General features: G+C 35.8%; 1 long non-coding RNA gene across 1 annotated transcript; it reads left to right on the forward strand.

Moving 5' to 3' along the window:
• The first annotated feature begins 53,815 nt into the window (after nucleotides 1–53,815).
• Nucleotides 53,816–56,762, forward strand: LOC149152730 (uncharacterized). The gene is made up of 3 exons (XR_016262603.1): nucleotides 53,816–54,543; nucleotides 55,958–56,236; nucleotides 56,633–56,762. It is a non-coding gene; the product is annotated as an uncharacterized LOC149152730 (long non-coding RNA).
• Nucleotides 56,763–72,089: the final 15,327 nt, after the last annotated feature.

Consider the following 72,089-nt stretch of genomic DNA (forward strand, 5'->3'; position numbering starts at 1 on the left):
CAGCAGAGCCTCCTGCTGCTACTCCAACGATGTTTGCTGGTATACCATCTGTCCCGGCAAATTGTCAACAACAAGCCGGAGTCCCATCAGGGACAACAATATGGTTAGTTCCTATTGCTTCATCCGGATTATCATCTGGTACTTCTTATGTTGAAACTCAACAAATTGATCCAATGTGTCTTCAAAGGCCAATTTTCCCTTTAAGTACTGGATTTCCACCATGTGGAGGGCAATATGCTCTTTCATTGTTCCCTCCCGGAGAACAACCATATGGGAGTTTACAACAAAGTTCAGGTCAAACTGGAATCACATCTAGCGGTTGGGTACCAATACTGCCTCAACAACCAGGAGTTGTATCTTCAATGCAACCAGTACACCCTGTGTCGAATATTACCACCACTCCTGCTATGGTGAATGCGTTGCATCAATCACAATCTCAGGGTAGTGCCTCCTTATCTGGAGCGACTCAGGCTCAAACAAGTACTGTGACTCCTCATCTTGGTCAATCATCCAATATTGGTCAACAGCAAATGGTCCAACAACCAGAGCTGGTTCAATCTCAACAACCGCCATTCCAAAAATCATATCAAGGACCTGAGCAACAAGTCTTTGTAAGTAATGGGCAACCATGCTATAATGGTTACGCCCATCAACCTTGTCAAAGTTGTCAGCATTATGCTGGTCTGCAAAGACCCATTGCTCAGGCGATACCATCTTATCCTGGATATGCTCCGCCTAATCTGAACCATCAGTTGCCTTTTGTAGCAACTCTAGAATTACCAGATCTAAACCGGCTGACGAATGATCCAATTGCTTACGCCCCTTGGTGGCCAGCGATTCCGCATAAACTTCCATCGGACATTCCTAAATTCAATGGAAATCCAGGTGAAGACCCGTCGAATCACGTCATGACTTTTCATCTGTGGTGTTCATCGAACACTCTAAACGATGATTCGATAAGACTTCGCCTCTTCCAGAGGACATTGACAGGTCCAGCGGCTAAATGGTATATTGAATTGCCAAGAGCCTCTTTCGACAATTTCAGCTCCTTAGCCACGACTTTCTTAACCCATTTTCAATTACCGATAAGGTATGAAACGGGAACAGAACTCCTTACCAACTTCAAACAGACAACAGCCACTCACATATCTGATCATATACATGAGTGGCGACGTCGTCATAGGATGGTGAAAACTTACGTTCCTGATCAGCTGTTAGCTGAATGGTTTATAAAGTCGTTACTTCCGGCTATAACGGAAGATGTGGCCAAGAGAGGAGTCGTAACAGAGGAGCAAGTCATCGCTCGTGCTCAATACTTAGACTTTGTATATACTCAGTCGGTCATGCTCTACGACAAAATACCCGACGCCCCTAGACCTGAATTTTCAATTCCTCCCCCTCCTAATACTAACTCTCACGCCAGTAATGGCGTGACTGGCAAACGCAAAATTTCTAGTCAAAATGCAAATGAGGGACTTCTTGCCTCAGAAGTAAATGCCATGTCGACCGACAAGGGCAAACAACTGAAGCAACCAGGGGGCAAGAAGATAAAGAAAAGGAAAGGGAGACCCCCGACAGGGTGTCATATATGCGATGAGGATCATTGGACGAAAGATTGTTCACATATACCTGAAGTTAAGAAACTCTTCAAGAGTTCAAAAACCCCAGCAGTATTGACTGATCCGTTCCCTAATCCAAGCCAAAATCTGGTTGCCAATCAAAATGCTTCCCGATCCCAAGTGCTTATGTTGTCCACCTCAAAGCAGCAGAATAATGCTTTGACAAGGAATAAAGGTTACCGGAATCCACAGCGGTCGAATAACAAGGCTGATAAACAACCTAGTAGTTCGACAACAACTTTGAACAAAGTTGTGCCACCCATCGTTTCTAAACCAATGATAAAGTCGCCAAAGGGAGTAGTACACAAGTCTACATTTAATCCTCGTGAAAAAATAACACAGGATTATAATATAATAGAGGACCTGACCCAATCGTCGTCCGCTATGTCGACACTTGAGGTAGCGCAAAATTGCACCTCCCAAGAGCAAGCTTTATTATCAGCTATAGGTGGGATTGGCCCAATGGATTCCAATCTTGTGGCCTTTGATCATAAAGGATATGACCCTAAGTTACCAGCTCAACAGGCTTTCCTTATTAAAGTGAAAGCCCTCAACAAAACTGTTCATCGAACAATTATTGATGAGGGGGCATCTACATGTCTTATGTCGATGAGTTGCTGGAAAAATTTAGGCTCACCGCCCTTGTCGAAATCGTCAACGACGTTAAAAGCATTTGATGGACGATCATACACTCCATACGGGATTTTAAGTAATTTGCAAGTTGAACTGGGGGGAAAAATAGTAGAAGTTGATGTGGAAGTAATCGACGGAAACCTCGATTACAACATCCTACTGGGAAGGCCTTGGATATATGCCATGGCTGCAGTTGTGTCGACCTACTACAGGAGAATTGTATTTCCTTTTCAAGGAAAAATTACAATCGTCGACCAACAAACATTTCTCCCCAACAGTTCTCAAGTTACGGGAAGCAGCACAATGATCCATGAGAGTAATCAATCACTCCAAAATATCGGAGTAGGTCTCCTAAAAGACCCTGCCTTAATGGGTACTTTTGCCCTATCGCCGGCAAGTAATCTGGCAGAAGTAGCCACAATGGAAACCTATAATATGAAATCTTCTATATCCAACGGATTCAGAAGATTCCTAAATATTTTTTCAGCATGGATCGTCGCCCTAATGGAAATACTGTAAATACAGTGGGCCCTGAGGATGGTTCTTATCTCGTGTCAACCTCGTTAAAAAATGAAACAAGAAATCATGAGGATAGTTCTTTTACTGTGTCAACCTCATTAAAAAATGAAACAAATCCCATTTTCAAAATTCAAAGGTAAACCTTCATTCCAACCACCAAGTTGAATGCAATGAAGCTTGGGGGGCACCCTCCTTTGACATGCGTTATTATGATGCTGGGGGCATGCAAAATAGTCGAGCAGTTTTAGCAATGTTCATGCTCGTTAAAAAATAAACGCAAGAATTCGAGCAGTTTTTGTACAGAGTTCATGCTCGTTAAAAAATAAACATAAATTGTGAGCAATCTTTCCCTACAGTTCAAGCTCATCCAGAAAAAATGAACTGGTAAATAACCTTGAGAAATGTAACCTTTGACTGCCATGTTAAAAGCCCTTGGTCGTGTTTATATGCCATCACCTCCATCCGTTCATTTGGCCAATCGTTCATCTCCATATGTTTGTTTACCCATTTTGAGGAACAGCTGCGAAGAGTGATTTCACTTAGCCATCCTTGTGACACTGCCGTGATTGGAAAATTCCAACCTGTACCTGGAATCTGCTGCTATCCCTGTTTATCACTCGTTCCTCAAAAGACGAGTCTTCTTTGAGCTCTTTTCACTGACTCGTAAAATATGAAAAGTTTGCCAAGTTTTGGCCTTCCAGCTCGTTAAAAGGACCGGAAGAGCTATCCCTCCTCTAGATTTTAATCTTTTTGGACCTGAGGGATTATTGCACAAAAAGATCGAGCGCTTGTTTTGTTCGGCTCGTTAAAGAAATCGAAAATTCATCCCTTTTGTATTGTTTTATACTTTTTCGGACTTAAGGGATTAGATGACGAAAAAGGAATTTTGGAGTTAACTTTCCGTACCTTTTCAGACTCTCTAAAAATGAAAAGGACCGAGTTTTCCTTGTCGTTAGACTCGTTAAAATGATTAAATAGCGACAAACTTGTCTTTAGACGAGAACGAGTTTCCCTATCGCTAGGCTCGTTAAAACATAGCGATGGGCTTGCTCGAAGGGCAGGTTATAGAACAAGCATATGTTATCCTCCTCAAGCTTGACAAAAATAAAGAGGTACTGGTCAGCAATGACTGGGGAAAAATTGGGAGAACCTCACAGCATTAATGGTAGCAAGTCACTCTTGAACATGACACTTTGTCCTCCGTATCACATCGGGTTGGGTTGTTTCATTCACCGGTCTCATAACCATGGTCCTCGCCACACCATCCACAATTGGGGTAATGCTACCAATCCATCACATCAGTGTCGTTATATGTTCAAGAGATGTGGTTCTGCAAAGAGTCAACCGTGTCCCATCCACTGCCATACATTATCCTTCATCCACTTCATGACCGCCACCCTGAATCATACATCACAGTTTGTTTTCACCTCATCACAATCACTAGCTCCGTTCCGTGTCACTGATGTGGGATTCGTTAAGGCCCTCCTTTGACGGATCGCTCCTTGTCGACATCAGCTCATTATCCAAGGAGTTGATCTAGGAACACCCCCTTCAGTACTTTGAAGCTTGCATGCCTCAATGGCAAGTTTCTCACTTCCGGCGACAGGTATACATCAATGACCTTCGACCAGAAGATTTTGCATGGTGGTCGACGCCAAGTCCTTTATTCCCACCATGTAAATTGTACTGCCGTACCTTGAGGGTCATCATCCTTATCGGTGATTCCTCTCGCGCTTGTTAACGGTTTACATCATTGACCGGTAATCAAGCGATGTCTTTCCATGTTCGACTTCAAGAAATTCTCACATGGATCGACTTGTACATCGAGTGAAGATCGGAAGAGATTGAAGACCCCGGATCTAGTTTCATCCATCCGGGCTGCGATATATATTCAGGACATAAAGACATTTGATATGTACATCATTACAGCAGATGATCATCCTTCTCAAAGGATGATAATTTCAGCAGAGAATTATCGGTCTACAATCAGACGATCGTCTGTTCTATGTACCAAAATGTATTTATAAAAGTTGAGCATGGGAATGCCCGCCTCAGCTAGATCATGAAAATGTATGAAAAATAATGTATTGTACTGTATCTTATTACAGGACACTTCTCAGCAGATTGAATGAACTTCGGATCCTCTCAATAAAGCATTTCACCCGATAAACGACCTCATACTTTAGGGGGCATCTGTTATAGACAATTTTGTGCCTTACAGCAACAGACATGAATTGTCAATAATCCAAGGGATCCAAAGTTCCCTAAACATGATGTTCCTACCCCTAGAGGAACAAGGTCAGCAAACCAACAAGCTCTCAGATCAGTTCTCCACCTGAAAATACTCAAAAACAAGCAATCCTGAAATCAAAGCAGGTGCTCCACTAGGTTTCTGCGCTGAAACTCAGTTGCTCCATGGTGTACCTGCGTTGCAAAGCAAGTGGGACAAAGGCCCCCTGCGCTGAGCGAGATGGGACAAGTGGCACACTAAGTCATTGCTCTGGAATCTTCCAAAAATGACACTTGGATCAGGTATTTCGCCTTGTGATGAGTCAGAGGCTCTGTTTCTCCAAGTGGAAGCAAGGTTCTCCAAGTGGACTCAAGAACTGAAGATCAACTAAAGATTAACTGAAGAGAGAGAGGACACAAGGCAGCTACACATCAGTTGCAAGCTGACTCATCCTTTCTCAATTCATCTATATATTGAGCTCTCTCCTATGAGCTCAGGAGGCTGGAATTTTGTGCAAAGTAATGCTATGCTGTTGGTTTCACTATAGAGCTATTGGGTGATTGTTTGAGAGAGGTGAAGAGGAGAAATTCTTTCTACTGGGAGGTGTTGCTGGATTGGAGCCTTCAATGGTTGTAATACTCTTAGAACCTTTACTTCTTCATTAATAAAAGCTATTGAGGTTCTTCTATGTGCTCTTGTTTCAATAATATATTGTGATAATTGCATGTTTGCTTTACACTAATCCTTGAACTAGTTATGATTGCATGCTTCTTGTAGTTTCCTTCTTTGTTATTTTGCAGGATCTCATTGTAGCTGGGCCAGCAAAAGAGCAAGGAGCTGGGAGCAAGCAGCCAAAGAGAAGAGTTTGGATTCGACATTAAGCGCAAGGCAACGGTTAGTGCATTTCTCCATTCTCTTTTGCTTTCATAAAGAAGTAAACCTTAAGTAGTTTGTTTTACAGTTGTTGCTAAGGTACTATCACCCTTAGAGTGGGATAGGGTCATCCGAGTCGGATACTTTTCCCTACAACACCTGTGTATTTATCCTTTGTTCTGTCAAAGGAAATTTATTTTCAAAAGAAGAGAGTCAAATTCAGGATAATAGAAGTTTAAAACAGGGGAATTATTGCACTTTGATGTTGTAAGGAGAAGCACACAGGAAATTCCTTATATGGTTTCAGGAAAAGGCAGAATTCAGCTATCCTTTGTTTTAGTTTTGCCTGCTTTTCTCACCTGAGCATTGTTTTTCTGGTTAAAACACAAAAAGAAGCACTCAACACCATGCCAGGAGGATTTATGAGAAAAGAACCTTTAAACTCTAGCAAATTGCATGAGCACCTTGAGGTGGTGTCCCTCTTTACCAGGCAAACTGGATACCCTTCTTTGAAAGAATTCAGGGATATGATGAGGAGGTGACTGAAGAATTTTTTATGTCCCTAAGACCCCATTCGAAGACACATGATACAGTTAGTTTTAGGGGTATGACCCTAGAGCTTACACCTGATTTCATCAGTAGAATCATCGGTCTTCCACTTGGGCTCCCTTGGAGCAAGGAGGAGAAATCATTGGGATAGGTTGCTAAGAAGATATTTTTTCAGCCTGAGGAGCATCCTGTAGAAGATAAAAATGGGGTCAGAAGGACAAGCTTGCCTCCTCTCTGGAGTGAATTTAGCTACCAAATAATGAAGTATATCACATGTGAAGGGAGGTTCAACATAATTTATGGTTATCACTTCAGGTTGTTGCATGAATTGAGATATGGGATGGATCTACCTCGAGCTAGAAAATTGAGCCTCCCATATTTCCTCCTCCAGTCTTTGATTGAATGTGGTACCAAGCTAAATGTAGGGGTCCCAGATGAGTTGGCCCACCATGGGCTCATCAAACTTTTGGTAGAAGATGCCTGACACACATATACTATCCCCATAGCTTGGGAAATTTTCAGAAATATGTCCAGGGATGATGACATCAAAACTTTGACTGAGGACATTAGCCAATTCAGCAGTGATGAGGAGGAGCAAGCTGAAGAAATTGAGAAGAACAATAATGAGGAAGCACACGACATTCAAGCAGAAAGAAAAACAAAGGAGAAACAAGAAGAAGAGGAGGAATTTGACAAGAGTACTACCGAGCCTAAGGCAAAAAAGGAGACAACCTCAAAAACAGAAAAGAGAAAAATGACAAAGGTTGAGAAGAAAAAGGCCAAGAAAGCCTAAAAGAAGACTACCATAGCCAAGGTAGGGGCCCAGCAAGGAAAATAAGAGACACACCCAGAGATATTAGTGACACAAGAAGGAATAGTGGACATAGGCAAGGCTGCAAGAAATGAAGGAAAAGAAGAGCAAAACGAAACATCCCCTGAAACATTGGCAAGGGAAGCAGTAGTTTTGCTTACTGCATTAAGCACACCAGCAAAACAAAAAGGAAAAAGAAAAAGGCAAACCTCTATGTATTTTAAGCCAGAAGAAGCACAAGGATCAAAGTGGGCAAACCCCAACCAACATCAAAGGAACCAATTGTCATTGAGGATACACCCACTAAAAAGAAGGAAGGATCTCCTTCCAAGATATCCATCACCTATGAAAGAGGAAGCCCCAAACCTCCACCTAGAAGGAGAGAATCAAGTTGACAGACTCAAAGGCAGTTCTACAAGAAGTTGAAACATCTCTACAGGAAACACTAGCCAAGTTGAAAGAAACTGAAAAATTGGTGGAGAAGGCAGTAGAACAGTCACAGGGGGAGGGCAAGGCCAAAGAAATACCTGAACCAAGCCCTCAGCCTAATTTAGGCTCCTATTACAATCTGCTAGAGGGTGGGAAGATCATCCCATAGAAATTTATTGTACCTCTATTCTTCGAATTAGAAAAAGAAAGGGTCAGAACCCACACATGGATGAAAATCGCTAAATCTAAAGGAGTTGAGGACATAGGGCACATGGAGGACAAGCTAAAGGAATTAAGAGGGGAGTTGGCCATGGTAAGGCACATAGAAAGTAGTAAAAGAGCCCAGCTACAGGAAGAAAATGAACTGCTAAAAAAGCAGTTACAGCAACAGGAAGTTCATAAGGGAGATAGGCTGTCCATTTTGGGAGGGCAGCAATAGCAAGAAGGTCCTCTAATAGACAATGAAGCAACAAAGAAACAACAGCAAGAGGGAGAGCCACAAGCTGATGTTGAAATGCTAATGAAACTGCTGCAAGAAAAGGAGTCTCAGGCAGCAGATGAAGTGCAGATTTTAAAACAGTAGTTACAGGAAAAAGAAGCCCAAATGGCCTACATGGCCAGCTGGGCAATAGAAGCCTTGTAATGTAGACAACCAGGTAGATCATATGCATTATATCTTAAAGACCAACGGCTCAATTTCAAATTAAAACATTGACCCAAAGGGGCACCATCCCATTCCAAAATTACAATCAGTTTATGCATTTGTGTGATAGTAGCTCAGCTGAAGATAAGGCCAGGTTAGCAGAATTCTATTTACACAACTTGGCACTTCCTAACATGAATATATGGGATCCAAACACTGTGTTAGGAGACCTACAACTCATGGCTATGGCTTCTTGGTTGAGCCATGAGGAAAAGAGGGCAGTAGAGATTCAGAAGATTATGACTAGAGAGCTAAGTGAGCCACTCATGATAAGGGAAACACCAAAAGATCCCTCAACTCTCATATATGCCCATCAGCATCTTGAAGACAACCCTCACATTGCACCTAACTATGTTGAAAGGCAAGCACAAGCTATTTATCACTTTGAAGATATGGAAAGACTGTTTGGTGATAACTGCCTTCATGCTTGCACAAGAAGATGGAATACATTGTCCCATAGTCTAAAAATAAGGGAGTATCACTCCCCAATCAGAATGAGGTAAGCTATGAGAAGAGTACCCCTATAGAAAAAATCAATGCAAAACTTGAAATCCAACTAGATTGGCCTTAAGTTCATCCCTCCACTACTGCTAGGTCTATTGGAAGGGGTTAAGGAAGAAGAGGAACAAAAACAATGGGAGGAAGTGGACAGAAAGGCAGGTTTTTATGAAAAAGAAGAGGACATCACCTCAGAGGCCTGGGATGTCAAGGAGGTAGTTAAAGCTATCAAAGATGAAGAACTAGATTAGTTGCTCAGAGGATGAGCAACATATTCAGCAGGGGGTGATGATGAGCCCCAAAAATGGGTAACTATATGGGCTCATTCTACCTATTATTTTCATTTAATCCACCATTCTCCATAGTTTTGGCATACCTTTGAATATATTTATGTTAATTGAGTGAATGGGGATAGGCACTTTACCACAAAGTCTAATAAGTGTTTATTAAGATTTTTGGACGTTTTTGGACCAATATCAGGCATTTATGAGCAGATTGGTAGCCAAAAACGAAGAAACAAGGCTGAAACTTTATAGGAATGGTGTCTCCTGCACTAAATGCCCCCTTTCTCGAGTTCTCCATCAACAGCTCAGAGTTCAACAACCCATAAAAGATGATTTCAAGGGGCAGCCGAGCAGGTCTAGTGAAATGGCTGTTATCTGCAGTTTTGGGTAGCCAAGTTCCTAAAGTTTAGGAGGACTGTTGGGAGTCCTCACTTGTATAAATAAGAAGGCTTCAAGCCTTAGTAGGTTAGCCATTTGATAGTCTATTTTCGCACTTTAGTGCAACCTTGTACTCAGCTCATTTTTGAGCTCCTTTTGCAGACAGTTTTGTGATGTAACTATTATTTTTTTATCATTGAAGATGAATCCAGCTTTGAACTAGCACTGATCTTTCCTAGGGGGCTGTAGCTCTTGTGGTTGGGCCCAACCCAAGTGCCCAGTACCTCCTTTGTGTACTTATATGTGTTTTTCTTGCATTCATAGAATAACCTCTGTTATTTAGGTTAAATCTTACTTTTTTACTTAGGTTATTTTTTATGATTAAGATAGTCGTTCTTGCTTCAGGTTGATTAGATAGTTTGACAACAGAATTGAGACAAAAACACTCTTGCTGCCACAAAAACACTACTTTTTCCTTCCAATGCAATTGCTAGTGCTATATTTGGAGTTTGAAAAGTTGATATCAATTGTGTTTACATGCTTAGATCTATTCTAGTTCAGTTTCCATAGCTTTCTTGCATAACTTCCTATTCATAAAGTTTGTTCGGCACTTTTATGGTTTTTAGGTCAGAATTAAGTCAAAATAGGTAAAACTCTATTTTCTTAGTTTTTTCTTGGGTTAGTTTTGAAAATAAGTGTGCAGAACACCTGTATGACACTCCAACCTATCCTTCCTCCATCATACAACCTGCTCCAGTCCCTCTCTCAATATTTCCTTCACTCATTCACCATACTTTCCCAAACTACCCTAATTTCTACATTCTTGTGCAAAATTTCTTCCTTGACCTTTGAACAAATCCAACCATCTCTTTCATTCCTGATCTTGATTTACAAGGTCCTAGACCCCTTAACATCTCTATCCATCCTTAATTTCCACTTTCCCACCGTTTTTCCACCTTCAACCCTCTAAAAACCACTTTCGGCATCTTCCTATAGACCCCCTGCAACCTCCTGTAGAAGTTCATGTGAGCGATTTTTCGGAATCTGAGCATGGTGGAAATCTCCAGAAGGGTACCAAGGACTCCTTAGGTCCTCTCCACACCTTCCCAACCTCCTACAAACACCCACTCCATTTCCTTTCGCCACTAAACCTCTGCACAGTCACAAATAGTTAAAACACTGTTAGAAAATTATATATTACGGAGCAATAGAACACATAAAATATTGCAGAAATATAAACACAGAAAATGCACAAAACAAGAGAGACACAGATATACGTGGTTCACCCAGTTTGGGCTACGTCCACCCCGAACAGCCAGTCCTTCCTTTTTATTATCCAGCAAAATGAAGAGACACAACCTACAACAAATCCGCTGTAATATCCTCTGTTTTCTCTCACAGTCTCACCTCTCTGTTTCTCACTCACACAAAATACACATCTATCTCACAACCTCAAATACAATACCCTCATACAAAGAGAGGGGTTGCCTTCTAGGGCAAAAAACCCTAAACTAAACATAAGTTCTACCATCAGATCATCCGCCTAATGAACGGCCCAGATTGACTAGAAATTACTATACTTTTACAAGGCAATTTTACAGCTGTTTTTAGCTTCGGGGGCGCTGCCCCCGAAACCCCCCGCCAGGGGGGGGCTCCCAAAGGTCGCAGCCACCCCCCCCTGGACCCCCCCTGCAGTGAATATTTTACGGGCGGCGTTGCCGCCCCCATTTCGAACTGGGGTCCTATGTGGCGATACCTTTGAATATAGAAGATAATCAGGCTCCACACCCAACAATCTCCCACTTGGAGACTGATTGTAGCAACTCCACCGCTGCTCCATTTGCTGGACAATGACTCCTCTTTGGACCTGGCTGTTTCTCATCTTCATCGTCATCCTTGAAGACCAACTGAAACTGAGCATATTCTCAGTTTCTCCCTGGTTACAACTTTTGTTAGCATATCTGCAGGATTCTGGCTAGTGTGTATCTTTTCCAGCTTCAACTCTCCATCTTCCAACACTGATCGTATGAAATGGTACTTGAGCTGTATGTGTTTAGTCCTGGAATGAAATGTTGAGTTCTTTGCAAGATGAATGGCACTTTGGCTATCACTGTATAACATGCCCATATCATGCTCCTTACCCAATTCACCCATAAACCTTTGTAACCAAATCATTTCTTTACTAGCCTCTGTAGCAGCAACATACTCTGCTTCTGTTGTTGAAAGTGCAACAACACTTTGGATTTTTGAAACCCAACTGACAGCTGTTCCTCCAACAGTAAATACATATCCTGTAGTGCTCCTCCTGTTATCTCTGTCACCTGCCATATCTGCATCAACATATCCTTGTAGGGAGATGTTTGAACCACCAAAGCATAATGCTTGATTTGTGGTACCTTTCAAATATCTGAGAATCCATTTCACTGCCATCCAATGTTCCTTTCCTGGATTGTTCATGTACCTGCTTACAACTCCCACTGCATGTGCAATATCAGGCCTTGTGCAGACCATTCCATACATTAAGCTTCCAACTGCTGATGCATATGGAACTTTAGACATATAATCCATGTCTTCTTGGGTCTTTGGGCACATTTCCTTGCTAAGTTTGAAATGGCTAGCAAAAGGTGTACTAACTGGTTTTTCATTGTGCATGTTAAATCTTTTCAACACCTTTTGTATGTACTCATTCTGAGACAATGTTAATTTACGATTTTTCCTGTCTCTAGTTATTCTCATACCAAGGATTTGTTTCGCATCTCCCAAATCCTTCATTGCAAATGAATTTGCCAATTTTCTTTTGAGCACATTTATTTCCTGCATGTTAGATCCTGCAACAAGCATGTCATCTACATACAGTAACAATATAATATAGCTGCCATCATTTTGCTTTTTCAAATAAACACAATGATCAGAGTGACATCTAGTATAACCTTGTTCAGACATAAACTTGTCAAATTTTAGATACCACTGCCTTGGAGCCTGTTTTAAGCCATACAAGCTCTTCTTCAACCTGCACACTAGTTTCTCCTTTCCTTTCACCTCATATCCTTGTGGCTGCTGCATATATATCTCTTCCTCCAAATCCCCATGGAGAAAGGTTGTCTTTACATCTAACTACTCAAGATGCAAATATTCAGCTGCTACAAGACTTAAAATAGTTCTGATTGAAGTCATTTTAACAACAGGAGAAAATATTTCATCAAAATCAATACCTTTCTTCTGTGCAAACCCCTTCACCACAAGTCTAGCTTTATACCTCTGGTTTCCTCCATCTTCTTCCTTCAGCCTGTAAACCCATTTATTCTTCAATGTAGTTTTTCCTATAGGCAACCTAACTAAATCCCAAGTCTGGTTATGCATTAAGGAGTCCATCTCTTCTTCCATGGCTACCTCCCACTTCTTCCTGCTTTCAACCTGCATTGCTTCTTCATAACATTCGGGTTCACCGGAATCAGTCAACAATAAATAATATAATGAAGGAGAGTATCGTTCAGGGGGTCTACCTATCCTGGTAGATCTTCTAACACCACTTTCAAGTGTTTGGGGTGGCTGTTGCTGTTGTGGTGGTTGCTGTTGTTGTGGTTGTTGATTATTATTATTTTCAGGCACCTTTACTTTTTCAGTGATTTCATCAAGAACTGCATATTCCTTGTTTTCCTTTTCCTGTTTCTTTTCCTGCAGCTGATTCTTATACAAGACCTTTTCATTGAATATTACATCTCTGCTCCTAATGATTTTGTGATTTTCGTAATCATATAAGCGATAACCAAAATCATTAACACCATATCCAATAAAGGTACATTTCTTTGACTTTGCGTCAAGCTTTGTTCTATTTTCTTTATCAATATGGACAAAGGCCTCACAACCAAAAGGCTTTAAAATAGAGTAGTTTACCTTTTTACCTGTCCATGCTTCCTCTGGAACACCACCATCCAAGGAACTTGAAGGCGCTCTGTTTATTAGATAAACAACAGTATCTACAGCATCTACCCAAAACTGTAAAGGCAATCCTGCATGCAATCTCATGCACCTTGCACGCTCCATGATTGTTCTGTTCATCCTTTCTGACACACCATTTTCTTGTGGTGTTCTTGGAACTGTCTTCTCTCTACGAATTCCATGCTCTGAACAGTACCTATCAAACTCTTTGCTGCAATATTCACCTCCATTGTCTGATCTAAGACACTTCAATTTCTTTCCTGTCTCAATCTCAACCAAAGCTTTCCATTTCTTGAAAGTATCAAATACATCAGATTTATTCTTAATACAATAAATCCAAGTTTTTCTAGTTGCATCATCAATAAAAGTAACATAATAACGAGAGCCACCGAGAGATGATACCTGAGCAGGTCGCCATATGTCTGTATGCACAAGCTCTAATTTTTCATTCTTCTTTTCTTTCCCAACTCTGAGAAATCTGACTCTCTTCTGTTTTCCATAAATACAGTTCTCACAGAAGTCCAAATCAACATTCTTCAAACCCGGCAACAAATTCCTTGAGTGAAGAATCTTCATCCCCTTTTCACTCATGTGTCCGAGCCTATGATGCCATAATGTTGCATCTGCTCCTCTGGAAGTTAAAGCATTAACAGAGTTAGAAATACCATTGCATAAATACAATGTACCAACCTTTTCGCCTTTTGCTATTACCAGGGCTCCTTTAGTGACCTTCCAAGCTTTATCTGTGAAAGTTGTCACACAACCTTCACCGCCTAACTGCCCTGTTGAAATCAGATTTTTCTTTATATCTGGAACATGCCTTACCTCCTTTAATAGCCATTGGTTTCCATTCTGCTGTTTTACAAGAACCTTACCCATTCCAACGATTTTACAGGGTTTATCATCACCTAGACGAACTTGTCCAAAATCTCCTTGAACATAGTCATGAAAGTATTTCTTATCAGGTGTGGCATGGAATGAAGCCCCTGAATCTACCACCCAGGAATCAATAATATTTTCGAAAGAAAGAATCAAAGCATCTTGTAACACCTCACCTGTCACATTTGCTTCATGATTGTTTTCTTGCTGTGCATCTCCTTCTTTTCCCTTCCGAGATCTACAGTCTTTCTTTAGGTGTCCTTTCTTTCCACATTTCCAGCACACTATCCCCGATCTGGACTTGGATCTGCCTTTCCTTGATTTACTGCGATATCCTGAGCTCTTTCCTCTTTCCATTTTTCTTCCTCTAGACTCTGCACTCAAAGAATTTCCTGATGTCTCACCGGAGCTTTTCCGTCGCATTTCCTCGCTAAGGATAGCACCGACGACATCATCAAACTTTAAAGTACTAGATCCAGAAACGGAGTTACTAATGGCCATTACCAAACCATTCCAACTTTCTGGTAATGAGCACAAGAATAACAGAGCTCTAACTTCATCATCAAAGTTTACCCCTACAGAACTTAACTGACTTGTAACTGTATTAAAATCATTTAAATGGTTTGCAACAGATCCACCTTCCGACATATTCATATTAAATAATCGTTTCATAAGAAATACCTTGTTTGAGGCCGAGGGTTTTTCATATAGTTTCGACAACGTCTGCATCAAACCCTCTGTCGTGGTTTCCTTCGAAATGTTGAAGGCGACTGACGCAGCAAGGCACAACCGTATTGTTCCGAGTGCCTTTCTATCGAGAAGGTTCCATTCTTCGTCTTTCATACCCATCGGCATCTTTGTTTTTCCGCCCAATGGTAGGTATAGATCTTTCTGATACAGATAATCTTCCATCTACATCTTCCACAGCGAGAAGTTTTGGTCATTAAATTTCTCGACCCTAAACTTACCATCTTCCGCCATTGCTCCCACTCGAACCAGGAACCCTTCTTTCCTGCGAGTTTATCAGCCAAATAGACCTTCGGCTCTGATACCAGTTGTTAGAAAATTATATATTACGGAGCAATGGAACACATAAAATATTGCAGAAATATAAACACAGAAAACGCACAAAACAAGAGAGACACAGATATACGTGGTTCACCCAGTTTGGGCTACGTCCACCCCGAACAGCCAGTCCTTCCTTTTTATTATCCAGCAAAATGAAGAGACACAACCTACAGCAAATCCGCTGTAATATCCTCTGTTTTCTCTCATAGTCTCACCTCTCTATTTCTCGCTCACACAGAATACACATCTATCTCACAGCCTCAAATACAATACCCTCATACAAAGAGAGGGGTTGCCTTCTAGGGAAAAAAACCATAAACTAAACATAAGTTCTACCGTCAGATCATCCGCCTAATGAACGGCCCAGATTGACTAGAAATTACTATACTTTTACAAGGCAATTTTACAGCTGTTTTTAGCTTCGGGGGCGCTGCCCCCGAAACCCCCCGCCAGGGGGGGGCTCCCAAAGGTCGCAGCCGCCCCCCCCTGGACCCCCCCTGCAGCGAATATTTTACAAGCGGCGTTACCGCCCCCATTTCGAACTGGGGTCCTATGTGGCGATACCTTTGAATATAGAAGATAATCAGGCTCCACACCCAACAAACACAAGCATAATAATTCTGCGTAAAATTGCTCAAAAGTACAAAAAGATGATTTTTCCATTTTTTCCTTCAGAAGTAGCTTGAACACATGCATTTTACCTTTTCAGTAGTCAATGGCATCTATTTCAGTAGTTTCCATCTCTCTCCTTGCAAAAGTAGGGTTAGTGGGTAAAATTAGGGTTTGCTAGGTTTTACATTTCCTTTTAGCGTTCATCTTCTTTCTACAAGTAGACTAGTCTCTTTTGAGTTAGCTTTCATCCATAACTGTTAAAATCTTCTTCTGAGAACTCATAGAAGTTGGCTTGAGCTCCCAGCGAACTTGTGCCAGCTGATCAAGTGACAACCTGCAGTGAAAGCTAGTACTTGTGCATATAGCATCGCCGCTTCCAAGTTTGTTACGAACTACCAGGTTGATAAAAGTAAAGAAGGGAGTCCCAGGAGTTGCAGCATCATTTCTGCAATACTGGAGCTCACCACTTACTCATGCACAGAGCTTCATCTGAGTCTTACATTACCTATTGGATACCACACAACTATCCCTGAGCTATATTAACTTTCCTCTTTCCAAAACAATTCCCAAGGCTCAAAACATAAAAGGTAATACCAAAAAACAACCAAGAAGAAAACCATGAAAACTAATAACAACACAACACCACAATAAAGTGGCATGATCATCCACTAGACGTAACAAAATTGTAAATCAAGCGCAAGAAAATCACAAAATACCAAAAGCATGAGACTAACAATATACACTATGGATCAATCCCCGTGGTTCCCAAGGAAAACTCAACCTAAGCCTTATTCGAGATTTCATGGCAACCTCTCTTAACATGCAACTCTCTCCATCATGTTATCATTAACAAATAATTGTTAGTGCATAAATAAAAATAAAAATACACCAGTTACCTCATCTTGTTGTTCCAAGAACGTTGCTTGCAACTGAACACATCCACGCCATCTCTCAAGGGACTCCAATCTTTTTACAGATCCACATGTAACTAAAGACTTGCTAATATACCTGTCAAGTACATGTTCATGAAGATAACATGTATGCACATAATATCAAACAAGATTAATTCTAAGAAGACTTCCTGTATGTGAAGCATGCATTTGTTTGGAATTAGGGTTTCCAAACCTAGCCAAAGGAATTCTTGTCCAATTTCTTTCTTCTACATTTTTACCTGGTTTCCATCGAGGCTTACTATGTACTACCACATCACCCAACTGTTAGCTATATAAAGACATCAACTATTACCTTGTCAGGCTAATACCAGCATGCTTCCTGCAACTTCTTACACATGTCAACCACATGTTCCAAATATAGAAACAAAAATATTTATCAATTTTAAATAAACCCTTACCAAGACTAACAATCATGTCATAATCCATAGTCAACTCATATTCACCAGACAACTATCACCTACTACACTCAAATACATATCAATTGTCTCAACACATATGTATTAAGTACAACCATCTTAAAACAAGATCATTTGAACACGTACTCATATTATGAAATTCATCAAACATTCAACCAACTTGAAACCATACCATGTTAAATAAATCAACTAGACAACATAATCAAATAGTCAAATACCAAATATATGACAAAAGCAAACTCATACCTTAATGTATCTCATGGGAGGTGATCTTGTCTACACAATCAATCCAGGTTAGCATGATACAACTTCAAAACATATCAATTCAAACATAAATCATGATATCCATAATAGTAAATAACTAACATGTTCACATCATAAGCTCATAAGCATTTACAGTTCATGCATAACAATCAGATATGTACGATCAATCTAGATTAGTACGACACCATATCATAAATATGTCAGCTCATACTTGAATATCGCAACCATAACCATCTTCATAGGTCAAACTAGGTTAACAAAGTACATATAACATCAATATCTTCAATGCAATGAACATAATCATCACGCATATGACCAATACAAATTACAAAATCAAGATCTCAATGAAATAACAATAATAATCAAGTTAATAGCATATAAAAACAATAAGATATATATATCATGGTCATCAATAACATATAACCTAATCATTAGGTTATCTAATTGTTGACGGTGCTGGACCCACCAACATGTCACGGGATCTCCCTGATAAGAAGTACCAATTAGACCTCAGACCATTTGGTGTAGGAGTCCTAGCAATGGGTTGTATGGTAATGCCTTGACTCCGATTTCGCATAGAGGAAAGTAAGATAACTCTGTTGGTAGAAAGGGTGTGATAGTTGCAGTGAACCAAGGAAGGTGCATGAGATGTTCTAACAAAAGCTAGAAAGAAAGTTAGCGAGCAATCCAAAGTGATGGTTAAACCAGCAACACATTTCAGAAAGATTCATACATACTTATACATAATATTCCATACGTGCATGCATAAGAAAACAATACATATATCATTTAGAGTAAACCAGATAGCATAGAATACAATACAACATAAGCATGAAACATGTCGGTTCTGTTATATTAAGAAGTGTAATTTCTAGTCATACAATACATCCATGTCCAACCACTAGTTCCAATAGTGGAATGTTACATCCACAAATGCCTACTCCTCCAAAGAGATGTACTAGCTCTGCGCAGTGGAGAAGCCAAGGATCATTACAATACTGTCCATGCTCTCTCCAAGAGAGTCTTATTGGAATCTTGGCTGACCAAAAGCCTTTACAATGAGTTATGAGGTTTTATTTATAGCAAAGGGTGGGGTGACAATTGACATCCCCCTTTGTGGCAATTCATCTACCCTCATGATTCTTCATCTACTCTATGACTGTTACATCCAACTATTGACACTTGAACTTCCACTTGACACGACGTTACATTACAATGTACATGTGCCCATGTGAGACAAAATGGCTTAAGTAAGCCATGCAAGACATCACCCACACTTGGTCCATTGTGGTGAGAACAACTCTTTGACATGCTTGTGATGGTGAAGGAGGTGAGCTGATGCCAAGCTTGGTCATCCATGATGGTGTGCATGCACCCCATGGTGACATCTTTTTGAAGCAAACTCTTGCCTCTATTGCATCCAGGTGCATTGGTGTGGCTCCTTCATCCAACTCGTCTACTAGCATGCACATGGTCTTCTTGGTGCAACTGAACCAGAAACACTTCGATGCATACTGTCTGTGCTAATCTTCCAGTGCGTGTTGGTGGTCATGCGCATCAATTGTCAACTACATGCTCAACTCCAGTTGGAATTTCTTCTTGTCTTTGCCATGGTGGGTGTATTGAATGGGTTGGATCACATGCGTGCGCACACTGACAAGCATGCTTATGAATCCCTTGCATGCGATCAACAACAATACTCACCATGTCTACTCCGTGCCAGCTGCTGGGATGGATCTATAACTCATACGGGCGTAGTTTCATCCATGAGTGCATGTTGTGCCTCCTGATGTTATTGTTCCTGCTACAACTCATCCACTTGTATGTGCAACTCATGTTCTTCCTTGAGTTGTTGCTTCAGCACATGCAACTCCTTCTTCATTCCATTCTCTATCTTCGTGCGATCGTGCCATCACCTCATAGCTTGAGTCTTCAAAGTTTCTTTCATCATCAGTGAATTTGCTTGATCTTGCAACTTTGTTTCACCTCTGTGTTGTGAACAACCTTCCCCTTGCATTCGTTGCATCCAATATGATGCTTTCAGCTAATGTTCATGATGTTGCTCAATGTGATGTTGTTGTCATCATATCTTGATGTCCTTGTCTATGAACAACTTGATGTCTTCGTGAGTAGGCAAGCTCATAGACACTTGATCAAATACATCCCCAAGTGTGCTCTGAATGGTGTATTTGACTCTCCTCTCCTGGAAAGCAGTGTACATGTGCTGTTGAGAGGCAGATGAATACTTGCGATACCTGGAGACATGGAAGCACTCATGGCAAGCAATCTATCAGTCGAAAATCAAAATGAACTTGAGAACTGACTTGCAACATACTTGTGTGATTGATCATGAAGGTCGTGCAATTTCTACCGGGAGGTTGTGAGACTAACTGCCAAGACTATGCAAGGCACAGTCTAGGCTACTAGGAGGTTGACTGATTGCTGGAACTGCGTAATGCACAGTCCAGTCTAGCTACTGACAGCTGGGATTGTGCAATGCACAATCTTAGCTGGCAATGGTTGTAGGCTCAATGACTATATTGCGCAATTTTCTCGGCCAACATTCATTGTCCCTCAGAGTTATGCAATGCAGGACTGCAGGATAGTCACTGGCCAGAAATGTGCATTTCCTGAGAGGAAGGGAGAGCCTTCCCTCTCAGGATTACGCAATGTTGTCTTGGTGAGGTAGATTCTAGGCCAAGGCTACCCAGACTTGCTGTAGCAAAACTGAAAGCGAATGTGAATGTGAATGCATGGAGATACTTAATGTAAGCATAAGTGAATGATCGTGCATTCAAATGGTGAATGAAATATTCAGAAAATGGAACAACATGCATGTGGGTGAGGTGAGTCACCGAATTGGCGACCATTCATGGAAAACAGTTTCATGCATGCGAGAGCAGTGAGATGTTAACGAAAAATGAAACAGTGCTAGTACAAGCTAGTATGTATGAAGACGACAACAATCGCTCACTAAAATCAAGCAGACATTGTTAATACAAAGAAAAACACAAAAAGAGCCAGAAATGCAACACAAGACATGGAAACTGGGCTTACATCAAAACAACTGAAATGAATGTGTCGACAACTCCTAAATGTGATGTGGGATGTAAGAGCTGCAAGGTTGATGTGAGGAATGAGCTCTACAATGTCTAGTTGATGAGTTTTGATAAAATCAAGCTTGTGACGCACATGCCACAAATCTAGGGAACACAACACTTGGTTGGAGGTTTATGAAATGATCCTTGCATGTAAACTCCAACTGCCAAAAATAGATCCCTGAAACAATGGATGTCATTGCATGCTACCTTGGGAGAAGCAGCCCATGCATGCAAGTATTTTTTGCTCAGTCCCAGAGGGAACCAGTCAACTCAGCTGCACATGCAAGAGGCTACTCAACTAATGGGAGAAAATGCACAGTTTTGGCTGGGAGCTAGGTTGGCTTCTCAGAAGATTTGCACAACTTCTAGGTAGCGTCGTTGACTGGTGCGCAGATTTGCACAAATTCTCGGCTGAGCAACCCCACTGGGAAGGATTGCTCAATTTTTTGGGTGAAGCTTGCTCAGCAGAATTGCGCTGGGGCCTAGCAGGCTGTCAGTCAGGATTGCGCAATTTCTGGAGGGAAGGTTGGCTTCCCTCTAACTTTGTGCAAATTATTGAAGGATCTACTTAGCCTGCTATTGGACCAAGTCTGGATGAACAACCTATTAGGGGAATGCATCAATGTTTGATTGATAGGCTATTCTTCAGCATGAAAATCACTGGAGCTTGTGTACTTGACGAAGCAATACATGTTGCTGTGAACGTTAGTAAGGAGGCTCCAAAACAAAGCTAAGGAAAATTTTTGGAGGGTGGTTGTAGCCACTACAACACTAACATAAAATAATAATATAAATGCATACAACCACAGGATACCATCATTCTTAACTATCTAACTCATGTACCTATGACTATACTAATCAACTATCATCTATCATGTATGTATTCATAGCATCAAAAGACATATAAATCTAATGTATATAAAATTAATGCATATAACAATCCATTAACTAACATAGATGCATGCAAAACATACAATGCCTATATGATGATCTTCTCTTATCCCAAAATCCAATGTCGCAATCTCACTATGATGACCTGCGTCTCATGCTCTATCTCATCAAACAAATTAGCATCATAACATACCAATAGAAACATGATGACTTAAATTTCATACCATGACTTAACAAGGTGTGTTTGACCTAGTATTCATGCATAACTATAACCAAGACCATACTTGCATAATGACTGCATTAGACATATAACACATGAGTACCAAACCATATACTCCTCATTCTAGCTAGATTCTAGTCATCAATGTATGACAATAGCAACCACACAAACCATGACGTCATGTATGTCGACAAGCACTACTCCATTGTATACATTGCCACATGCAACCAACAACATGCATAAACGATGCCTAATCAACTACAAACACACATAAATGCATGTAGTTTAACATAAGAGATCAATTCTTGTAATCAACCTATAAGACTAATACATGTAATCAACATATTCAATAATGTAACCTAACATACAAGGATGTAAGTGGGTGACATAAAATCAACATGTAAATGACATATAATCCATATGAAATCAATCACATACTAATGACAAATACATTTCATGAAATCAATATCAAATTCTCCATAACAACCATAATCAATCATCAAGCCAATGCAACAAGCACATGAAATTCAAGTGTAAGAGACACGCATGCAACTAACATGCATGCATGACCAACACACACCGCCCATTCAGTCTGAGAGTTGAACCATACTCTATTACCACTCTATAACACCCTCCTCCAAAATCAACCCAAGTAAACATGCGAATCGGGGTAAACATGAGAGGAGAGGCTACTATGATCATATTCCACCTCCTATGTGACCTTAAGGAAGTGGAATTGACGAAACATCACACATAGTCATCCACATCATCAACAAAACCCTTAGGAGACAAGTTAGCCACTTAGATAGCCTGTCCCTGGGTCCTACTGTTGTTCTGGACCGCTTAGGCCATATTCGCTCTCACGTTATGGGAAAGGGAGCGACCAACAACATAAAGTCGCTCTCACTAGCTTGAATGACAACAACTAGAGACCAAAATTACTAGTTTTGTGCCAGCAACCTCGAGATTTTAGCTACTTTTTTCAGACCTAGAGCCTAGGCCACTACTTGGAACGCAATGATCGCTTGAAATCAGTAAAAATACAGGGAAGCAATGATGAAAAAGCAATAACTTGAACAAGAGCTTTATCAGACCCCCACTAGCCATGCCAGAAATGTCATCAAACATATCATCAACATGTAACCTACAGGTGTAAACAACATAATTAAGTGTAGGGATCTCATACTTATCTGAGAATCACTATGAACCATTTTTCTCTCATGTCATTTGTTGCATTATCATCTATTAGGCCATAAATACACTATCCATTCAGTTACAAGTAAAAACATGCAATGAGCCATACATAACTATTGTCATAAAATATACATATAACCAACATAATAGGAATAGAATTACCATAAACATATCAGTCATCAAAATCCACATATACATCAATACATTTACACATGGAAATCAAGGGAATGAATTTCTCATTAATGAATGCAATAAACCAACCAGAGATGGGACTACTGCATTCCACCCGAACATAGAATGGCTGAGCCAAATCTCTCTTCATCCATTCACCCTCGTTCCATGTTCCAAGCATGAATTTGGGACTCAAACCAAATGAACCAACCAAGGCATACCGAGGCTAAACCACCTCGCCCTCATCAACAATAACCAGGCTTTATTGTAACCCATCCTGAATCACTAGGCCAACATAATGAACACATCATAATAGGATTTACAATGATATCCACTTGATCACTAGGCCAAACAAGTACGGATTCCACTGATTTCTCCATGTACACCATGATGAATTTTCCTATCTCCTATTCTCTCAAGATTTACCGCAATCCAAACCTAGATCACTAGGCCCTAAACTGAGACCCACTCTTTAGGCTTTACCACATATCCCAAACCAAGGATTACTAGGCCCAATGAAGAGAAAACCACCTTTTTACTTTACTGTATATACTGCCATTCACGAGCAAGGATTCCTAGGCCCACTAAGGCAACACAATCATGGCTTTACCGCAACCCACAGTCCAGCTCAGGGGTCACTAGGCCAGAGGCTTTATTGTGATTCACCGTCTGGTTCAGGGACCACTAGGCCACGTGATCTATCATTTGAAGATCCAACCCACTCAAATTCGAATCCATCCAACAATCCAGCTCCACCAAAACATGAGAACCCCATCACACCATGGCTATCCGGAAATGGAAAGGTTAGGCTGAAAACATTGTTACACCTGGAAAAACCCATGCAATGATAGAAAAATAACCACATGCAATACCATGCATGCCAAGTCCAGCAAGGAAAATACACATACAAATCGATACATGCAATGAAGCTTGTTTTAGTTGTTTTATCCTACCTTGCCCTGCGTGATCTTTGCTTCCTCTTGCCTTCTTTGCCTTTCTTGCTCCAATGCCAAAATTTCTCCAAGAAAATTGTGTGTCCAATAGTGAGAGAGAGAGAGAATAATGAGAGAGCTCCAAAGCTAAACTGACAAAAGGTTACACTAACAAAGCTTGCCCACTGATCCTCAAAATCCCTTTTACGAATGAGGCCTCTATTTTCTTCATTTTCCATTATTTTCCTTCAATTTACTCCTCACATGCAACCTGTGACCTTTCACCTTCCTTTTCTCCCAATTTCCATTATTTTCATAAATAATTGTTCCAAAAATTCCATTTTTCCTTTCCAAAGCCTTAGCCATTGCCTTTGCCAATTTCCTTAGCCATAAACAACCAAATGAACACCCACACTAGGATTTCCTACCCAACATTTAGCTTGGAATATGTGTCCCTTGAACCGTGGTCTTATATATTCTTTACATGGGATTTTTACTAGGGCTGTTACACAAGGAGTAGTAAGGCAAGGAGAAGCAGCAATGCAAGGAGAAACAATAGTGCAAGGAGCAGCAATGTAAGGAGAAATAATGTAAGAAGTAAAAAGAAGCAACAAGGCAAGGAGTAGCAACAAAGCAAGGAGCAGCAACAAGGAAAGGTGAAACAACAATGCAATGAGAAACAATCTAAGGAGGAGCAAGGAAAGGAAAAGAAGGAAAGGAGAAGCAATGCAAGAAGAAGCAAGACAAAGAAGGAAAAAGTGCAGTGAAGAGGTAGGAAAGAATCAAAGATATGATGGAAAAGAAGTAGCAAGCAACAAAAGAAGGCAAGGTATGCAAGAGAAAGGAAAAAGGAGTAGTAGATACATTAATGGTTTGATAGAACATTGATGCTCATGTTGATGGCATGTCGATGACTTGATGCTTGGATAATGTTGCAGATATTTTTTAATGAAGAATTTGTGGTGACACTAATTTGTTATTAAGTTGAATTATTGTGAAGCAAAGGAAAGATCCCAAGGCAAAGGAAAAATATGTTTCAAAGATTGTTGTGATGCATTAATGATAAATATTGTTATTTGATGTTGACATTAGGTTTATGCATTTAATCATTACATGTGGTTGCAATTCATATTGGATGGATTATTTATTTTTGTGTTCTAATATTCAAGATATGAAAAGTTTAGAAACGAATGAGTGTAAGGAAAAGAGTAAAGATATTCACTTCATATTCCTATGTGGTATACAAACAACCACCAAACTATCTTTATAAAAGATGTTATTTTCGAAGGCATTGAGATGTTAGAGAATGAGATAATGTGAGAGAGTTTATTGAGCTATTATGCATTAGTTACCTAGCACATATGAAGTTGATGTGACGCATATTTGAAGGAAAGAAAATGCAAAAATAAATATGGATATATGCAGAATCTTTGACTAGGTAAACCAACACATTGTTATTTCTTGTTTTCATCAGGAGATGGTAGTCTCCTTTCAAGTAGTGTCTTGATAAACCTCAGGTTGGAGCCTCTTGAGGTAGGAACATCCTGTGGGTTAAAGCCTATAGAAAACATATGGGTGTTGGAGCTTCCTTGCAGTTGCAACTTGTAGAAAATTCAAGTGGCAACCTCCTGTAGGTTGGAGCAATCAAATGTAATAAGGAGTAGGAGCTTGCCTTTGCATCACAACAATAATAAAATCGTGGTTTTCTCCCTTTATGGGTTTCCACATATATTTGATGTCAATATGCTTTTTTATTGTGTTCATGTGATGTTTTGGTTTGCTTATTACTTATTATTCATATATTCAATATGTTGGTCATTATTTGTTAAGTTTCTCATGCAATGTTTCAGTTAATGAGATTAATGAAAAGAGTTTTAATGTCCATGAATCTACTAAGTTGATTCACCCCCCTTTCATTTTAGTCAAGTTTTCATAAATTGGTATTAGAGTCGGTTCCTTCAATGCAAGCCTAAAAGTTTCAAGGTAGTTCTTGTTGATTCATGGAGTGTCAAATTGTACATGTGCTTAGTACATAAAACTTTCATCAATGGAGAGGTAAGGTAAAATCTGAATTGATAGCTTATGGACCTGGTGTGTGGAAACTAGTATGTGATGGCTCCTGTAAAGACTCTCCATCTGCGCAAGAACAACAATGGAATGCTAAAGAAAAATGTGTCATGTATAAGAATATTCATAATAAGGATCTTTATACAGTAATAGACTTAAATTATTCAAAAGAAATATGGGATAGATTACATCTCATGCATGAAGGAGACACTAGTAGATGCACTGTCAAGAAGGAGAAGATAAAGAGGAAAAATAAAAAAACTTGTTAGAACGAAATGATTCAGTTAAGTGAGGTCTTTTTTAGTGTGAATGGACCTTATTTCCATGAAGAAAATATGGTTCAAGAACAAGCCAAGCTTTCCATAGAATTGACTGAAATATAAATATTGAAGAATGAAAACAAAGATATAAATAAACTGGTGCAAATATGTGATGCGAGAGAGGATAAGTACAAGGAGGAAATTTCCAGTTTGAAGACACACCTTGAATAATCAAGGAGGATGGAAGGGATGATGAGTAACCAGCTAAAGGTGAAAGAGATACATTGTGAAAGATTAGAGTGAGAGATTATTTTAGCTAGAAGACAGTTAGTTGAAAATAACATGTTGTATAAGCAGCTGGAAGAGGAGGTTGCCTCCATGAAGAACTCAGAAAAGGCAAACATTAAAGATGATAATGAAGATTTCCTAAAAGGTCATGTACAAGAAGTGACAAACACCATGATTAGTAAAGAAGAAAACAAAAACAAGGAGAAATATCAAAATCCAATGAATCAGATGAAGAAAAGGTTCACTACAAGAAGATCATTCTCTCCTAAAAACGAGTTGAATAAATTAGGAATATCTCAATGGAGATTCTTTTCTCCTGGGAAAGATATGAGTTATTTTTATTGCCTTGGATTTGGACATGTAACAACACATTGTAAGAGAAATCATATCAGAACCAATCAGCAAAAGATGCAGCAAACAAAGAAGTTGTCTCAAGTAAGAAATCAAAGGAGACATCTATCTACTAGAAGACCATCAATTATCAAGTACTCAAATTCCTTCTATGGCTATTGTTTCATGTGCTATGCATTTGGACATAAAGCTTCTAATTGAAAACATTATGAAAAGAATAATACAAAACACAAGCATTGTCCTCCATTCCTTGGTCATACAAGTTGTTATAAGTGTATAAATCTTGGCCATAAAGCCAAAGATTGCAAGTTTCCATATATCCTAATGAAATCTAGATAGAATATAGAAACAACTCCAAGAAGGTCAAGCATTGAAGGGAATACTCACAAAATAAATAAATCTACTATAGTATGGAAAATGAAGAAAAGGGATCAATTGCAGCCTTAGTCTCAAACTTCAATGACAAAATGAAGTTAACCTAGCATTAGGGGGAGCTTCTCATGGAAGTAATGAAGAATTTGTTAGTGAATGTTAGAGTTGCAACCGCTCAGGGGGAGAAAAGTCCCATTCATGTGCATTGGAGATATGAAAATAAATCATATCTTAGTAGATATTCCTTGAAGAAAATTTGAGTAGAACCAAAGTGATCAAAGTAATATGAAGTTATTGCTAAGACATTGTTGAAGGCTTCAAAATCTCTGTCTACAAAATTATAAGGGATACCACCCATTTGGGAACATAGAGCAACTCCTTTTCCATTGAAATGGTGGTTTTGATTGGTTAAACTAGGTCAAGTTACCTTCTCTCTATCTCTGTTTGCTTAAAATATGACTTTCACCTACCGGTAGAGAAGACGTTAGATCCATCCTCCTATTAATCAGGCAAGAAAGTGATCCTTAAGCTGATCTAGGTCTCAACCAAGCCAGAACTGAATTTTTCCTCTTTAATAAGAGGAATTCTAAGAATGTAGAATTAAATATAAATGTGAATTAATCCTATAATGGAAGAAAAAAGGAAAAAGATTTGAATCCTATATCAATTAAGAAGATATGGATCTAACAGAACCAAGAGAAAAGTATTTAAATGATTGAGATTTAACTGTATATGGCTTATAATTAATATCAAGCTAACAAAGTAGTTCAATTAACTGATATTATAAATACCAAACACATTTTGTCCATAGACCTATTAACTGAGATAATTTATCAACAATATTTAGGAAGTAGTTCTCAAAATGATGATGATTGTTAAATGAGTAACTTGAATGATTAAATAATAATATAAGGAAATAGTTCACAAAATATTGTTGTTTGTTAAATCATAATTAAAAGACTGATTTCGGAGTGAATAGTTACTCATAAATTGTAGTTCAGCGCATAAGATCAAAGATAAATAACAAAAAATTATTAAGACAAATTACTCATATCAACAATAACACACAAATATGAATGAAAATGACACATTTCTACTATTATAAAATGAAACAAGTATTAGAAGAATACTATTTTAAATACCAATTTATTCAAATTGTTTCTCTAGATCTAATGTCTAATAGTCCTTTACAATGTTTGAATTTTGTTGTTAAAACAAGAGTTGCAATAGTGCAAGCTCTGCTCTTCATACATAGTTTAGAATGCAAAAGAAAAATATTAATAATCCCTAGATTTGAGTTTGATCCTCTCTCTACCTACAACTTGAAATCCTTATTACAATATTGCTTTAGTCATTACAAAATTGCACCAGAGAGAAGCCCTTATTTCATTCTACAAACCAATATTTATAATTTACAAAATGAATTCCAAATAGGAGAGTTGTTGAAGAGTAATTATGCTCTAACAATTTTCATTGGTCCAAATTCTTTTTCTTTTGTTGCTAGATCAATCCCATTGATTGGAATTTTATTTTCCTCATCTTTTCAACTGTTTTCCTATCAAAACTAATCAAAATTCAATTAAAATACAAATTAAAATCAAAATACCAAATTTGGATATAAAATATCTCCAATCAAAACTTAAATAAATAATTAATTAATCCCTGTAAATATCTAATTGGTCAAGGAGAACATATATGAATGGATCTGCCTTCAGTAGAAGTTATGAGCAAATCAAAATGTAGAAAATTAAACTCAGAAACTTAATTTTTGTTTAAAAATTCAAAGTTTGATCTTCTACTAAATTTTAAACTCATTAAATGATAAAATTTGGTTATCTAATCACTTCAAAAATATTCTCCATGATTGTATCTATTCAACAAGCCTTCCTATGCCTAATTTGGCCAAGTAAAACTCAACTAATGAGCTTCCAAAGTTGAAGAACCAACAATGAGAGAATTCCAAAAAATATGTTGCGTGAGCTAAAAATATGAATTTTTAAATTAAAATATAATCCTAAGTTAAGTTGTAATTATTTCTTAATTAATACTAATTTAATTGAAATACAATATTAAATTTAATTAATTATAAACTAATTATAAACCAAATCTAATTAATTAAAAATTAAAATTAAATTAAAAGTTTATTAAAATTAAAATTATATTATATTAATATTATAATTATATTATATTAATATTAAAATTATATTAGATAAAAATTATAATTATAATTATAATTAATATATAATATATTATAACATTAACATAATATATTTATTTAAAAAAGCGGACGTTATATAATAACAAACCTCATTATATAGACCAAATTTGTAATACAAACAAAACATGTAATACGTAGGGATAAGAGTTAAGGAGGAGGGAGTATGGGTTTACGTGAGGTGGATAGATAAGGAGATAAGGTGAGGTCATTGTGATGGAGGCGGAGGTGTGGGAATCATAACGAGATGAATGCAACCATAGGTTAAAATAAAATAACCAATCACATAAAACTAAAAACGAAGGTTAGCGAAAATTTATATCGGATTTTTTTAAAAGCGCACTAAATAAAAATGCCGAACATCGACGCATCGACAATTGGAGATTTCAAAAATTGGAAGTTTATTTCCGAAGTTTTCAAAAATTGGAAGTTTTATTTCAGAAGGGAGGATGTGAGGATGGAGTGAGGTCCACTTGGAGTGAAATTAACAATTCTACAACATGAACTACAACCATTTTGCAATTTTGAGATTTTGGGTTTGGTAATTTCTTTTTAAAATTAGAAACTGGAATAAATTAATTGTTCTACAATTTGGCTGGGCGATTTTGTACATTTTTAAATTCAGGTGATAAAAATTATCGAACTTTAGATGAGCACCATTTGTAAACCGCGTAATCAAATGAGATGAAACAAGTACCTATGGAAAGCTATCGAAAAGTAAAATTCAATGAATCAATCAAAATAGAAATATAAAGAAAAGGAAAAACGGTAAAATTGTAGGACATTTAACCAAAATAAAACTTTAAAAGGTGATTTAGCCAAAAATTAATAGAAAGTGTTTCCATTATTTGAAGTAAATAAGTCAAAATATGGGGGGCATTAGGTTTTCCCTACAACATTAGCGACACACTCGGAAGAACTAGTTATCTCTCGTTAAAGATAATGAACTTTAATTTACCCAAAGGTTAAAAATAAATGGATTACATTGAATCATCAAACAATAAAACATTTCAATGGGACCCACATAAATAGATTACGCAATATGAGTTTGAAAATATAAGTACTCAAAAGGAGATTTGAGTAAAAATCATGAATCCAAATTTGGGAAAATTTATTTTAAAATTACCTCGTATGAAAATATAAGAAGGTACAGATAGGAGTTTTTTTTATAAACCATATATCCATTGTTATGAATGGTATTTGAAAACGCTTCCCAACCAGAAGGCCTAAATGATACCCCGAAGAAGTTTTCTTTTATGCCATACAAGCCTAGCCCTGCTGCTAGCGAGCGTTCATACCCCCAACGAGTTTACTTGTATTTCCCATGCTCCCTCTTTTAATAATCCTTTTACTAAGTGAATTTACAAGCTTTAGTTTATGATGTATTTGAGTGAAAGAGGTGGGACGATAATAGAGACTTATGTTAATAGATATAATACTTTCATAATGTTGGCTCCAAATTCTTTCCACATGACTATTCATCGTAAGCTTTTATAAAGTAGAGGAATGGGATGGATCCATTGAATTAAACTCAAATCATTTCTTTCCTTGAAAAATTAAACCATATCGCTTAGAAAGGATGTTTGTTCCTCCATGAAAATTATTTAAAGTAAGAGGGATTTATGGTTCCATAAAGATATACCTTTAATAATAAATGAAATTCACTCAAATAGGCATAGTAAATATTTCCCGTGTATGCCAGCAATTGATGAGTGAAGAAAAGGTTTTCCACATAAATCATGGCGGAGTTACCAAACTCAAACCAAAACTAAAAGAAAAAAGAAAAGAATTCAAAATTGAAGTAGAAAAAGAAATCAACAAACTCTAAAATTATAAAAATGAAGAAAACAAAAGTTGAAAGAAAAATCCAAATTTAAGGAAACAACTCTAACAAGTTTTAACTATACAAATGTCTCAACAAGAGAGTAAAATAAGATAAGCATGTGTACATTCCTTCTTATGTTGATATTTTAATTTTTTTATCTTGCAGAGTTATAAGAAATGAGGCTCTTAGAGTGTAAAGAGAGAATAGCAATTATGAGGTCAAATTCATCACAGTTGAAAAGGTCTCTGTTCATTGCAAATTTTCTTTTTTCAAATAAAACCTACATAAAAACATCCTAACCATTTTCTAATAAAAGTAATGCTTAAGAAATGGATTAAAAAGTTTAGGGGCTCCCAAGTTTAGCTGATTTAATAAACATTTTAACTCTTATTCCAAAATTCAGAGGCAAACAACAAAGAGAATGAGCTTCCAAATCTGAGTCATCGGGGGTGTGAAAAAAGGATCATGAAGACCTGTAAAACAGAGTTTTATATCAACAAAAACTAAAAACAAAACTGAAAGCAAAATTAAATAAATGAAAATGAATGGAAGTGGGCGTATGAAACTTACCATTGGAGAATTTCTTTTGATCTTACCTAAGAGATATCATCATCTCCAATAAAAGTTAACATCTTCCCTTAATTAAAAGTATTAAGAAGCTGAATTGACTGAAATCTTATTGACCCAAAATCATAATTTATTAATTCTAAACTAAAGAAAGTAGTTAGCTAAAGGGAAACAATTTTTCATGTTCAAGAAATAAAAAATAAACAGAATCCATTAGAAAAGATAATGAAGATATGCTTCTTTATGAATTGCAGTGACGATTGTTCTCTTTCCTTTTTCCATTTTGAATTTATATCAACCCCAAAATTTTGAAATCGATTTAAAATCCTAAATAATGTAGCAATTAAGAGGAATTGAATATTTATATGATAAGTATGGAACGAAAAAAAAAATCAAATAAAAGAGAATTCAAAAATGAATTAACCATGATTCATTACCTTTACCTATTCCAAATTCCTTATTAGCGAAGCAGACTGCGTAAAATAAGTCCATGTGCATACGCCATGAAGAATATATATCCTTATAGTCACAAAGTCATTGTGATGAATAAATAATTGGATTTGTTGAAATTATGATTAAAATACATCCAAGTTCTCGATCACCATGATAACATGAAGGTAAGCATATATATACAAAGATAATCGAGAAAGACTTCATGTGATCATAATGAAAGATCAGAATGAATTTGATCAGAGACCTATGAAAATACTTAACCCAATATTCTAAAGTTTTGAGACTCTCAGAGAATCACAGTGAAAGGTAAGAGCTCAAGTTTTCTAAAAAATTGTTAATGAACAAAACTCCGACAAATAAAGACTTTTCTTCACAACGTTTCTGGTGACATTTTTTTCGTAAGTTTAATTTAATTTCTCGTCTGATATAAGAAGTCTCAGTATTTAGAATATTAAAGGGAAACAAGATCTTGGAACATTTTTTTTGTAACTTTTATAAACAAAACTTACAATATTGATCATGCCTCATAACGAATGTTTTTTGAATTATAATTTAAGAACATTGTCTTTCTAGTACATAAAACCTTCACGTATCGGAGGAAAAAGTTTCATAAGATTTTACAATGTAGTTCTGATGACTTTTATTCCAATAATGAGATCATTTGAATTTTTATAAACATTATTTGCAAGAGCACTTACATTTACCTGTAAAATAAGATCCTGAGGAGAGGAGTTTGAGATTTAATAAATATGAGAATAAATCAGGTGTCGAATATCTCGAAAACATTTTTTGAAGAAAAAAGAAACTTACAAAACTCTGAGACCACAAAATTCCAATGAAGACAGTGGCATATGGGCCATTTTATTTACTGAGTATAATGGACATGATAGTGAAGGAAAAGGCAATGTGACTTTTGGAGAAGTAAATATCAGAATTTGCTTTAAATGCTTCTGATATAATACAAATCCAAGGGTTCAATAAGACAACAAATCTGAAATTCTGAGGAAAGATCTCAGAAAAATGAAAGGCAGAAGACCAGGATTCCAAAATTCACCAATTTAGAGGCGCTGAATCCTCTCAGAAGAAATGAATGTGACTAAAGGGAAAACAATCAGTGAGTGATGCAATATTTCAACTCATTTTGGTAGTTGTAATATTTGGAGTAGGTATAGAAAATATCATGGATAAGATCATTTGTGGCAAGCGTTTTGTGTGAATATTCCTCCATTTGTAGCAAATCTGAGCAATAAAGAGTGTAAGTGTTTCATTTCAGCTGCATCAGAGAGGCAGAATATGAATTCATGTGGGTCTGCACATGTGAGCGTATCGAATGAACAATATCGAAGAAATCCTATGGTTATATCTTTGAAACATGCGATATTCTTACCTTCCAAGAGGAATTTATTATGTAACGGCTAAGCGAGAAGGCATATCGAAGGTACTTTATCATAGATTCGATATCAAGGGAGTGAAAGAGTAACACACAAGAAAAGGTTGCGATATGGGAACTCCGATATGGAAGGTCTTATATGGGAAGGAAAGGTTTATTGGAGATCGAAGGATTGGGAATATCAACGATCGAAGTATCAGAGATGTATGGACATCATAGTATCGACGCTGTCATCCATTAGAGGATGCTCGGGAAGGGATAATGGAGATCGGCAGATTGGGATATTGAAGGATGAGAGATGTCATATATCGAATGATGGGTGAAATTATATCTGAGAGGATCGAAGATGTCATATATCAGATGATGGGTGAAAATATATATCGGAGGATCAATGGATCGGCATATCGAATTATTAAAGAGTTTAGACTTCTGTGATCCATACTTGATTGTTAGAGATTTCAGCAAAATCACATAGAGAATCATTTGTCGACGCATTTCGAACCAACTAGTGTGGTTCATCGTCAGGACAAGTTGAGGAACAAATCTGAGCGATCCGTTAAATAGAGTATGCAGGTCCTTCAACGGCTATATGAACGGCTATATGAACAGGCAATGGTTAAAAAGTCCTTTAACGATTATAATACATAAATAAATAAATATATATATATATATATATATATATATATATATATATATATATTATTATTATTAATTAATTAATTAATTATTTATTTATTTATTTACACTAATATTACTGTATTATATTAACTTCAAGCTAATATTACTATATTAATTTTAAATTAAAATTTTGAATATTATTATCAATAATAGATTAGGGTAATTTATATTTTATGTTTATATTCTATTATTATTATTAATTATTATTTATTTATTAATTATTATTATTATTAATTATTATTTTTATTTTTATATCAAATTATTAAAATATTGACATTAATAGTAATATTTTTTTTCCCCTAGGAAAAAGTCGTAATTTTATTCATATTGATAAAATTACATTTTGTAGATGCATGATGCATATTCATATGGCTGTTCCTGTAAAACCAGGCAGCAAACAGAGTATATGAAAAACACAAAAATTGCAGTTACTGTTCCTGTTGTGACAGGAAGCTACATGATATAGAGAAAAAAGAAAAAAAACCAGTAAGACTAGACTTTTCTGCCCTTCTTCTTCTCCACCCGTCGCCAACCACCAGTGTCAGATGTAATGATGGCCAGCTGATTTTCCATAGTGATTAGTTGGTGTTCTTTGTCAGAATCCGAGCCCTCTGATCCATGGGTTCTTTTGATGCCGCTTATTTCCGTTTGTGGCTCTTGTTGCAGATCCAAAGTGTGAGTCCCTGAATATGTAGCTAGAGCGTTCTCCTCCTGAGTAGATGTCTGTCTCATTTGAGTATCGGGTTCTGTCTGATTCTCTGCAGGTTCCGCATATGTGTCTTCTTCTACCACTGGTTCGGTGTGCTGCCAGCCTTTGGGCTTTTTATGCTGATTCTTGGTTCTCCTGGTGTCCTTTCGAGCAAAAGGGCAGTCATAGTGTAGGTGCCCTGTTTGCATACATCCCCTGCACCGGAACGCTGTGTTCTCATAGTCGAGCTGTTGTATCCATTGAGAGTTATTGTAGTTCAACGTGATGTGGTCAGGTAGCCCCTGACTCAGGTCCACTTCTACACATATTCGGGCAAAAGTAAATATACCCTTGATGGCTCTGTCTTCATCCATTTTTAGGAATTTTCCCAGGGAATCCCCAATGGCAGCTAATACTTTGTGATGCCAAAAGTGTAAAGGGAGACCATGTAGTCTCACCCATACAGGCATCGTTGAAACTTTCATGGTATTAGCGTTGAAATCAGGAAACCAGGGGGTAAGGAAGAGGCCAGCACTGCCCCAGAACCAAGGCCCCTGATTTATTATGCTGTCTCGTTCTTGTTCTGAATTAAATCTGACTATGAAGTACCCTTTGGGACAAAGGTATATTTCACAGCTTGATGTCCATGTTGTATAGATCCATTGGTGCAAGGCGTCTGATTTTGGCCAGAAGCCATTAAATCTGCAAATAACTGCACATTTACATAAGTCAGAATGCAAATTAGTTACCTCCGGCATAGTGACTTGTAGCGTTGGTGATTCTGACTTTTGTTCAACAATGTAGGGTCCTGGCGCCTCTGATGGTGGTGCTTCTTTATTTTTTATTTTTTCCTTTCCTTTCACAGCATCCCGAAAGGATCCTGAATTCTTAGAGCTGTTTCCAGTGCTCCCGCCACGCAGTCGGAGGTTTAAGAAAATGGTTGAATCTTTAGTAATGCCGTATTGCTGGAGAGTTTGTTTGTCCTGCATACTGTATCCTGCATATATAAGATTTTGGTGTTGTGCTGGGGTTCCCAAATGCCCCTGGATTTTCTTTTTTAACTCCTGGATGCTCATTCTCTGACTGATCCGCATGCAGTGGTGTTTGCCCTCAGTTGTTTTTATGAAGATCTGGACCAGATCGGCCTCTATACTGAGTGAATCGGTCCTGCAGTGCTCTCGTGTTGCTGGATCTAGCCAAGCGGGAAGAAATGGCGGCTCAACCCTTATCTCTGCGGCCATATCCATCCGGTTCATATCGCCCTTGTCTTTTTGCCCCAGAATAACAGGGTATGTTTGCAGATCTGGGTGTGGACGAATAATTTCTTCCTCTGCATGTTCGGTTAAACCCTGTGACCGATGTCCCCATTCTTGGACTTCAGATGATCTGTTTGGGGGCTGCCGGAAAGTGATAGATCGTGCCCACAGTCTTCCGAGAGGAGGTCGAGGAGTAGACTGCCAGATCTTTTTTCCTTCCGCGCGGGCAATACGGATCCACGCTGGGTTGATCGCAGCTACACAATACAGGTTAGGATCCTTGTCGGCAAAGCATCGAAGGCAGAGTAAAATATATCCCAAATCCGTCCTGAGCGAAACGTCCAGGGCCAAGAAAGGAGGGGTTATCTCCAGGCTCTGTTGTCTCTGTTTCGTTTCATTATATTCCTTCCCGGTAGGAGATCCGGGCCAAAACGAATGGGGATTATCAAAAACAGCGAAACAATACCTGAATGTGGATCGATTTACCGCATGATATTTCCTGTTCGGTTCGATACGGTACCAAAATCTTGGCCATGTGTCTGATTCGCTGCACCCAGCTACCGATCTCCTATGGGGACTACGCAATGTTCCACTGAAGCCCCCTTCTCTGTTCTGTGGTGCGACGGCGGCGCAGATCTGTTCGGAAACCCTAGCCATTGTTTCAGATCCGAGCCGCCGACATTAATAGTAATATTATTGTAATAACCTTTAGTAATATTATAAGATTAACTCCAAGCTAATATTATAATGTTAATTTCCAATTAATATTAATAATATTAGTCTCACGTAAAATTATTATTATTTTAATTATTTTAATTATTTTTTTTAATTATTATTATTTTTTTTAATATATGAGTGAAATGAATAAAATTGCAATAATTAATTATTAATAATCCAGGTCTAGGGTGAATAATTAAAAGAGTGATATTACTATTACTAAACCAATGATATCAAGAGAAAACAACGACCAGCTAAACAAAGAGAGAGGGGTCAGGCGAAGAAGAGGCTAAGGTAAAAGGACTGGGATCCAACACCTACTAATCTTCCAGCCGTCATTCCTATTGAGATTCAAAGGTCTTTTCTCGATCTCAAGGGCTTCCCTCAATTTACGATGGTGAAATTGCGCCACTCTTGCGATAACTTGAGCCTCTTCGATACAAACTTGATGTTTAGTTTTCCCGGCATTCTCAGCAAGGGCTGAGGACTTGGCCCTACCATGCCTCAAGTCTGTTGCATGCTCACTGATCCTTTGATTAATTGAGCGATCAGTTTCACCAATGTATGGGGCCCCGCAGGAACAGGGAATGACATAGACCCCTTTCATGTCTTTAGGGTCGACAGGATCTTTAATAGATCTCAGCGAGCTACGGATAGTGTTAAGAGGTCTAAAGGTCGAGGGAATATTATGCCTCTTAAGAATCATGGCGATCCTATCAGTGGTGATTAATGCTCATATGAAATGTTTTGATATTTGGAAACTCCAATAATGCTATGTGGAAATTGTGTGGGGTTAGGACTTTTATTATAGTCTTAAAGAAGTGCTTAGCTCAACTTTTCCTTTTAACAAAAAATCCCATTTAACAGTTATATTAATTATCAGAATATTAGATCAAAGAATAATTTGATCGAAACTTTTGAATGAGGAGAGTGATGATATTATAATGTTTTGATATGAATCTTCTGATACTATATTAAAGGCCTATCGGGGTTTTAATGAATAGAAACAAAATTAAAGAATCCTCAAATTACGACGAAACAAAAAATACTTCCTTGAACATGTTACAAATTTAGAAAGGGTTGGCTACTTATTTATCTCAAGTCTCCAAAAACAAGTGAATGAAGACCTGCAAAAGAAACAAAACTGAAATACAAGAAAAAAAACTATGAAGATGAGAAACTAACAATAGATGAAGATGAAATTGTAAATTACATACCTGAAAGAGTATTGACTGTAAATTTACCTCATGAACCTTCAAATTCTCCCCTGTATTTCTCAAAATTTGCATATGTTCAAGATCATCTATTTATTAAATTTAAAATGCTAAATAATGAATATTTGAATTGCACCGACCTCAAATTTACATCGGAAGACAAGATTGGTGAAAGTTAGTTTTTTAGAGAAACTCGTGAATCAAAGGTTTCCAAGCCATAACAATTATTTGGAATTTCTTCATACATGATCAATGTAATGAATGTTTACAAAAATAAGACATTCAAGTGATTCACAAGTGTTTATAATCTGACTACATAAGAGTTTGTGATATGTTCTAAGCCACTTTCCTAGAAATGAAAAAGCATGCGAAGAAAAACTTGAATTTATTACTTGCTTATTAAAAATCTGAAATGATGAAATCAATGCAAACATAAAAGGAATTTAAATCTAAATTAATCTATCTCTATTACTAACTGAATGGAAGAAAACATGACTAGGTATAGTCATACTTCTAATGTAACCATTATCTCATTCTAATTTCTGCGTGTATGTACAGTTTAAACATTAGTAACAAAAATATAAATATAATTAAACTAACTGAACTAAAACTAAATGTAGAATTTACATTTATTGCTAATATATTTACAAAAAACAACTTGTTTACAATTACCTTCCCTTGAAATGTCCCTTCCAGCTGAATTTCAATTCGATCATAAAAGTCTGGATGGATTTCCATTAATGATTGGGAGAGGTTCAAAAGAAGGGATAATGGGCCAAATTTTGGAAATGAATTTTCAAATACAATGGCATGCAAAAATTGTTAGTCTTATGTACATATGTTAAGTTATTAATAACCTTATGTGAAGGAAACCTTTCAAAATGTCTTTCAATTGGGTCAATGAAAAATGAATGGAAATATGATAGTTTCAACAAAACATCATTAATCGAATAGGATTTCTAGTCATATTGTGAAAATACTCTCTCTTGTTGGCATTTCTTTTGATAAGAAAGAAGCAATTAATAAGAAATTAACATCAATTGAATTTGGAAGCAAAATAGCTCTTCAAGTTAATGATTATGATTTGAAACTTCATTTTTCCATTTAGGCAATGCATTAGTTGAGTGTTCAATACTAAATTGTTCAATATTCTAGCATAAGATATCTAAAATTTGAAAAGTCAAAACATAAAACAAATCTGAAATCAAATAAAATAAATGAAGGAAAAATAACAAAATTAAGTTGTAGTTTACACTATTATTACAACTAGTGTTACAACACAATGGGGATTGATTTAAAACAATTTCCCACTCACAAGCATTAGCCAAAATCATAAAATAAGAAGGATCATTGGCATTGACTTGTGGAAGAGGAAATGATTCTGGATCTAGGAATTTACAGGGTAAGTTACTTAGATAGAACACCAAAGGACACTGCTCACAAATAGATCACAAATCAATACACTAGTATTTTTGACATTGTTAAAACTCTCAAAGAGGGAAACATTCCATGGCCTGAGCCAACGAGGCCACTTCAGGAAAATTATGAATGTAGAAGACAGAAAATTAACATAAGCTTCTCTCATGAACGGTCACCTTACAAATGACCCTCCATGCTCTTTAAATAGAGATCATGGACCAATCAGGTTTTAAGCCACAAATCAAGTTTCAGTAATACCGAGAAGAGAATGAACCATCGGATCCCTTCATGTCTAAAACATATCATGACCGTTGGATTGTAAGTTACAAAAGTACATAGTAAAGAAACACACTTTACCTAACTCTACACTAGACCAAGTTATACTTAACTATTTCCTATGTGTTAGAATATCCTAACATCCCCTCTTAAGAATAACTTGGGATAGCATTGAAGGATGTACAAATATGACACAATAGGATAAGGAAGGAGGCATTAGAGCCTATCCCCCCTTAGTGACAACTTCCTGAACTCTAGCCATAAATCGAAGTTTAGTAAACTTTGCCTCTGTGAGAGCCTTTGTAAAGATGTCTGCAACTTGATCATCGGTTGAACAATATTGCACTTCAAGAACATGGTCATGAATGAGTTTTCTGATGAAGTGCATGTGTAGTTCAACGTTTATGTTGGATTGGATCTTTGCATAGTTGAATGGAACTTTGATTATCACACCAAAGTGTAGTAGGATGTTGCTGCTAAAATCCAAACTCGGACAGGATCTAACAAAGCCATGGGGCTTCCTTACTAGCTTCTACGGTGCCATGATACTCTTAATATGTTGAAGAAAGAGAAATGGCACTTTGTTTCTTACAAGCCCATGTAACAGGTCTAGAACCAAGAGTGAAGACATAACCTGCAGTAGAATTCCGATCATCAAGGTCACTAGGCCAATCGGAATCAGTGAAACCAACCAATAGAGGAGATTCTTCTGCACTGTAATGAATCCCAAACTGAATTGTACATCGAACATAATGAAGCATTCTTTTAGATTATTTCCAATTACTTTCCTATGGGTTTTTCATAAACTGAGCAATAAGGACAACAACAAAGGAAAGGTCAGGACAGGTATGGGTTAGATACAAAAATTTTCCTACAAGCTGACGGTATAAGGTAGCATCAACTTCAGGGGAAGTACAAGCGACTAAAAGTTTGGGTCCAGACTGAAAGGGAGAAGGGGATGGCTTACAGTCTCCCATGTGAAAGTGGCATAGAAGATCACAGGCATACTTGTACTGGGAAATGAAAATACCTTCCTTGGATTGCAAGACTTAAAGACCAATAAAATAATGCAAGTGTCCCAAGTCTGTCATTTCAAATTGCTTTTCAAGGTTGGACTTCAAATTATTTATAAGGTTGGGATGAGTACCAGTAAGGATAAGATCATCAACATAAAGAACGAGAATGATAAGAGACTTACCCACTTTGTTGGTGTAGACAGTATTGTCAGAATGACACCTAGAAAGGCAGTATCTAAAAGAAATCTATCCATTTTGGCATACCAAGCCTAAGGGACTTTCTTGAGACCATAAAGGAATTTCTTAAGCCGACATACAAGGTTGGAGTATGTTTGCATAAATATAGGAGATTGTTCCATATAGATTTCTTCATGCAAGTCCCCATGCAAAAATGCAGATTTAACATCCATAAGATGGACTTCCCATTTGAAAGAGGCATCAAGGGAAAGAACAAGGCTAATAGAGTTCATTTTGGCAACAGGGGAGAGGGTTTCAGTATAGTTATTGCCTTCAACTTGTGAAAAACCCTTAGCAACAAGACGAGCTTTATGTTTATCAACTTTTACATCTGGTCCAAACTTGGTTTTGTAAACCCATTTGCATCTAACAATCATTTGTCAATAATGAACAATATTATTCATTCATAGCTGTGTCCCAATCTGGATGGCCTAAAGCTTCTACAAAGGTGTTAGGATCATAACTCACTGAAGCTTAAGCCAGTAAAGAAGAGATTCTATCAAACTGAGAACGTGTACGTCGTTGATTCGTAGGATTACCTACAAGAGAACCCGTTGCATCTTGAGTAGCACTGACCCATTTTGGAAGCTGGGGAGCTGAAGAAGGATCCCAAGAAGGTGGGGGGGGATTTTCATCCTCACTTTCATCATCTGAAGAAGAAATGTTTTCAGAAGTAGAAGGGATAGAGAGAGGTGCCACATCCGCCGAACTAGGCTCATAGGCTTATATATTTTCAGCAAACTTTACATCTCTTCTAGTGATAACATTTTCAGAATTAAGTGAAAGAATTCTATATCCTTTGACATGTTCATAATATCCAAAAATAATACATTTTTAACTCTTAGGTTCTAAGGCTTTATTTTTCTCATCGGGAATATCGGCCCATGCTTCACTTCCAAAAACATGAAAGTGACTTACATCTGGTTTAATTGAGTTCCATGCTTCTTTTGGAGTGATATTCTTTAAAACCTTAGTAGGAGTGTGATTTACTATGTAATTTGCACAATTAATATCTTATGCCCAAAAATTATGACTAAGTCCTTTAGATTGAAGCATACAATTATCCATTTCCTTTAAGGTGTGATTTTTCCTTTTAGCAACACCATTTTGCTGTGGAGTATATGGAACAGTATGTTGCATTTGAATTCCATGCTCAATGCAAAAGTTGATGAATTTTTTGTTAGCATATTCTCTGCCATTATCAGATCTTAACTTGAGAATTTGATTTCCAGATTGTTTATCAACAAAGGCCTTAAAGGCCAAGAACATGTTAAATACTTCACTCTTGAGTTTTAAGAAGTATACACAAGTGTGTCTGGAGAAATTGCCAATGAAAGTTAAGAAATATTTGTAGCCAGAGAATGCAACAAATGGAAGTGGACCACATAAATCACTATGCACAAGCTGTAAAGGGGTTGAGGCATTCCAAGGGGCACGTTTTTCAAAACTATCCCAATGATGTTTTCCGAGTACACATCTGGAACAACCACCATCTCTGCAAGATACCATAAGAAGAACTGTTACCATATTTTCTTTACATAGATTTTGATGGGAGCGATAGTTTAAGTGACCAAATCACTCATGCCAAAGTTGGCTCACTTCATCATTATGAGCAAAAAATACTGAGGGAAGAGTTGATGACCCAAAGTTGTTAAACTTATACAACCTTGTAGAATCATCAGCAATGCTAGTAGATAAAATCTATTTACGATCTCTTAGATCCGTCATTACAACATCATGAGATTTATATTAAACAATTTTAACTTCACCCGAACGAGTTATCTCATATAAAGATAGGAGGTTGCAGGATAAGGTTGGAACACATAATAAATAATTAAATTGACCATTGTCTAGATGAATAGTACCAGTCCCTACAACACTAATAGATCTATCATCACCAACATATATAGTTTTGGAGTTACAATCATTTAAAGAATAACACATGGCTTTGTTTTTGTCCATGTGATATTAAGCTCCAGAATCAATGAGCCACTCATTACAATGAGAAGAAGAAGATACATTTAGTGCATAACAAGACCAAGATGCTTGACAACTACATGCAGAAAGTGTTATTCCTGAAGATGAAGTTGAAGTTGAAGAGTGCTCAAAATGGATGTTATGCTTCTTCATTGCTACGTCTAAAGCTTCCATCTTCCTAAAGCATTTGGATTCTAAGCGGCCATCTCGATTACAAAAGTTGCAATGTCTATCAGTGTTCTTCCCTTTATTTTTATTTGTCTTATCATTTTGTTGAATTGATTTTTCATTTTGACACTGAAAGTGCTTAGGACCCTTGGTTGGTTTAGGACCATTCTTTTTAGGATGCTGCTTCTTAGGATTCCTTGAACTTGGTTGTTGCTGGGCGGCTAAGCCTTTCTTAGAAGAGTTTCTAAGATTAAGAAGACCAAGATGTAAGAGTTTTTCTTGTTCTCTTATTAAAGAATCACAAAAGGCATCAAAAAAGGGGGACTTGTATGCTTGTCCTTGAGAAATAAAGGCTTCTCTAGTAGAATTGAAGGTGGAAAAAAACATAGAGTAAGCTAGTCCTAACTTAGTAAGAATGGAATAGATAAGGCTACCATCATCTTTCTTAACCTTAATACCTTCCAAGAGAAGTCTAAGGGTCTTGAACTTGGACAAAAAATATTCAATGGAAGAAAAATTATTGGGGTCCAACATAAGCAATTCATTTTCGAGTTGATGGGCTCTAATTTCTTTTTTAATTCCATAAACTTTATTGAGTTGTTTCATTGCCTCATCAGGGGTATCAAGTTCTACGATATGGAATCTAAGGTCTAAAGAAATAGACATCCCTATCAACCCACATGCTTTATCTTTCTTATTTTCCCATTTGATTGCCTTATCTTCATCTTTAGGTTTAGACTCTTGGACTGAGGCTATTCTATAAAGACCTTTACTTCTAAGTACATCCTCCATCTAGGACATCCATTGCAAGTAGTTGGTGTTGTTAATAATAAATTGGCATGGAATTTCCATTTTAACATAAACTGAAGTTTTAGATGCTACAACTAACTGTTCCAATGGAAAGATCTCGAAAAATTAGGCCGAATAAAAAAAATGGCTTTGTAAACGGCTTCTGGATGAAGAAATGATTTTTTGAAGAAAAATTATTGAAGATGTCGACTAAGTACGTAAATATGCGGAAGTGAATGATAATGTTGTATTTAAAAAAAAACCCCTTATTTCCAAACTTAATCTAATTAGCTCGCTTTTAAAAACAAATTATGTGACGCACTTTTATAAATAAGTGAGAGTCACTTTTACAATAGTACTTTATGAGCTACCCACTAAATTGTAACTTAAATAAAAGATAAAGAGACTTTATAATTATAAGTGACTCACTTTTTATAATGGGTGAGAACACTTTTACATAAAGTAACTTTAAAACATAAGTTACATGTGTTTTTTGAAAAAATAACTCAACAAAAAGAAAGACTTGAACCCAAGACCTCTATTCTCAGAAAGTAACTTTGGACCAAGTGAGCTAGTTTAAAAGGTTAGTATTTTTTTGAAAAGATGAATGTTTTTTTTTAGTCACTGAAGCTTTCGAGTGCATGCTTACTTGAGAAAGCCCTTTTTTCCTACAAAACAAAAACCACACAACCCAAAACGGACATGCAAAAAAAAACAAACCTTACGACGTCAAGTTAGATTTTGCCGAAAACTAAATATTTTCCTAAATGTTTCTGATTTTCTAAGATTACAGTAAGACGCAGTAGAAAAGGGCATACGCATGAGCAAAATCCTTCCTTTTTGTTTCTGATTTGTCTAGATCACACAAAGTCATCGGACAAAGAGTATACGCAGAAATGAAAGGTATAGATTCGGTAATAAAAAACCGAGAGATAAATGAACCGAAATGAACATAGAGATAAATAACTAAAACTACAAATAAAGACTATATACCTCCAAATCTTAAAAATAACGTAGCTAGGGCTACCAAAAACCTTTTTGCATGAAATGAAAGGGGTTCCTGACTGGAACAGATGATCCTAACACAATAGAGCAATCCTCTCGGCTCGAAAGTGGTTAGGAAAAGTAGATATAAGAAATGAAAGTGGGATGCAGTAGTATTGACTTCAGATTTGGATCACCAACGGATGCGGCCCTCAAATAGCTCTGCTACCATGTAGGAACTTATAGGGTAAGCTATTCAAATAGAACATCAAAGGACACCACTACAAATAGATCACATATCAATACACTAGTATTCTTGATGTAGTTAAAATGCTCAAAGAGGGAAATAGTCCATGGCATGAGCTAACGTGGCCACTTCAGGAAATTTATTAACGTAAAAGAAAGAAAATTTACATAAGTTTCTCTCATGAACGGTCACCTTACAAATGACCCTCCATAATCTTTAAATAGAGATCATGGAACAATCGGGTGTTAAGCCATGGATCAAGTGTCGGTAATACAGAGGAGAGAATGAACCGTCAGATCATTTCATGTTTAGAACATATCATGACCGTCGAATTGTAAGTTACAAAATTACATAGTAAAGAAACACACTTTACCTAACTCTACACTAGACCAAGTTATACTTCACTATTTCCTATGTGTCAGAATATCCTAACACTAGACCAAGAACAAGTGAAAGAGTTTGATGATCACATGAATCCTAAATTGGAAAATACTTTTGAGTGTTGAAATCATGAAGATAATTTTTTGCTTGAGAATGAAAATTTTTTGGAACAAATTGTGAGTTAGATTATTCTTCATTCCCACATATGATTGATCTCTAATCATGAGATTTTAACTGAGAAGAAGATATCTCAACATCCTCAATGTGAGAATAATTATCATAAATGACTTCATGAATTTCTTTGAAATTTTCTTCATTCCCATATGGAAAATCAAAACAAGAAGGAAAATTAAGCTCAAGTTCATCAATATTCGAAGAATGATCAACAAATAATTCTTTGTCCTCATAAAAACTAATAGCAAATTTATTTGGATCAACTTCTTAGCTTTCTAAAACATTATTCATGCAATAAGAAGGCAAATTACTATTAGCAAAAATATCAGGATAAAGGGGAAAATGTGAATTTAAAGAAATGAATCTAAAATGTTGTCTGTTTGTATTTTCTTGATTTCAAATTTCAAATTTAAGAAATGAATATGAAATATTGTGTGTTTGTATTTTCTTCATTACAAATTTCAAATTTAAGATCATTTAATTAACTAACTGTGCTTTCTTGAAGAATATTGTTTGGCTGCCCTGAATTTTTTACTTGATCAACATGATAAAATTCAGAAATTTCTGTGGCACATTGCATATTATTGAAAACGTGAATTTATGCCTGTACTTGTTGATCTATAATCTGATTTTCTGAATTTAATTCATAGTGTTTTTCTGATTTCAAGGCCGTATTTTTCTCCCAAATTGTTGCTAGTATCTTCATGCATTTGAATAGTAAAATTTTCCAAGCTTTGTGATTGAGATTCACTCACATACGAAGGCGAATATTGATCATTATTAATACTATAAGAAGTGTGCATTAAATGAAGGAATTGATCAAACATGGCAGAAGAAACTTCATCATGATTAGTTTGCACCCCCATATTGGAATTCTCAATTATGTTAATAAAATTTGAAGAAGATTGATCAAAGCTTGTAATAATTCCACATGGATTGTGAATGTGAAGAAGAGAGTAAATATATTCTAACCAATATAATAATTCATTTTCTGAAGGTTTATCTTCAATTTTAAATCTCAAACAATTTAAATGAAATCTATTGGTAAAATCAATAAAAGACTCATTTTCAAACCTTCATATACCTTCGATTTCGTCACATACTTGTAAGTAATCACAGCCGTCAAAATCACAAAGGAACATTGTAATAAAATGATCCTAGCTATGAAGTGAGGAAACTATAAGAGATTAATACCAACTTCTACCTTTTCCCAAGAATGTAAGAGTAAAACTCCTGCATAAAATACCTTCATCAATTCCTTGAAAATTAGAATTTGTAATTTTTTTAAGAAATTGAAAGGCATGATCAAAAGAAGAAGCATTCCTCTTACCATTAAACTTTACCTAAGACAACAGTCTTACCACTTTTGGTGGAGTATTAGCAGATGCACGTCCAGAGATAAAACTCCAAATGGGAAGTTTAAGAGGAGCCATTGTGATTAAATAAAATTTTAAAATACAAAAACTCCAATAGACAATAAGACTTCAGGCCCTCCTTCTAACGGCCAAAAATATTGAAGGCTCAAAAATATCTGCCTACAACATTATAAGGGAGAGCACCTGGTCGGGAACTTAGATGACCTCCCTTTCCATTGAAAAGGTGGTTTTGACTCGTTAAACTAGGTTCAGTTACCTTCTCTCTATCTCCACTAGTTTAAAATATGACATTTGCCTACCAATAGAGAAGATACATGAGATCAACCATCTTGCTGATCAGGCAAGAAAATGATCTTTAAGTTGATCTGGGGCTCAACCAAGCCACAACTGAATTTTTCTTCTTTAATAAGAGGAATTCTAAGAATGTAGAATTAAATCTAAATGCGAATTAATCCTATAATGCAAGCAAAAAGGAAAATTATCCTCAGCCTATCTCAATTAGGAAGATATAGATCTAAGCCAACTAAGAGAAAAGTATTTAAATGGTTGAGATTTAAATATATCTAGCTTATAATGAATATCAAACTAACCAAGTAGTTCAATTAACTCATATTATAAATACAAAACAAATTTTGTTGAGAGACCTATTAACTGAGATAATTCATCAACAACATTTAGGAAGTAGTTCTCAAAACGATGATGATTGCTAAATCAGTAACTCCAATGATTAAACAAAAGTATAAGGACATAGTTCACAAATTATTATTATTTATTAAATCATAATTAAAAGACTAGTTTATGAGTAAATAGTTACTCATAAATTGTAGTTCAACACATAAGAGAAAAGATAAATAACAACATATTATTGAAACAAATTACTCATATCGACAATAGTGAACAAATATGAATGAAAATCACACATTTTTCTATTATAAAATGAAATCTATATTTAAAAAAATAGTATTTTAAATATCAATTTATTGAAATTGTTTCTCTGGATCTAATCTCCAACATTCCTTTACAATGCTTCAATTATGTTGTTAAAACAAGAGTTGTAATAGTACAAGTCCTGCTCTCCAAACATAACTCAGAATGCAAAATAAAAAAAAAATTCCCATATCTGAGTTTGATCCTCTCTCTACCTAGAGCCTAAAATCTCTATTACAATAATGCATTAAGCATTACAAAATTGCAGCAGAGAGAAACCCTCTATTCATTCTAGAAACCACTATCTATAATTTACAAGAATCCAAAAAGGAGAGTTGTTGAAAAGTAATTATGTTTCAAAAATTTTCATTGGTCCATCTTCATTTTCCTCTATTGCTAGAGCAATCCCATTGATTGAAATTTTTTTCCCTCATCTCTTCAACTATTTTCTTGTCAAAACCAATGGGAATTCAATTAAAATACAAATTAAAATCAAAATATCGAATATGGACATAAAATATCTCCAATTAAAACTGAATTAAATAAATAAATAAAAGGAAATCTAAGATTTTAATTGATCCCTATAAAGATCTAATTGTCCAAGGAGAACATAGATAAATGGATTTTCATTCAAGAGAGGCTCTAAACAAACGAAAATGCAGAAAATTAAACTCAAAAAATTATTTTTTGTTTAAAAATTCATATCTTGATCTTTTGCTCAATTTTAGACTCATTAAATTATCAAATCAAGTTATCCAATCACTTCAAAAATATTTTCCATGATTTTATCTATCCAACTAGCCTTCATGGCCCTCATTTCGCTAAATAAAACTCAGCTTATGAGCTTCCAAAGTTGAAGAACCAAAACTGCTAGAATTTTGGAAAATTTGTTGTATGGACTAAAAAATAGGAATTTTTAAAATTTAAATCTAATCCTAAATTAATTTGTAATTATTTCTTAATTAATATTAATTTAATTGAAAATACAATATTAAATTTAATTATTTATAAAATAATTATAAACAAAATCTAATTAACTAAAAGTTTATTAAAATTAAAATTATATTATATTAATATTATAATTGTATATAGTTATAGTTATAATTAATATATAATATATTATAATATTAACATAATATATTTATTTAAAAAACAAACCTTATATAGTAACAAACCTCATTATACAGAGAAAATTTGTAATACATACCAAATTTGTAATATGTAGGAATAAGAGTTAAGGAGGAGGGAGTATGGGTTTAAGTGAGGTGGATGGATAAGGAGGTGGAGTGGAACATTAGGTGGAGAGATAAGGATATGAGGTGAGGTCATTGTGATGGAGGGAGAGGTGCATGAGTCATAAGGAGATGAATGAAACATAGGTTAAAATAAAATAACCAATCGCATAAAACTAAAATCGAAGGTCTCACAGTTTTTTAAAAACACACCAAACAAAAATGTTGATACATCAATGTTCTAATAGCAGAACATCAAAGATTTGAAAATTAGAGAAATAAAATTGGAGCTTTCAAAAATCGGAAGTTTTATTTTGGAGTTTTCATAAATTGGAAGTTTTATTTTGGAAGAGAGGAGGTGAGGATGGAGTGGGATCGTGGAATTAACAATTCTACAATGTGAACTACAACCACTTTGAAATTTTTAGATTTCGGGTTTGGTAATTTCTTTTTTAAATTAGAAACTCGAATCCAGAATTATCGAGATCCACAAATAACTTTTTTAACTATTCTACAATTTGGTTGGTTGATTTTGTAGGACTGTTAGTGTAAAATGAAGAAATTAGTAAAACTTAACTAGGGATTAATATTTGCAATGAATTACTATTTTAATTACAAAATTTAAAATAATATATATTTTGTATATTTTTTAACTCACGGGGTAGGGGTAAAAATTAGATGAACACTAAACCGTATAACCAAATGAGACGAAAAAGGTATTGATGGAAAGATAGCGAAAAGTCAAATTCAACGAAGCAATCAAAATAGATATCTTACGAAAATGAAAAATAGCAAAATTGTAGGACATTTGACCAAAATAAAATTTTAAAAAGTGATTTAGCCAAAAATTAATAGAAAGGGTCACCATTATTTGAAGTAAATAAGTAAAAAAATGGGGGCTGTTGGGGTTTCCCTACAAGAGGCACCTGTAAAACAAAAATTAAAAACAATGACCAGAGATAATAAGAAACTATATGATACTAAAAATTCTTAATATGCACCAAAAGAAAATGAGGTTGAGTGAATTCAAAAGAGAGAATAGACATTTGAAAAGTGAAAAAGGAATCTTAAGAAAATGGGAGACACAAACATCCCGCTGTCTTTCAAGGTTTGAGATTGATAGAGGTGATATTGGAAATAATTATTATATAATTTGGAAAACCAATGAGCCCTTAGAAGAGGCATGCTCGATTATGCATATAGACCTCCCAAAGGCCATTCAGGTTTTGAAAAAAGTGAGTGCAAGGACCTTTATTCCACGTCTCTATGGATTTCTTGAAGATGTTTTAGAGGAAGACGATGACAAGATGCCGGAAAATTATGAATTGCAACATGTGCAAATGGATATGGATTGTTGATCACCATCTCTTTGGTACCTAAATACATAGATCTTATATTGGACTATCAATAATGAAAGTAAACAAGTATAAAATAAAGGTTGTTGCGACAAGTGATGACCTAGAAATAAATAAATAAATTTATGTCAGCCCTAGCAAAGAGAAGAATGGTGAATGGCATAATACTATCAGCAAATTTGGACTTCCCATAAAACTTACAACCGTAAGCACTGAAAATGGTGTTGAACACATTGAAGATAAGGAGGAAATAGCAAAGAGATCAAAGCAAGTACTTGCAGTATAATGGTGGCATGGCTGGGTGAAAAAAGGAGTTACGAACTCTGACTATCTATGCTAAGGCATACTTGCTTGAGGTAGAAACTTATGGAATGAAATGTCTAGAAATGACAGAATGAAGTCCATATCAACACAAGTAAGAGGTGGATATGTAAAAGACACTAGACGGTTATCATATGACATGCATTAATACTTCTTAGTTCGTTACATATAAATTAGGATTTTTGTTTGTTGGCTTTAATTAATGAAAGACTTTGTTGTCATTAATACTTCTCAGTTCGTTACATATAACTTAGGTTTTTTTGTTGTGTTGGCTTTAATTTGTTAAGTAATGAAAGACTCATGCACTGCATCAAAAGTTATTTATTATGCATTAGTGGCAGGAACGTTCACATATATTGTGCAGTTTTCAAAAGTTATTTATTATGCATTAGTGGCAGGAACGTTCACATATATTGTGCAGTTTTGAGCGTTATCGTTACATATAAATTAGGTTTTTGGTTGTGTTGGCTTTAATTAATGAAATACATTGTTAAGTAATGAAAGACTCATGCACTGCATTAAAAGTTATTTATTAGGCATTAGTGGTAGGAACGTTCACATATATTGTGCAGTTTTGAGCTTTATGGTTGATATTGGAACTTATAATGGCAAGAGGATATGGTTAATTATTGGAAATGGGTGTTAGGTTATATGCATTAGCAGTGGAACAAGATATTGTTGATTGAATTATATGTAAGTTTTAACCCCATAAAATTTTAAAACATAGAAAATAAACAATGCGAGAGCATAACATATAAAACACACACAGAGATGAGATTTTCCTCTCGATCCCATATAAAACACACACAGAGATGAGATTTTCCTCTCGATCCCAAAAACTGGACTAGGAGTTGATTTTTCATTATGTTTCTTTTAATGTTACAATACATATTTATAGATTCTTAAGCATCCATTAGAAGGCTGGGGCGGATGGCTTTCGCTCCCCCAGCCGAGTTCGAACCCTGGGGAGGTCCCCCCTTCGGTGATATGTGACGGCTTTGCCGTATCTGACGGCTTCGACCGTATTCTGCCTGGCTTCGGCCTTTCTGTATTTTGGCTTCGGCCATATTCTGACTGGCTTCTGCCATATTGTAATCATGAGGGCTTCGGCCATATATGGATTTTCTCTCTGAAAAAAGATTCTGAAGCATCCAATACCATGAACCTAAAACCATAATTGCATCGAAAACCATGGAGCCAAAACCATCCTGTCCAAAACCATTTGCGAAAATCATGCACAAAACCATAGTTAGGTCCACTCAACCCAATATAAAGTCCAAAAAAAATTTCCAATGGAAAAGGGCTAACCGCCATCCTCAATCCTCGAACACGTGGGACTGCTGCCCCTCTAACCCCTCTGTGCAATCGAGGGGCTCAATGCCCCTCTAACCCCGTTCACTACCTGACCTAGTGGTGGAAAGAATAACACAACCCAAAAGTATAATATCGACATACATTAATATTGAAATGCGAGAAGCAAATAATAACACAACCCAACAATATAGTATGGACATACATTAATATTGGAATAGTATGGACATACATTAATATTGGCATGCGAGAAGCATAACGTGCATTACCTAGAGTGCGTTAATGTTTTATGCATCATGTCCAGATACAAGCTTCATCACCCAGATTTTGTCTAAGAGTAATCCAAGCATGCAATGTATGACCATCTGTTCCACTATGTATTTTCCCGACAAAGAGGTTGATATTATATAGTTTTGTACAGATATTCATATGTTAACAAGGAAACATGTGGAACCACCTTCATTGTTCATGAAGTCATCTATGTTGTCTTGGGAGGTTGCTTCCGGAAAGAACTTTACTCTCCTCAAAACTGTTGGACTTGCTCACACCACCATCATCCCCTGAAAAATACTAAATTTCATAGGAACAATAGCAATTTCACCATCCTCAATTGAAGCATGTTGATGATGAGGTTTGATTCAGTCCATTATTCCATATATTTACCATGGACCACAAAAATTTGTATCTAGTTTTAGCTAAATAATTCAGTTCCCGACCTTGCATGTTGTGATGAAGATTTTTAAATGATCTCTCAATCTTATCATAATAAGAAATATCTTAATTGTCAAAATTTACATCGCTTTCCTCCTGGTGCTCCAAATCCTCTTCACAACTCTCAATTATAAGTTCGATATATAACAAGGAGATGAATTAGGGTTTTGATCCCTAGATCCCAGACAACTTTCTTATAATTGAGCGATAATTGAGTTGTACAGGGCATTACACATTATTAACATAAGCATTATAATATTGTTGACAACATCTTGGTTCATTTATATTAACGCAGAAAGTAAGGCAGTATAAGGTAGTGTTATACTCGGTAATATTTTTTTAAATTCACAGACCTTTAAAACGATTGCCATAAAGTCTAGAATATCTATATTCCTCTAGGAGTAGTGGTGCCAAAGAACTTCAGTGTGTAGCCTGTTGATAAATATATTGCTGGTGGGAATTGGTCGTTATAATTAGGCGGATAGGGCTTTTTTAAGAGATTTTTATCCTCCTCTTCTTTCTAATGTTGACACTTGGCATCCACATTCAACGAACATTTAGCTAGAAATTGTTCATATGTGTTGTGCAATTTTTTTCTCAGCAATTTCTGAGAACAAGCGCCACACTTCTTCTTTCCACTGACATCTGTGCTCATTTTCAAGATATTGGTCATGCTCTCCTTCAATTACTGGTTATGGTTTCAACCGAAAATCTTTGCATCTCGCCCGAGTTCTTTTGTCCTGGTCTTGCAACTCAACGAAAAAATGTTATGCCAACGCTTTCTCCATAATGATGATGGTTTCGAATCTTCACCCACTACATGAAGCAGGCAGAAATATCGGCAAATTTGTTACAGATCCCTGTAATCCGTGAACAAAACGTTACAAACCACTCAGAAGGCAGTTTAAAGTTAGCAGCGATGGGGGTTTAAAGTTAGCAGAGATGGGGGTTTAGAGACACCACCTTCCTTTATTTCTCACAATATGACAGAGTAGGTGAAATGCCTGAACTGGAGTTATTTTTATTTAATAATTGGACAAGGAACAGGCGCTTTCTTTCAGTGCAAGAAGCTTCCGCCAGAGACGTTTTCCTCCCTTCACTTGCTTCGGGCTTCCACTTCAAAGTTCTTTCCAAGGTAAATATCGTTATACTCAGCGCTGTAATTTTCTGAACTTTATCTCAATTTTACCATCAAATTTTTCCCCTTCACACTCCTACACTGTTTTCCTTTCACTCGCAAACCCTAAATCCTGCATCTGCTTCTGCTAGAGTCTTTTGAAATTACTGTTATTTCTTTTAAATGAAATTTATGAAACCATAAGTTGTTTAATTTTTTACTGGCACCAAATGTCTCTATGTCTGAGGATTAACTTATCTTCTAAATTTGAGTTAAATGCCCTCTCCTTCTTGCTTAGATTATTAACACTGTTTTCTTTTCAGCCACAAACCTTAAATTATTCTTGTGCTGTAGTCTTTTGAAATTATTTTTTCTTTCTTTTAAATAAATCTAAACACTGGTTGCTTAAATTTTTACTCGCGCCAGATGGCTCTGTGTTTGAAGATTAACGTATCTTCTAAATTTGAGTTAAATGCCCTCTTCTTTTTGCTTAGTTTTTTGAGCATGCCAGATATCTCTACGTCTCAGAGGGTTAACCTGTTTCTTCTAAATTTAAATTTGAAAACCTCTCATTCAATCAAGATAGCTTTAAGTTTTATTTAAAATAAAAAAAATGATTTTAACCTAAATTTACAAAAAGCACAATATTCTGTCTGATCGCTGATATTGCCTGAGTTTGCATTTAAGTTCATACTAACTCCAATGGCTATTATAGCCGGTAATTAAGCTATGATGCGCTGGTGTTATAGAAAATATCTCTACATGAATCTTTGGAAAACAAATTGATGGAATATATGGAAGTGTTATTCCATATCAACTGGGTTTCTATCTGTTATGATCCAAGAAAAAAAATATATCAGAATTCATGACCTCGTTTGAATGAAAAAAAAATATTTCTGGAATGAAATTGGTTATTTAAAAAAGAAATATTGACTCATTCAATTAAATTACATGTTTTTATTAAATAATAGCTTACATTCTCTATGTATTTTAAAATATTATTTAAAAAAAATAAAAAAAAATATTTAAATCCTTAAAAAATACTCTGTTTTTCTAATAAATCCCAAAGCTATTGGAATTTGAAACAAGTATTCTGAATTCATGACATGGGTATATATGAAAAAATTCACGATAAAGTTTTAAAAGACTCACCTTGTTCATATGTCGTTCCAAAGATTCGAACCCCCTCGTAGCATGAGGGCCGCCAAATAAACTGCAACAACAATCTTAGATGCAAAAATCTCGTAGGCATAGGCCAAACACATGCCCCCAAGGCCATGACCCACCAAAACAACCTATATTGCATATGATAAGTGTCAATATTTCATCAGAAATTCAAAATTGGATTCAATTGTGATTTAAATCATTCAAAATTGGATTAAATTTTGATTTAAATTTGTGATACCTTTTCTGAATCTGAAATTGAACGCAGGGCCTCCAAAAGGGGTTCTGCTTATTGTTGTAATGAGGAGATGTGATTGGGGCGCGTGGGATGGAGACCCGAGGCTGCGAGATCAAATACAATGGCGGTGTGGCCTGATTTTTGCAGGAGATCGGTGACCTTATACCAACACCAGGCCCCGTGGCCTCCCTCATGAACCATAACAAAGTTGGTGGGTTTCTTGTTCACATGGGCTGCAGGGTCTCCCAGCTTCTGCAAGATGGCCCTTGTGGAATTCTTCATCGAGATGGATTCCCTGTAATGGTAAATGTACGTATTTTGCTAGTAGACCATGGTTAATGCATCTTTTTTAACATAAAATTAGTTGCATTACTGTCCCTTCTCTAGCAAATTCTGAATTTGTGAAAAATCATCTTTATTTTTTTTAAAATCTGTGTTCACTGTCTTGCCTCTGAATATAGAAGTTGACTCAAAGTCACCATAACCTATAATTCATTTTTAACATCGTTTTTCAAATAATCTAGCTATATATCATATGTGAAATCTAGGCTTCCACTGAAGTTCTTTGTTTGTTGCTAAATGATACACAGAGGTGATTTTTGTTTGTTGCTAAATGATACACAGAAGTGATTTCTATTTTATCACTGACTTTTTACAATGATGAAATGACATCTAAATGTAACAATATTTCATATTGCATTGTAGAGCCTTGTTACAAAAGGAGAGAGATTTACTAGAGTTAATGGTACTTCTGAAGAGTAAAGGTGAACTTTACACGCTAAGATCAGAAGCAGACATATCAAAATATATTAAAGTCAGTGATGTACTTTTCTAGTGGTATAAAAACTCCACCATACATGATACTCTGTTTTACCAACGAAAATAAGTATGACACAGTGCTCTGCTTCATATTAACCGTGCATTAGCCTACACTAATTGCATATGGAGGATCTCGAGTCCCTTACAACAATGTAGTGAACTCCCTTTTCACATTTTTCTGTTTTATGTGGATGGAAACTCAATCCTTTGTCGCTGGAGGAAGAAAAATCATTATTCAGGTTGTCTTCTATTTCAAATATTAAAGAGATCTACAACCCACCAAATACACTTCATTTAGTTTCCCACATACTGAAATCTTCAATATCCAACTGTAGTTATAGTTATTTTCTCCACCTTCAAACTTCACCCTTTAGTTTTCAATCTCAAATCTTGATATAGTATTCTGGCTCGACATTTTACTCTTAATAAGACAATTTAGAATTTAAATCTTCTACCGTATATATCTCAATCGAATAATCTGGAATTAAAACTTGAAACTTGCAAGAAATAATTACGCAGTAAAACCTTGTCATAAATGAAGTTATTTTAGAAATTTGATAGAAAAATTATGTACAATATTCCATGATACCATTCACTGAATTATTAGAAAAATTATGTACAATATTCCATGATACCATTCACTTAAAATAAAACCCTAGATACCAAATAAAAATATTCGAGTTACAATAAATCATTCAAAACATAGCATCCATTCTGAATGGGGATTTTAGTAGACATTTAATAATTATTTCCAAACCATGTCTTCCCAATACGAAATAATACAATGAAGCTCATGGCTGCAATGGCCTGCAATGATGTTGCACAAATGTTACTATAATGAAGCTTACTTGTGGACCTTGGCTGGAGCCACACTGTTAGTGCTGAGTTTTAGTTGTGGAGGGATCACAATGTCAAATTCTTAACAAAATATACTATATAAATAACAAATTCAGGAGGATCTAAATATATGGCTCTTCCTCATTTTGAATCTTTTGAAACGCTGGACCATGGAAACTTCCCCCACTTAAGCCATATGAGATTGTGCATGAGCTATCACCTTCAAAAAGTTGCAACACTTATTTTGTAGCAAGAAAATGATGCCTATTCTTATCTAAGGCCTCTTAGTGTTCTATTTCCCTTAGCTTTGGTTAATGACTGTGAATCTTAAAAACAATCAAAATTTGAAAAGCTACACATATTTCTTTTGAATACTCTGTACACTATAAATAAAAAATGAATTGATGTACACTATAAAAAAAAATGAAAGATCAATTCAGGCTTGTAAATATCAAAAACAACCAAAATTTGAAAATGTATACACACATTTATTTTGAATAATATGTACATTGTAAAAAATTGAAAGATAAATCAAGACCAGTAAATCTCAAAAAACAATCAAAATTTGAAAAGCTATACACATATTTTTTTGAATAATATGTATAGTGTAAAAAATAAATAAAAATTAAAGATCAATTACATACATATGAAAGATCAATTCAGGCTTGTAAATATCAAAAACAACCAAAATTTGAAAATGTATACACACATTTATTTCGAATAATATGTACATTGTAAAAAATTGAAAGATAAATCAAGACCAGTAAATATCAAAAAACAATCAAAATTTGAAAAGCTATACACATATTTTTTTGAATAATATGTACAGTGTAAAAAATAAATAAAAATTAAAGATCAATTACATACATATGATATGATAGTTATAACAAATTGAAAGATTAATTACATACATATGATCACTGCAACAAAATATCAATGCTCTCTCTACAGGAGTGGAAATCTAAAATTATCCGTAACAATTCTTCAACTGTGTTAATATTCAATTTCCCATGGTAAGGCTGAAAATTAAACTAACAACTTAACACTTAGGAGTCTCTTAACAATACAAATCATGTCTACAAATGCATTCCACTTAAACAAATGAGTATTTTATTTTTATTAATTTTTCATGAAGATTTCTTAATTTTTAATGTTTATTTCTTTACATCAAGCCATTTTTCATTACATGAGACAAGAAAAGTGAAATTTATTTATTCATTATTCAAATACATTTCAGTTTCTTTGTTTTACATATAAACCACTCTTCATTATTTTCACTTTGAAAGACCATACAAAGTGGATCCATTTAACAAATTTGTGTGGACAACTTTCTTTCTTCTTGGTAGAGTATTTGGATTTTGCTCTATGTATGTGCATAATTCTTGCCAAAGGCAATTTATTTGTGTAATTGGCTTGCTTCTCCCTCCCTAAGTATTCAATCTGGTTGGGTAGAGAAACATTGTCAAATGGTAGGGTATGGTCATCGTGGTTATTGCCTTGGTAACTAGAAAGCTTAGTAGATTTCTTAATTTTGGTAATTAACTTACTTTAAAATGAAATAACACATTCAATGTGTTCAGTGTAATATAGATATAAACAAAACATCTAAAGAAAAGTAATTGCACAATAATCCAGTCCAATAAAACCAGGTTTTCCACAAACCAATTAACCCTTTCAACCTTTTATGCTTATTTGCTTATATCAAACATTTGTGCATGGTTTCAACCAATTAACATTTCACTGAGTATATATCTACAAATCAGTGATTTTAAGATCAAATGCACAAAGCAATTCTATACCTGCTCTTCAAATTCCTTCAAGCTTTTGAAAGCAAAACCAATGAATTATCAATATAATTTTACCATAATAAAAAACAATTAGAAGACTTTTAACCAGCTCAAATTGCTCATCCTTTAGAATTGAACCAACATCTCTTCTAGAGAAATTCAACAATTCTAATTTAATAATCCTATAGGCCTCTATTTGTACCTTTTGGGACAATTGCTATTATTATTATATGGTGGTGGTGACTTTTATTACAACGAAATATAGTTATCCTATGTAGCATTGGCAGTCTGGTGCAACCCTATGACCAGTGAGGCGCTATATTCAATGCATTACAAAATATGCAAAATCAGTAAAGCCAAAACAATTACAAATATGCATTACAGGGTTTGAAAGTGTCGCAATGGCAAGCATTATGTATATTTGGTGTAGTTAATAATTGTATTGCTGAGGTGCCTTGTCATATTAAGACACGTTGAATTTTGTTTCCAGAACAATGGAGTTTACAATGCACTGCGATGTGTTAATATGGTGATACATTACAAATTTCAACATTTAAATATTACATAAATCAATGGTGATATACATCACTGCGGTGGAAAATATATTATAATAATGGCATATATACTACACTGGAGCGTACTATCATGTGCAACGACTATATTAAACCTCAAGACAACATCAGGGTATTATGAAACGATCATAATATTAAACTTCTATGGAAGTGATAATTCTTGAACAAACTATGCACTTGATAACATACAATAGGAAATGACATTGTGAATCGCTTGGCTCATTCACCACATGTACAGAATATATACCTAAATATAATGAAGAAATCAAGGTATTATATGATTTTGCAACTGCTTTGGTTCATGAATGTTATCTTTATCAGAAGTTTAAAGAGGAAGGACTTCTAATAGATGAACCTTTGCTTGAAATAATCCGTAAAGAGAAGGAGCAAAGGATGAAATAAAGAAATCAAGAAATAAAGGTGAAAACGACATGGGTTGTATGGAAAATTTTGAAAAGGAGAAATTGAGTGTTTTTTTAAGAGACTAATGGTAGGTAATGAAGATGGGATTGTCGAAATTATATTTCATTTTTGTCGGTGCGATTCTTGGAGGTGGTGCCCGTAGAATGCTTCTAGTTATATTCCAGGAAACCATGGATCCATTACAACAATCTCTTTCTCACCAAATAATAGGTGTTATTGATACATTGTGCGTCGAACTTGTCGGGTTGAAGAAAGAAATTGTTATATGGCATCTAGTCCAAGTTATTCAAGAAAATTTTAAGAGGCAGCGAAAAAAAATGAAGCGCGATATTTTTACAAAAACATATGGATATACATCATGGTATGGAAGTATGTCTAGGACTATAAAAGGAGCTAGATTTAATTCATGTGAATATGGGTAAGAGCACTTCAAATGATCAATATATGGATGCTTTGATGCATTGCTACACAAGACACATGCAAAACCAACTTTATGGCTAACTCTATTGGGTGCACTCAATTAGCTGAAAATCAGAGGTGAGGTTAATAGGGATGTATGGATGTATTGTACAATTATGCATAAATAAGAAGAATTTGATGAAAGGCGGAAGGATTCAAATCTATATACTAATACAATTAATAGATGGTAATTTTGCTGCAAATATTCAACCGAGTGATATTTTTTTAGGGTTTTATTGTATAAAGATTATAATTTTCGTGGTTTATTATATAAAGATTATAGTTTTGGGGATATTGCAACATATCTCAACCAGTACAGTTTTGTCATTAGCAAACATACTCAAGGCAACAAAATTTGGAGCATTAGGTCTAGTTTCCAAGGGATCGAGTACAGTTTTGTCATTAGCAAACATACTCAAGGCAACAAAATTTGGAGCATTAGGTCTAGTTTCCAAGGGATTTGAAGTAACACCGATGAAGATAACAACATGGGTTTTTGGTTGTGGAGCTTGAGTATTCAGTATGGTAATGGTTGGTATCATGACTCACCTTACACATGAAAAAGCTCTAAGGAGGCTTTAAAATGCATGATACTAGTGAAATGGTTGTTCAAGGTTGTTGCCATCATTCAAAAGATGGTGATTGAAATAGATGTCCACTGAAATCTCAGTTGTCACTACAATTGGTTTCACAAAGGAATCTCTTTTTGCAAATGTTCATGGCTTATAATGCCTTTTTTTTAGGGTTTACCTGAAGCCAATTTCATTGAGCCTACTCATGACAAACAAGACAATGGAAGGATTGTTGTGTTACTCGGGCTTCAGGCTCGTTTGAAACAAATGATAATAGAATATTGGAATTTACAATGTGATCTTTTTATGCTTTCATAATACATTATTGAGAATGGTTCAACAAAGTGATTTTCCAATATAGATGAATTTGGGTGGCCTTATTATATTTTATTAACTATTCTATACTGGTGTTGGTAAATTTATTTTAAGTGCATGCATCCCAATCAATGAGGTTCAGCCCAATGCACTTTGTTATCATCTTGGTGTGGATCACATGTGATGGCCATACATTAAACATACATATGTTCATTGCAGTGCTAAATATAATGCATTCCTAAAGCATGTCATGCTTTCCTTACAAAGTGTTTTCTAAACAGTATTCTTTCTATATCTTACAGAGTGTTCTCACAATAATCTTGTGTAATGTTCAAAAAATTCTGAAGCGTATTTGGAGTTTTAAAGTGAGTCAAAGACCATATTTTTCATACCTTAATAACATAAAATGGATAAATGTGGATTGGAAGGTTACAAGACATTTATAACCCTTTTCCATTGATGTCAAAGGGGGGAGGTAAGTAGAATAAGAAAGGAGGAATGTGTTCCCATCAATGTTAAATGGGGAGATTTTTGGAATTATTGACATTGATAGCAAAGGAGAATGAAGGAATTAAAGGAGTAGCAAGGAGCAGCAAGGAAAGGAGAAGAAACAAGGAAAGGAACAACAACAATGCAAAGAGAATAAATGCAAGGAGCAACAATGTAAGGAGCAGTAAGAAGAAGCAAGGCAAGGAGAAGTAGCAAAGAAAGGAGCAGTAGCAATGTAGGAGGAATAATGCAAGGAGGAGCAAGGCAAGGAAAATAAGGCAAGGAGAAGTAATGAAAGAAGTAGCAAGGCAAGGAGGAGTAACAAGGAAAAGAAGGAAAAAGTGCAATGAAGAGGCAACAAAGAAGCAAAGTTGTGATGGAAAAGGAACAACGAAGATATAGCAAGGCAAGGAACAACAAGCGGCAAAAGATGGCAAGGTATGCAGGAGCAAGGACAAAGGAGCAGAAGATACATTGATGGTTTGATAGAACATTGATGCTCATGTTGATGGAATGTTGATGGCTTGATGCTTGGATAATTTTGTAGAGATTTTTTAATGAAGAATTTGGGGTGATGCTAATTTGTTGTTAAGTTGAATTGTTGTGATGCAAAGGAAAGATTATAAGGGAAAGGAAAATATGTTGCAAATATTATTGTGATGCATATAATGATAAATAATGTTATTTGATGTTGACATTAGGTTGATGCATTTAATCATTACATGTGGTTGAAATTCATATTGGATGGATTATTTATTTTTGTGTTCTAATATTCAAGATATGAAGAGTATGCAAATGAATGAGTGAAAGGAAAAGAGTCAAGCATATTCACTTCATATTCCTATTTGGGATACAAACAACCAACAAACTATCTTTATAAAATATCTGATTTTGGAAGGAATTGAGAGATTAAAAAATGGGAGAATGTGAGAGAGTTTATTGAGCTATTATGAATTAGTTACCTGGCACATATGAAGCTAATGTGAAGCAAATTTGAAGGGAAGAAAATGCATATATGAAGATGGAGATATGCAGAATTTATGACCAAATAAACCAACACACTGTTATTTCTTGTTTGCATCAGGAGATGGTAGTCTCCTTTCAAGTACTGATATTTCTTATTTGCATCAGGAGATGGTAGTCTCCTTTCAAGTACTGGCTTAATAAACATTAGGTTGGAACCTATTGAGGTAGGAGCCTCCTATGGGTTGTAGATTATAGAAAAAATATGGGAGCTGGAGCTTACTTGTAGTTACAACTTGCAGAAAATTGAGGTGGAAACCTCATGTAGGTAATCAGATGTAATAAGGAGCTTGCCTTGGCATAACAACAATAATAAAATCATGTTTTTCTCCCTTTATTGGTTTCCACATATATCTGGTGTCAATATCTGATGTTATTATGTGTTCATGTGATGTTTTGGTTTTCTTATTACTTGTTATTCAAATATTCAATATGTTGGTCCTTATTTGTTAAGTTGTTCATGCATTGTTTCAGTTAAGGAGATTAAGGAAAAGAGTTTTAATGTCCATGAATATACTAAAAGGATTCACCACCTCTGTCAATTTAGTCAATTTTTCGTCATCATAGACCAGATTTTATGGAGAGAACCCATTAAACCTAAGATCCAGGAGTTCTTGAAATACCTATTATTAGATCCTTTATGAATCCAAGAGGATGACCATCTCATAATAGAAGATATGAATGAAATTTCACAAGAGGACATACAAAGTGATTTGGATGAGCAAATGAACCAAGGGAATCATAGCTATATTAAATTTTGGTTTCAAAAAGCATTAAGGTGGAGCACCACTCTATTTTTCAATGATTCTTGATGTCATCTCAATCAAAGCAGATAGTCTCTCATATTTTAGTATATATCAAAGAATAACTTTCAAACATGCATAATTTTAGTTTTCATCGTATTACTCATGGATCCATTGGAAATATTCTTATACTTGAAAGAGATTTTATTTTTCAAGTAAAGCAGGATATAATCCTTTTTGTGAAGACGAGTTTACTAGCTCAATTGGACACAAAAATTTTTAAAACTAAGGAACTGGTGAGAAAAATTCACAATAAGTTTGTAAGTTCATGTTGGTTTCAATCTTTTATTATGGTACTTGTCCCATTGACTTCAACAACTTATCTAGAAACAAGATGAGAGATTCCTTTGAATGTCTTGGAACTTGCATACTTTAATGGAAAGCCTCCTCACTAAGAATAATTAGAATACAATAATGTCTCTTGATTTTCAGATCTTTTAGGGGACTCAACTTCAACACATTCATTCATGCCTATCAAGATGCACTCTTGTACCTTGACACTCATTTGTATTATCGTTGAGTTGTCTCACTTTGGTTAATGATTGGCATTAGTGGCCGGTAATCCAATGAATTATTTCTATGTTCAACTTCAACTAAATCCATTCACATAGATTGAATTGTACTAATAAAAGCTATATGTGAAAACTATATGGTTTATTGTATTAAAGACATCATTCAACACTCTTGTTATTTCAAAGTTTCTTTCAACAACTTATTGTTCCAATGTCATTCAACAATAACATGATTGAGGCTACTCTTGATTCATTTCGTTTTCCAGCAAATCAATAATTTTAGATCACTATTTAGTTAACATACATTGTGTTTCACAGTTTCTACCTTAGCACTTAGTACTAGTCCAAGACTTCACGGATCAATAGGTATTTAAAGATTCAAGTTAAGGCTAGCCTTAGCCTTAGTTCATTAGGAAGAAGAACATAAATATATAGAAAACCTATTAAAGCTACAGAAAATTGGTGTAGCATCTTGTTTATGGTTGTAGCATCCTATGTCAAAGGATGTTTATGAACCAATAGTGACGGAGATGGAGCTAAAATAAAAAATTCTAAGACATTGGTTTTTCTTAGAAGATAATAAATTGAGTAATTCATGAGAAAAATTTTTAAAATTCAATCTTAAAGGATATTTGAGCAGTTTTTTAAGGTTGATTTTTACTTTCTACCATTGTGCACAAATCAAGCAATAATTTGATGTTTTTGCACAACAACCTCTTTTCTTCATGAAAATGAAATTCTGAAGGCAAGCAACAGTAGAAAGGGTAAAAATACATTGTTTCATTTTCAAATCACTCATCTTGGCATTAAAATGAGTTGCGGGCATACATTTTTGTTTAACACTGGAAAGCGTGAATGATGAAATAGGGGAGATATTGTTTTTACCACATAGTACACATTGTGTATCCATTGGTCTTTAAATTTTCATGGTAAATTCATCTTGGTATAATAAATAAATCCATAAAATTTCAAGAAGTTACAACTTATAAATTGAAAAAAAATTGGTTGTCATCACCTACAACCATTTCTCCTTTTTCTCAAGATTTGTGCATCCATTTGGCTGAGGTTTTTATGAAAATATGCATAAATTTTATGGTAATAACCACATAATATTTCATGAGGAACCAATTTATCATTTGAGAGATATTGGCTAAACAAGTATGCTACAAGAAAGTAGACATATTCTATAGCTGAATCAAAGATTCACATGGTTTCAGACATGGTTTATGAAAAGGTATGGCAAAAGAAAATATTAAGGTTTTCCATCTATTGGGGCCAACCCGGGTCCATCCACATAATCACAGAAGCATGGTCAAAGTGTTGTTCAATGCATAATGTAGTAACAGAGTACCTGAGATAATCAACTCCAAATCAGCCAAGGGATCATGTTCTCTTCTCCATTGATCCTACTTCAACTTGAAATACAAATCTAAATTACAATCAAATGTAAAAATTGAGGTAAATTTAGTGAAATTTTCTTGATTTATTAAGAATTTAGAAAATTTTGGTAGAAATACCACTATTGAGACCAATATTTTTTCTTCATCAACTTTTTCCTTATTCTTTCCATCCAACATAATTCAATATACCAATTCATGATAAGATTTGTTATAGATATGTTACCCCTCATATTACATGAGTAGTGGACCTGTGATTTTATTACATAATAGGGATGACATGTTGGGATGTCAATGGACATATTGGTGGGTGGCACATCAGTTAGCACTCTTTACATTTTACATGACTTTTCAACACATTAGATGATGTTTCACCTTGCCTCACTTGAGTTATATTGGAATTATGATGTTGTTCCTTGCATATTTTTTTTGGAGATCTAATGATCGATATGGAAGAATGAGTTATAGTTCTTCTAGAAAAGAACTTTGGTATCTATTATGCTCTTATGAAGATGTTGGATAAAATAGATAAGAAACTTCTTGGGCACTTACCTTCTTGACATGTGGATGGAATGCATACTACATAGTGTTGGTGATAAAGAGAAACGTGCATCCGAGTATTTAGTAGAAGCCTGATCTAATGAGAAATTACCATTTTAGGAGATGAGATATTCAGAAGATTATTTAGTGCAAGAAACTATTTGTTGAATATCTTATTTATAGTCTTATTCTTTTTTTACAATAGCATAGGTGTCTTTCATAGTTATATGACAGAAAAAGGGGTGAGTTTGTTATCTCTCACTTTAAATTTTATAAAAGAAAAATATATGATGGATTGAAAATGCAAGAAGATCGGGCTCTAATTTGCCACACATGTATCACTAAATCACAAGATTCAATGTTAGTTTATTCATTCAACAAATAATTGATAATGATCATGGTTTCCATACATACAAACTCAGCAAGAGGACAATGATGTTTGATAAATGCGTATATCATCTTCTTCACTTCATTTGCATGAGTACATGCAAAAGCCTCGGTGTGGGGAAGATTTTGGGTTGATAATTTCTTACCATTTACCATCATTAACAATCACATTCATTTTACCATTTCTCTTACAATTTCGGTCTTTTATCAATTTCATTCCTAGGAACGAGTTTCATACACAAGAATGAGAAAAGGTTTCATACACTTTCTTATGCATGAGTTTTTTTGTTGCTTCAAAACTCTATAAATATTGTAACTTATTTTAATGAAGAGGCATACATTCTTGTATATGAAACCCTTTGTCATTAACAATTATATTTCATTAGGTTTTAATCTATGTGACTATCATTATTGTTCATGGAATAGTGTGATTTTATAGTCCTCTGATTTTTGAAAATCCTCAACACATGTGACTCGATCAGGAGGGCCCCTTGCCAAGGACGCAAGTTTCCTTTTACTCTTATGCATAGTAGCTTAGAACTTTGTATGCATAGTATGGATTTATGTAAATTTATCTCTATGCATTGCAATTAGATTTGGTTATGCAAAACACAACTCTTTGTTATTTACAATTATCATTTATATCAAAGTTGTGTGAACAATAGCTATAGTGATCACTACAATCAGTTTGTTTTTGAAAGCCTTATATTCCTGTCACTTTAATTTCTTGCAAGTATGAATAATACAACAAGTGACTAGAACTATATGATTGACTATACTAATGATAACACTCACAACTATATCTTATATTCAAACTTTTAAAAAATGTTTGGAATATTATCTTACGTTATCTACACAATAGAGATCGTTAATGTCTAAACATTTGTCTTGATAGTTAGCTTGATTGCATTTGATTGAGTGAGATTGCTTCTGATTCTTCTAGCTTTCATAGATAGTTGGATTATGAGGACTAATTTTAAGGTTACTTGATTAGACAAGTACCTTAAGTATATATCAACAACTTCTCCCAACTTTAGAATTAGATATTTGGATCACAAAGATTACACTTAAGGTTACTTGATTAGACAATAACCTTAGTTAAATATTGACAACTTGTCCCAACTTTAGAAATAATTTTGTTGGATTTCAAGGATTGTGTGTGTGTGTGTCAATATGACATGGAGAACTTTCGAATGAACAAGAATCAAATCTTTAAGTACACGAAAATAACCATAGTTTTTCTTGTCAAAGAGCAATGGAGTTTTTGTATAGATGAGGGTATATGAAATATTACATTAAATAACTTTCGATTGAAATATTACATCAAACGCCTTTAATTCATCGTCAAAGTGTTGTTGTTGCTACAACACCCTCCAAAATTTCACTATATTCAAATTTTGGAGCCTACCAAACTATCGCACCAAGTGTTGCTTTGGTCGTCAAGTGGCATTTCAAGTCATTCCACATGTTTCAAGTGTTCTTTATCATCCGTAAGGGTATTCGCATTGTTTAGAACATCTCTAGTTCCCTTAATGGTTACATACATTTGTTTGTTGTAAAATGACACTTTTGGTCATAATCGCACACACTTTGTTCATTGTACTTGGGGAGTGTTTGTAAACTGGAATTTTGATGTATATTTCTCATTTTCAAGCTTGTCTAAGTCCTATTGATGACTTGTTATGTGTCACACATTATTTCATGTCTAAAGACATTTTGTTCGCCCCTTGTTCTATCTCCTAGACCTAGACAAATTTTGGTTGAAGAAGTTAACCCATTAAGGCTAGGAGCGCATGGTGCACTCTTAAGCCTTGATCAAGATTCCTTTGTTGTTAATAAGTTTGCTCTACACCCTTCAAGAGCACATAGTTCACTCCTATGAATCATTCCCCTTCCTTGCTTTTAATTTCACCCTTAAGAAATTTTTCCTCCTTGTTGAGTGCATGGCGCACTTGGGAAGGTCGAAGCCTAACCCCTTCAACCTTCAGCACTACTCCCTACACCCTCCTTGACCCTCTTGAGCATATGGCACACTTAGAAAGCACGAATCCTAACCCCTTCAAACTTCAACATTGCACCCTACACCCTTCTTGGATCTCTTGAGGGCACCGCAAAGCCCTGAAGCCTCATCCCTTCAGCCTTCAACAGTGCACCATGTGCCCTTCCTCTCTCCCTTGAGTGCACAATGCAATTGGGAAGTTTGAATTCTATTCATTCATCCTTTAGACCTACACCCTACAACCTCCCTTCACCTTTCTCTCTCCTATTGAGCACATGGGCACATCACAGTTCATTGAAACTTCATCCGTTCAACCTTTCATAGTGTACCCTTGCGGCAAAAATTTTCCCTTTCTTTTCCCAAGCTCACTATTAAGCCCTAGAAAAAAATTGCATGAAAAATATTAGAATAGGATATTTTCAGTTTGATTCTTACTTTCCATGAGTCATTTCAGTTGCAGGTTTTCCAAAACAACATGGAAATGATGCACAAAGAGATCAGGCAAAGAGGGAAGTCAAAGGAAGCATTCAAGAATGAATAACATGTGATGAGACAAGATGAAGAACATTGAAATCCTCACAATTGAAGAAGCTCAAAATACTCCTTATGATCAAAGACTCTTTGGAAGGTGAAGACATCAATAACATGGAAGTTGTATGCAAGATCAGAGATACAAGTGGTAGCATCGTAACCTGCCAAGGAAGTTGATGTCATCAGTCACTATGACTCTTAGTCATCAATGATAGTGACTTGTCATTTCCTCACCACATGATGATGTGGAAATCATGATGTAATGATGTAATTATTGTAAAGACAAAGAAATAGAAGTCCAAGAGTCATGTATGGACAAAAGAGATATTTGAAGAAGTTCAAAAGACATGTAATTCCAAGAGTCATATGTAATTCAAAAGTCATTTGCAAGTTCAAGAGTTATAGAAGTCCAAAGTTCATTAGAAGTAGGAAAGTCAAGAGTCATGAGGATTTTAATATTGGCTTCTGTGACAAGGCATTAGAGAGATAGAGAGTACTTTTGGGGAGCAAGTAATGATTCTAACAATCCACTATTGGAGCTAGTGATGTTAATTGTACTCATGTATCTTGGAAATTTTACTTAATACTTGAAGCAATTTGGTTAGCACATTTTCATGCTTATATCATTGATGTTTGGAGACTAATCTTTTAATGTTTGTGGTTTATGTTGGCTTCCTTATGTACTAAAGTAATTGAACTATTTTATTGATTCTGGTGCTCAACCTATTGGAAATGTGGTGTGATTATTTTAATGATCATAGCATGAACTATTTCTCTTTATTTCTAACGATTCTTTCTTTTTCATGTGTGTGTATCTACATTACATTAATACTATTAATATTATTTTAGAGGCTCACTTTCACTCCCTTACACTGAAAGAATGTTGGGAAGGGGTCCCTACGGTCAATTGAGTCAATTTTGAGTAACTTTTGCAGTTTGTTTTTGTATCGAATGTAAAGTCTCCGTGAAATGTGGAAGTGAAGCGCGAAGCTAGTAGAAGTCAATGGGGCTTTAATCTCTTAGTTGGGTAGATGATAGAGTTGTTTTCAGACCTGCCCATGGTCCGTGGACCATGGTATTGTAAAGAAAATGTTATATAAATTTGAGTCATAGCAAGTCTTAGAAGTTAAATTTTAAGGAAGAGTCCTTGTAAGGGCAAGGTGCTAAGGTAGGAAAGGTTTATTTCTTGTACTTAGGCAAAAGGGGAAGGCTCTTGTAGCTGAGTGCGTGGGCCCGTACAGCTGAGTGCGCAGGGATAAGAAGTTTGTAATTGAATGTTTATACTTAATAAAGACTATTTGAGATGATTTTGATGCATCTGTGACTTGTTATTTACTTCTGCTAAAGTTCTTGTATCTTCGCTCTGTGATGTGTTTTGTATGAATTAATGCTTATTTACTGCATGAAACTAGTAGATCTATAATCTTTATGCATGATAAGTACAATTAAGTACCTTTGGGAAGATATGGAAGTTGATTGGATAGATTTGTAGTAGTTGATTGGATAGATTGGATAGATTTGAAGGGATAAAGTTGCGCAAAGGTAGATCTAAGCCATAAGAACCTTAGGAAACCATCACACAGGCCTTTGGATGTAGAAACCTGGTTCTAGCATCCCCCAATACTTCTTCGGGTGAGATTGCAGCATGCGCTATGAAGGTTGTTTCTAAAAGGGCCATTAGTTAGGGTTTTGTTGGTTGGTGCAGTTAACGCTGAACCTCGGTTGGGCCCCATAAACCCAACAAATGGTTTCTTTGCTAGACCAAGACCTATCTAAGAAATGTGTGATTTCAAATAAGTGATTCCCTACTAAGAAGGAAATTGAAAAGTAGCTTCTAGCTCAGGAGAACAGAAACCCATGGTTATCCAAGGAACAATGGTTGAATAGATACCTGTCCACCGAAGAAACTGAAGCCTTTTTATGTTTCTTCCCTAGCGAATTTCACGAGTGGCTGTCTAAATTAGCAGACAGACAGGGTACGTGGAGGCTTGACGGGCCTATTTTGTGGACTCCAGAGCTGGTCAAGCACCTGGAAGCTTCAGAAAATAACATTGCGCGGGTTGATGATCACTAGATTTATTGTATATTAGGAGGATTTGTCACTGAGTTCACGATTGACATGACCATTAGCTATAGTGAAGTAGAGCACAGGTTCTTCAAGGGGCCATGAGGTAAGTATTTAAAATCTCTAAAAACTTGGATTAAGATGATTTTGTGTGAAAAATGGGTTATGACATTACCTTGATTTTTGGTACTACGTGAAGCGGACAACCCTTTAGAAGGAATGGAGAATCAGCCTTTGAATATTGCCCGATGTTAGGATCCTCTTCCAACGACGACGAAGGAATTATTCTAAATACACCGTGAAGTGCACTGCAGATAGTAAGTTAGGGTATCTCGAGGACACCTCACCCATCCACTCCACCTCCACCTCCACCTCCACCTCCAGACCAACCATTCAACATGACAAGCACAATGAAGATGCCAATCTTAAAGGGGTAGGGAGTGAAGACCCTGAACAATTCTGGTTTGTTTCAAATGTTGTGTGGACAGAGCAGCAGATTACTAACGATAATATAAAGAAAGCATAATTGGTCACAATGATACAGAATAGAGCGCTGACATGGTATATCAAGTTCTATCAGGATAGACTTGGTGTGACATTGGCAAAGACTCAACAAGTGTTGAACAATGAGT

This window comes from Pinus tabuliformis, chromosome 9 (genome assembly GCF_031772625.1).
Source record: "Pinus tabuliformis cultivar Carrire ecotype Pingquan chromosome 9, CPIR1, whole genome shotgun sequence".
Taxonomy (NCBI): domain Eukaryota; kingdom Viridiplantae; phylum Streptophyta; class Pinopsida; order Pinales; family Pinaceae; genus Pinus; species Pinus tabuliformis.